General features: G+C 37.4%; 1 long non-coding RNA gene across 1 annotated transcript; it reads left to right on the forward strand.

Annotated features, from left to right (window-relative positions):
* Nucleotides 1-28,152: 28,152 nt before the first annotated feature.
* On the forward strand, nt 28,153-41,435 carry LOC134728776 (uncharacterized). Its single transcript, XR_010109575.1, has 3 exons — nt 28,153-28,248; nt 29,045-29,112; nt 37,328-41,435. It is a non-coding gene; the product is annotated as an uncharacterized LOC134728776 (long non-coding RNA).
* Nucleotides 41,436-72,089: the final 30,654 nt, after the last annotated feature.

Here is a 72,089-nt window from a genome sequence, read left to right on the forward strand (position 1 = left end):
GGAGGATGTGGAGAAATAGGAACACTTTGACACTGTTGGTGGGACTGTAAACTAGTTCAACCATTGTGGAAGTCAGTGTGGCGATTCCTCAGGGATCTAGAAGTAGAAATACCATTTGACCCAGCCATCCCATTACTGGGTATATACCCAAAGGACTATAAATCATGCTGCTATAAAGACACATGCACACGTATGTTTATTGTGGCACTATTCACAATAGCAAAGACTTGGAACCAACCCAAATGTCCAACAATGATAGACTGGATTAAGAAAATGTGGCACATATACACCATGGAATACTATGCAGCCATAAAAAATGATGAGTTCATGTCCTTTGTAGGGACATGGATGAAATTGGAAATCATCATTCTCAGTAAACTATCGCAAGAACAAAAAACCAAACACCGCATATTCTCACTCATAGGTGGGAATTGAACAATGAGATCACATGGACACAGGAAGGGGAATATCACACTCTGGGGACTGTGGTGGGGTCAGGGGAGGGGGGAGGGATAGCATTGGGAGATATACCTAATGCTAGATGACGAGTTAGTGGGTGCAGCACACCAGCATGGCACATGTATACATATGTAACTAACCTGCACAATGTGCACATGTACCCTAAAACTTAAGGTATAATAAAAAAAAAAGAAGAAGAAGAAAAAAAGAAATAGACAAAGATGACAGGAGAGAACTGAACAAATAGGAGAGAAAATAAATTATATTTTATATAATCATAATATTTAAAAATTTCATATTATATTTAACAATTATATTTTTTAAAACTTGAAGGAAGAATTTTTATGCCTGAAAATTGGACAGGAAAATAAATTTTAGAGACAGATACAATGTATACTTCTAGATAGGAGAAGATTTTTTCGAAATTGAAATTGATGGCACCAATGGAAACATTTGATTGTACGGTCAGATCAGAAAATGATTAAAATAAGGAAGTGTTAAAATTAAAAACATTATTTGGCTTACTGGAATTTTCATTGAATTAATAAATTTAATTAGATGGTTTTATGAAAATATGCCTAATTAAAAATTTAACTATAGCATCTACTTTTCCTATGTATTCTTCCCTCAACATGCTGTGTTCCCCACCATTTATTGACACTTTTACTCTAAAATGATACAATAGTATTTTTTTGCATAATTTCCACGGAACAGCTACAAAAAACACGTTAGTGTATTTAAAGGACTGAATAATCCATGGATGTGGTTATAAATAATCGTTCAGAATATATTGGTAGATAACAGATCAAGCTAAGTCTTATTCTTAATATTTTTTCATCTTTATTCTAGCTGGACACACTTTTGTATTTTTCAAGCTAATCAACATCTGTAAAGAGATACAAATGTCTCCTCAATTTCTGTTTTTGCAGTATTGAAAAGAATATGATCAATGACTAATTTCAGGTCAACGACCTGGGAAACACTGCATTTATGGTTAAGAGTGGCTTGGAAACATCAGACCTCATGGCATGGTGCTGTATCTTCAGATCACTTAATACTCTGACTGTATTAAATAAATAATATTTATTTAATTTACCCCAGGTTTTCATGTGGGACATTTGTTTTCTGTTTAGCTATTTTACTGCTTTTTTTTTTAACAGTGGTTTGAAGTGTTTTCTGCACATTTTGTCCCCTTCATTGTAGCTCTAGAAATTTATTTACACTAAGTATCAGATTTAGTTTTGGAGATAGATAAACTTAGGATTATATTTTTTCTACTCTATTTTCTGATGTTTGATTATTTCTTAAATCCCTTGATATACTTGTGAGTTAAAACCTATATATTTAATAAGTAATTTAGAGCTGCTGGATAATTTACTGTCCCTCTTTGCTAGGAAGATAGAATGTAGGTGAACCCACTTAATCTAATAAAGGGCCTACTAGACTCCATCTTGAGTCACAGTTTTGAGAATAATTTGTTCATTTGTCATTTGTCCCCAACCTTCCCTGCTCCAAGGTGTAGTCTTCCAGGGGTTCCAGGTGCTAGAGAAGTCATAGTGGCTCCTCTCCCATCTTCCTGTGTTTCCTGAATTCTTGCTCTTGTCTCCCAGTTACTATGAGACTGCTTAAAACTTTATCCTGTGAAATTTTTGCTTGGCCTATCTTTAACCTGTTCCTTTTGCACAGCTTTAGAATTCGTCGTATTGTCACAGTCAAACTAGCAGAGAGAATGATTCTCTGATATCTGTTTCTCACTTATCACACTCCACACTCCTAGTCTTTCAAGTCTCCAGTTTTTTAAATTTTGGGCTCAAGACTCTTCCATAATTTCTACTGATTTTTTTTCTTAGTAGCACTATTTACCTGGGTTATTTGCCACATCCTCAGCCTCTTGACCTCAACCCAGAATCAGCAAATACTCAAAGGAAGTTAGCCAGTTCAGAATGTTGGCTTACCGCTCTGTGCTGTTCAGTCACCTGCATGGTTTTGCCATTTGAAATTCTGGTTATATCAGCTAATCTCCCCTGTCTTCAAACATAATTTTTTCTGTTTTTTAATTTTATTTTATTTTGTTCTTCTTCTAATTGTCTTCTAGGGAAGATTTACCACAAGTTACTTTATCATATCTTTGAGTGGCACTTTAATATCATATTTTAAAAGAAACAAAACAATAGAAATGTATTAAAATATCTTCTCAAGGTAAGAATATATTATGGTACTTTATAAACACAAAAGTAGTCACATTAAAAACTGGTAAGTTCTTGGTAAATTAGATTATACATGTCTATCTCCAGTATTTTATAAAATGCATGGTTTCCTCAAAGCTGTAACAGCATAAATGTATTTTTAAAAGGTATTATTGTCTCCATGAATTAGGTCTCCACAAGATTGCACTTCTTTTAATAAAGTTTCCATTGCTCCTGGGCATGCTTATGCAATAGATTAAATCCGTGTTATTTTTCTTGGTTAGTGTTGTGGGTTGATGGTTTCCTCTTCTCACAGCTGCTGCTAGCTATTCAGGGAGAAGCTTTGTAAAAGTGTCTGTGTGTTGGTGGAAGCTTGATTGTTCAGTGTTTCATTGGTTTCCAAGCTATTTATACCTTGACTATCCTCTATTTCAATGTCAAGTATCAATTACATAGTAAGACTTTTAAAAAAAATAAGACAATGCACATTCTAAATGTGTGCTTTGGGACAAAGACACCAGTTACTAGCTCGCATTGCTTTTCCATCAATGTAATACATTCCTTTGACCATTTTGAATCAACTAGCCTCTGCTTTTTTCATTATCTGCTCTCAATATAAAGAATGCTGACTCTTTACAATTGTGCAAAGTTTTATGTCTGCAGAATGTACCCTCACCAATCAATATGAAATTAATATTTTCAGGTTAGTAGTAAGCTAGAGTTCCTTCCTTTTTGCACCTTTCCTGAGACAGTCTTAGCTGGAATAGATATGACTTTAATTAGTGTGAGCACTCTTAAGCCCTTTCAGTTAATGTAAATTAAGGCCCCTAGATGTCAGTATTCTGCTAGAAAGTATGCTATAAATAGTCACTAAATCACAGATGCTCAGCCAAAGAACTCTGTGAACAGTTAATCATCACCTTACATACTACAAGTTTCAAGTTGTTTGATGATTTACTGACAATGGACTTAGGCTTCTCATTCTATGAGAAAGTAGGTGATAATATTGATAGGATTATTTTTGGTCTCTAGCAGCTCTCCAGATGTTATTTTATCAAACACACACTCACTGGCTTGCAATAAGTGATGTTTCAATGTAAGGTACAAGGTTTCTTATCTCATACAGTGGGGATCATTTAGATTTTGAAACATACCTATTTCATACTTCAGATAGCTTACTTTTATGACATTTTCTAAGATGCCATGTCTATAAATTGATATCAATTTACTTTACCACAGGTTACTTTATCATAGCTTTGAGTGGAATTTTGATATCATATTTTAAAAGAAACAAAACAATAGAAATGTATCAAAATACCTTCTCAAAGTAAGAGTATATTGTGGTACTTTATAAACACAAAAGTAGTCACATTAAACAACTGATAAGTTCTTGGTAAATTAGGTTATGTATGTCTACCTTCGGTATTTTATAAAATGCATGGTTTCCTATAAGTTGATATCAATTTATAGGCATGGCATCTTAGACAATGTCATAAAAGTAAGCTATCTGAAGTATCTCAGTTTAATGGTCCTAAAGCTGGGACATGCTACTAAGATATATTTTATCAGGCTCTTCTAATTATCCTACTTATATGAATGATACTAATACTTTTAGACAAATTACTATGATGTCAACTGTCAGCACATTTACAAAGAAAGTAGACTAGGTCTTCTGTCCTCTTTTGTTTCCCAGGAGATCCCTCAGCAATTAAAATAGAAATGGATTATAGGTCAATGCTTAATTCCTTCTTCTCAAATGCCATGGACAAAATTATTTAATGTGAGCATTGTTTTTATACAAATAAATTTCTGTTTATAACCACAGCTTTTCACCAAGATTTTCTTAGACCCCACAAACTGTCTAATCAAATTACAATTATTCAGCCATCAAACTGTTTATCTGAGACAATATTTATTTTTGTATGTTAAGTAATAACTAGAAAGTTATGTATACTATGAGAGATGTCTTAAAATATAAAATCAGTTGGAAATAGAATAATAAAAAATAGGTTGTGATGGATTATAAAATTATTGATGCTTTGCAGAGTTTAAAATGATAGATTCTACAAGTAATCATTGCAATCAGCAAAATAAGGCTATGAAATTAATAGGATTAGTCACATACAACCGTAACATAGGACACGCTATTTAAAGCACATTTATGAATATTCACGTTTAACTCTATACAGTGTCAGAAGCTGTAATTATAAACTGGATATTCAAAATAGATAAATCTCATCAATTCACAGGACAATGTTTGACGTCTCGAGTACCATCCTACACTAGCACTATGCCATTAAACTCTTCTGTCATTTCCTTTTATACTAGAATCCTTCCAAACCACAAGGAAAATCACCAGGCCAAAAGTGAGGTTTGAAGTCTGGACATGTACTGGTTTTCTCTAGCAATCGACTCTCAATTTTTGGTAAAATGAGGCTATTTAAAACCCTCCTCTTAATTACACATATTTATGTAACTCATCACTCTACCTCCCAAATCCATAGGAAGGCTTTCAGATTTTAAAATATCAGAATTATGATAATCCCATAGAACAAGGTGGGAAGTATTCCCCTTCTTTCTATTCTCTGTAAGAATTTGTGTAAGACTGTGTGAAATTATTTCTCCCTTAAGTATTTGAACAAATATATCTGTGATTGTGAAGCTCTCTGGGCCAGAAGATTTCCTTGTGGGAAGGTTTTAAAAGTATAGATTTAATTTCTCTAATAGATTAATAATATTCAGATTTTTGATGTGTTTTTATCAGTTTTGGTGTGTTGTTTTTTAAGATTATCTTTTTCATGTAAATAATTCAATGTATTAATATATAAGGTTTTCTTAATATCCTCTTATAGACTTTTTCATATCTGTTGGGTCTATAATGATGGTCACCCCCACCACAGCTTCATTTCTGATATTGGTAATTTGTGTTTTTCTAATTTTTTTGGTCTTGCTATCACTTATTAATTTTATTAATTTTCCCAAAGAACCAAATTTTGACTTAGTTCATTTCTCTATTGTACATTTGGACTTTTTGTAATGTATATGTGCTTTATATTTTATTGGTGTCTGCTCACTTTAAAAAAATTTCTCCCTCCAATATATTCTTTGTGTTTAATTTACTGTTCTTTTCCTAGATTTTGAGATGGAAGCTTGAATCACTAACTTTTCCATTTTTTCTTCTTTTCTAACACATGCATTAAAAAGTAAAAATAACAACAACAAAACTCTTTAGAGTTTCACTGTTCAGCTGCATTTTACAAATATGTCTATGCCATATTTTTATTGCTGCTTAGTTTAAAATATATTAAAATTTCATTATGATTGATCTTTGATCATTCATTACCCAAAAGTATGATGTTTAATTTTCAAATCTATTATTCCAAACATTTACTTCAGAATTATTAACTTATTTTTGTGACTTAGCTGTTTTCTAACTCTGTCATTGTTCTGAATGATCGTTGTGATATTTACCCGATTTATAATATATGAATACAATCTATGACACTCATCACTAATAAATATCTCTGAAAGATGTAAAATAACTGAATGTTCCTAGAAACAAAACAAGACTCTTATGCCAGAATTGGCTGATTTAACTTATTGTGGATTTTTAGTTATGGTTAGATGGGTCTTCTTTTGGTATCGCTTTAGATTTTCTCAGTCAAGAAAAAACTAACATCAACAATAGAAATTAAATTTCTAATACGAAAAAGTAATTTTTAATAAAGGAGATTTTGTTAAGTTTCAGAAATAATTTTTCACTTTAATAAGCATATGACAGCCAGGCGCGGTGGCCCACGCCTGTAATCCCAGCACTTTGGGTGGCGGAGGCGGGCGGATCACGAGGTCAGGAGATCGAGACCATCCTAGCTAACACGATGAAACCCTGTCTCCACTAAAACTACAAATAATTAGCCAGGCGTGGTGGCGGGCGCCTGTAGTCCCAGCTACTCAGAAGACTGAGGCAGGAGAACGGCGTGAACCCGGGAGGCGGAGTTTGCAGTGAGCTGAGATCTCGCCACTGCACTCCAGCCTGGGCGACAGAGAGAGACTCCGTCTCAAAAAAAAAAAAAAAAAAAAAAAGCATATGACAATGATAAAAAGGCTCGGATTTGTCTCCCACTTATTACTCCATTCCCCAAATAATTACTGCATATCAAATTATAGTCTTCAGTGTATCCCTTTTGTTTTTCATTGCAAAATCTCTGTACACTCACAGAAATCAAAGTGACTCCTGTCATTTATTTCATTAATAATGCCATATTACATAAAAGAAAATCCTTGAAAGTGAAAGAAAGAGAGTTTAAAATGTATCTTCTTAAGTGATAGTGTGTGATTTCTGGTTAAGCCTCTGAAAGCTCTTTTACCTTTGGCATTCTCCATAACCTAGAGCTATGGGAATGGGCATTGTACCTGTTTCTCTCCTGAGTCTGCCATGTTTTAGTTTTGTGATCTTACAACCATGTTTAAGTCTAAAAATAAGAGTTAGAAGTAGGACTGGCACATGTCACTATATTTAATTTAATGAACTCTAACAGGATTTTTGTTTCTAAACCCAGGACATTGAGATCTGCTGATTGGAGATCTTAGTGCCCAAGGAAGAATGCTTGCAAAAGGAGATGGAACAGTGTTTCTGTTGCATTGGCCACTGAGAATATCTGGTTATTTTGAATTTGTCACAGTCTGCAGCTAAAAGGTGAACAGGAAAAGAAGAGGTGGGTTACCGTGTTGGATTAGTTGTTTAATCCTGAAAAATCAAGGGGAAATACAGCTGCCACAAAATGAGGTCAGAGAGAGATTCATGTAACATTCAAGGTATCCCCTTGAGCATCTTCTGTTACTGTTTTGGCCAATGATAAAAGTTAAAGAACATTGAGAAGTCGATATACAGAGCATAATACAACTAGAATTATGATAGTTACCCATATTTTTTCTTGTTATAATGTTTATATTAAAATTAATTTATATTCTTAGTATATGCTATTTAATAAAACTTTATACATTATTATTTGTTAAATTATTTTATATTTTTCTTTCCCCTAATGTTTTATGTAACATATAGCTAGTGTTGGTACTGCTTATCTTTATAACATAGCACATATATTTCACATTATCAATGTGTAATTATGACTGAATTAGAAAAGGAAGAGCAATCATCCAGAAATTGATGTACAAATTGTTGGGACTTTATTTCTTCCTCTTTGATAGACAGTAAGAAGTTTGCATTTGTATATGGGATGGTTGTGTAGTTGTTATTACTCTTTGGTAACTTTTAGTGTAGGAAAAGGTTGAGAACTATGCATCACTGTATTCCATCAGTTTTCTTTTAGTGTAGCGGCTAGAAAACTTAAAGCTACATTTCTGAAGCTCACCTTTAGTTGGGGTTCTTTGTATAGTTTACTTCCACCTAATTAAATGCAGTTGCAGAAAAGAAGTAAAAATAAAAGTGGAAGCCATGGTTCAAAAATTTATTTACCTATAACTTTTGCTACACCATTGAAAATGTCTGGTTCTTCTTTAGTGGCTTCCTGATATGAAAGCCTCTTCATCACAGAAGAGGAGGTAGCTCCTTGTGGCTTGATTGTATGGCAGAACGCTAATAAAGTATTTCTTGGTTAAGTTAGCCATAATGATTTCAGTTACCTAAAAATTCAATTTTGATCAATAGAATTATGACATATGTTAATACGTTGCTGAATACAGTTTTCTAACATATTAACTTTATCTAAAAATGTCTTTATTTTGCCTTTGTTTCTGATATAGAGAGCGGTAATTTGAATGATAGCAGATTTCACATCAGGAACCAATGAAGCTAGATAAGAATGCAACATCTTTGATGTCTAAAAGAAACAAAAAGCCAACCTTGAATTCTTTATTTAGTGAAGTTACCCTTCAGAAATGACGGCAAAATAAAGATGTTTTCCAATAAAAGACAACTATGAGAATTCTTCACCAGCAGTCCTATTGTATCAGAACAGCCAAAAGAAGTTTGTCAGCCTACAGGGAATTATATCAAAGGGAAGACTTGACCTTGAAAATGAATGAGGAATATAAGAAATTGATATTATCTGGGTAAAAAGAAAATAAATTTTTTATTCTATCATCTTTAAAAATGTATGACTATTTAAAACAAAAATTATAATATGGCCAGTGTGAATTTCAATGTATATAAATGCATATTGTAAGACTACTTTAACATAAAAAACATCAGTAAATGGAACAGAAATATAAGAAACTTATATAGATGCAAAGTTTCTAAGTTTTACAAGAAGCAATGTAATATTAACTCTAAGTGAACTATGAAAGAATACATATATATGTAACTAGAGCAACCAATATAGATAAAAGTGGAATAGGCAAAATAAAGTAGAGTACTAAAAATGTTTAAATAATCCAAATAAAGGCCGAAAAGGGAGCGAAAAGAAGAAGGAAAAACAAATAATAAAATAGTAGACATAAATCCAACAATACCTTTTAGGTGATAGAAATTAATAGAATGGATAAAAAGCAAGACTCAGCTCTATGCTTTCTGCAAAGGAAAGTTTAGATATAAAGAAGCAGGTTGAAAGTAAATTAATAGAAAAAGATATACAATAAAATAAGCAAAATAAACCTGGAGGGTTATATGAATGTCAAATAAAATAGATTTCAAACCAATGTATTACTAGAGATACTGAGAGACATATAATGATAAAAGAGACATTTCATCAGGAGCATATATTTTAAATGTGTATTTCCTTAAACAGAGGCTTAATTATCAAACAGAGGAATTAAATTGATAAACTGGCAAATCTTTAATTATAGTATGAAAGTTTCAAAACTCGATCTTAGCAATTGATCAAGCAACTATATCAAAAATCAAAATTATATTTGAAGATATGACTCACACTTTTAACCACCTTGATTTAATTGGCATTTGTAGACCAGAGTATTTGAAATTCTTTTCAAGTGTACATGGTGCATTCATCAAGAAGGACCATATGCTGGTCCATAAAAATGTCTTAAGGAATTTAAAAAGGTTGAAACCATACACAGAATATTCACTAACTTCACAGAATTAAATAAAATTCAATGTCAATAGGATACTTAGTAAACTCACAAATACTTGGAAATCAAACAAAAAACTAAATAATTCATAGATCAAAAACAAAAATCAAAAGGAAATATAGAACACATTTTGAATTAAAAGAATAAAAATCTGAAGTGCTGTAATACTCAATTATTTGATCTGAGTGGCAGTTGCATAGTTTTCACTTTCTGACAACTTGTTAAATTTAGGGTTTATGTAATTTTCTGTATGGGTATGATCTGTTATACTTATATTTTAGTCAAAAATGAAAGTTATTAGCATGTAGCTGACACTGGAAGCCTAGCTAGTGTATTTCAAGAGGCAATAGTAAAGTGAGAAATAGAGGAAATGAAATGGTATCGCAGAGAATAACAACATTGATGAGGCTCATTCCTGCAGTGGTACAGGAGATAGAAAAAATTTATTTTAGGCCTTTAGTGAGGGCAAAACATTCCTTGGCAGAACTTCCCTTCTAACAAAAAGCAGCCCAAGTAATCACTTCTTTTCTAACAAATAGCAGCCTGGAAGATCGGGCTGCAAACATCGATAAGGAAGCTGGAAGCTTGCACAGGGGAATGCTCACAGCTGCACAGATAGAAAGGGCTACCTGGGGCCAGACATGTCCACCACGGGGGCTCCACCTTCCTTTTTTTTGTTAGCACATGCACAGTAAGAAAAAAATAAGCAACATGGAGTAGCTCAGGTAGAGGACTCACCTCTATAATAAAAGATTTGTGTTAGGGCTTCCAAAGATTCACGCCCTATGCAGATGGCACATCTGGTCCTAACCACTTTTTTACACCCTATGTAGATCAAATACTGTCTCCCCACTAGCTTGTCTATAAAAACCCTTGCATTTCACTGTGGATTAGCAACCCATTTTTCTGGGACCCCTCTCTGTAACAGAGAGCTATTCTCTTTCTTTCACCTGTTAAAATTCTGCTCTAAACCTCACCCTTTGTGTGTGTGTGTCTATCTCCTTATCTCTGTGGCCATGAAACCAAGAACATCAGGTGTCACCCCAGACAAGGCTGCTTCAGCAGGTGAGTGGCAATTATCTGGGCCGGTGGTGTGGGGGTAAGAAGAATTTACCAAGACAGCTGTAGGCTAAGAAAGGCAGATTTGTTACAGGAAGTATGAAAATACATGGCCAGAAAGCAACAAACAAATAAGCATGAGAAGAGCTGACTGAGCAAGGAAACAAAGGCTTGCGAGGGATTTTATAAAACAGTGCTTACACTAAAGAGTGCTACATGAAGTACTGATAATGCCAAGGCTGCAGTGAGCAAACTTGCAGGTGTCTGATGATAGCTGGGTGCAGGAAGATTGTGACTTATTTCAGCAGGAAGGCTATGTGTCCTGGACCATGAGGAAAGGCTGACTTGCAGCTTATCTGCTTTCTCCTTTTGCTTTTCCTTTGTTCCAGCAGCCTGATTCCTTTTCCCTAATTAGGACTACACACTCATGAAGATTAATAGGAAGATGCAGATTAGCAGGAAGACCAAACAATGATGTTAATAAAACCCACATGGAGAAAATTATAAGAAAAGAGTAAAAATCAAATTGTTTTCTGCTAGAGTGAGCCTGAGTTAAAAAAAAAAAAAAAAAAGTGCAGTATTAATGATGCCTAAAGTCAAGGTCCAAATTAGAGTATGTCAAGAGAAGTTTAAAAGTGAAGGAGTAGAAAATAAGAGTACGCTGATATGTTTTAGAAATATATTTATGTATGAATAAAAACATTCTTTCAACTTTATTGGTAAAATAAGTACTTATTTTTCCTGTATAAGAAGTATAGTTTTAGGCAGCCACCAATGTTGAATCAAAAGCAAAACAAATACAAGGTTGAAATCTGTGTAGTTTTCCCCGTGATAGCATTCGAAGGTAGAAGGAAGTGGCCACTTATTTCTCTTTTTATCTGACTTCCAGCTCCAGGAGAAGCTGGGGCAGTGTGTGCTTAGTTAGGTACTTTGTTGCTCCAAGCAAAATCAGAGTTCTCTCAGCAAAAAAGAAGTGAGGTTAGAAGGTGGGAAGGTGACTCAGAATACACGCTTCTTCCATAACATGCATCTCTTCCATCAGGGAAGCTACCCCAAATTCTCATCCAGGTACCTCATCCACCTTGAAGTCTTGACTCTGTTGGTGAGGTAGTCTTTTTCATCATTCATTAATTCATTTAACAAATATTTATTGAGCACCAACTGCTATATGTCAAGCACTGTTCTGGTTCTCAGGGTATATTACAGACCAAAAAAAAAAAGACAACGATCTCTGCCATCGCCCTAACTGAAAGTCAGGTTATGTGTATCCACATACTTGTGGCAAAGGAACAGTCTAAGTGTGTGAAATCCCCATTTGGAAAAGGAGATGATGGAAAATATGCAGAAGGAACTTTTCCAGAACTCACAGTAACCCTTGCTGGACAGCACTGTAATTCCTTACAAAGCAGCAGTGAATGAAACCTTGAGAATTAGTGGTGGGAAAGGCTTTTGAAAGCAAGAGGTGTTTTTACCACTGAAATTGTTACATACGGACCAACCGTTGCTATTGAACACACACACACTGTCTTTAGATATGTTAATTCAAAGTAACTCTTCTAATTAATGAGTTTATATGTAAATTATATATGTAAGCTAGAAATAAAAATGATAGCTGCTGTCCTAGTGTGAGTATTAACATAAGGAAACACAAGTTTCTATGAGCATCTGGAGACTTTTTTTTTGGAACACAGGGTGGTTCCTGAACTATACATAGAAGATTCCTATTAAACATCGCTGGTTGAGGGAAGAACATTTAGGCAGCTGTTGCCTTTGTTCTGCTGGGGCTCAGAAAACAATTCCCCAAAATGCAGGCTTCAGAAGGAGAAACTTCTCCCCGATCTTCTGCCCTCCTGTCTCTCAGTCTCATTCTCCCCTGAGGCTAGCCATAGAAACTGGAATCCCTCTTCCCCAAGAAGGGGGTCATAGAAACTAGAACCCCTTTTCCCCAAAGCTAGTCATAAAACCTAAAATTATTACTCTTTCCCTCCACATTTGTGAGTAAAAACTGGCCATAAAGAAATTATCTGACCTACCTTGTTTGACTGCAGGATATAAGAGCTCCATTCCAGAGATGGTCCTGCTCATACCCAGAGGGAAAGAATAAATGCTCAGAGAGGCCAAGAAGAATCTAGACAGACAAACTTTGTGGGGCTTCCCCACTCAACCTGTTAGCATTAGATTATAACCTTTTTGTTCAATTATATTTTTACACGCTGCCCATACTTTGTTGAACCTAAGCATAAAAATGGACAGTTTCCTCTGTATCTTTGGGTCTTCATTCTGAAGCCTCCTGTGCATACACACTGAATAAATTTGTATACCTTTCCTCCTATTAATCTGTCTTTTGCAAGTTGATTTTTCAGTGAACCTTCAGAGGCCCAAGGTTCCCACGGCCCCTACTATTCAACAATACTTGCTTATTTATATCTTGAGTAAATTGTTGCAGGGAAGCGATGACTACTTGGGCCAGTGGCACAGAAGTAAAAGAATTTACCAAGACAGTTGCAAGTAAAGAAAGGTAGATTTATTAGAGAAGGTATGAAAATATGTTGCAAGAAGGTAACAGACAGATCAGCATGAGAGAAGCTGACTGCAAGGAAACAAAGGCTTGCCGGAGATTTTATAGAGTGGAATTTGGGAGCCATAATGTTTAATGAGTTATATATATTATTTATTCAGGAGGTCAATAAGTCCTGGACCATAAAGAAATTCATCTGCTTCCTCTTTTTGTTTATATGTCCTGAGCCATGAAGAAAAGCGTATTTATACATTATTTGCTTTATCTCTTTGTTTTCTCCTGGTCCCATCAGCCTGACTTCTTTTCCCTAATTAGGACTCACATAAATGTTACATGAAAAATTATTAAAAAGCAACAAACAGAGTAGAGAGAAAAAGGTAGAAAGGCTTGGGTCCAGGTGGCTGAATGGTTCTTGATGAGAACATAGAATGCTCTTTCCTCTAAATGATGATAATGTAGTACTGTGAATAATCTAGGCAGATATTAGTGTATTCTCAATAATTTCCTAATGTTGCTGCAGCCACTACTGGAAGATGTCTTAACAGCTCAGCGATTAAATCTCAGTGGTTATAGTTCAACAGTACTTCAGTAAAGGGCCTCAAAATGTTTCATCATATCATTCGTGTTTCTAAGCAACTATTTCTATGGCAATGTATCACAAACCTATGATTAAATAAATTAGCACTCTCTATATATGGGGGTTGAGTAATGGCCTTTTGGAAAAATTGAAATTCATGAAATATTTTGCATCCTAATTTTTATTTTGGCATTTCATTAGTTTTATCCAGTTTGCTTTTAAGATGTTAAAAATTCAGGTGTGTCACACAAAGGGGGAAATACATGAATTTCGGTGAAAATACAAATGAAAAGGTAAGAAGTGTGACAACTGGATGTGTGATGATTAAAAGATGTTGTGACTTCAGCTACAGATGATGGCCATCACAGTCCAGGCAGAAAGCAGAGAGTATTTGATGTGCTCCTCTTAAGGTGTGGAAATAGAATTATGTCACTTACCTTCCCACCCTTCTCAGGAAAGTTTGGAAGATAAAGCTCTGAAGTTTACTTAGCTAAATAACAGTGTATGTGTAAAAGTTGACAATGAAATGAGGGATGACAAAAAATGAGATAGTTAACTGTAGAATTAACTGGTAAATTTGTGGTTTGCAATGGTTGGCCTTTTCTTAAAAAAGGGTCATAAATCAGTAAGATTGGGTTGAATTCCAAATAAGTATCAGGAATATTGTTAAAGAAGACATCGTTAAAAAAAAAAAAAAAAGATAGAAAGGCCTGGATGTGGGGCTGGAGCCAAGATGGCCGAATAGGAACAGCTCTGGTCTACAGCTCCCAGCGTGAGCGACACAGAAGATGGGTGATTTCTGCATTTCCATCTGAGGTACCGGGTTCATCTCATTAGGGAGTGCCAGACAGTGGGTGCAGGACAGGGGGTGCAGCGCACCATGCCCAAGCCGAAGCAGGGCGAGGCATTGCCTCACTCAGGAAGTGCAAGGGGTCAGGGAGTTCCCTTTCCTAGTCAAAGAAAGGGGTGACAGATGGCACCTGGAAAATCGGGTCACTCCCACCCTAATACTGCACTTTTCCAACAGGCTTAAAAAATGGCACACCAGGAGATTATATCCCACACATGGCTCAGAGGGTCCTACGCCCACGGAGACTTGCTGATTGCTGGCACAGCAGTCTGAGATCAAACTGCAAGGTGGCAGCGAGGCTGGGGGAGGGGCGCCTGCCATTGCCCAGGCTTGATTAGGTAAACAAAGCAGCCAGGAAGCTCGAACTGGGTGGAGCCCACCACAGCTCAAGGAGGCCTGCCTGCCTCTGTAGGCTCCACCTCTAGGGGCAGGGCACAGACAAACAAAAAGACAGCAGTAACCTCTGAAGACTTAAATGTCCCTATCTGACAGCTTTGAAGAGAGTAGTGGTTCTCCCAGCACACAGCTGGAGATCTGAGAATGGGCAGACTGCCTCCTCAAGTGGGTCCCTGACCCCAAAGCAGCCTAACTGGGAGGCACCCCCCAGTAGGGGCAGAATGACACCTCACACGGCCAGGTACTCCTCTGAGACAAAACTTCCAGAGGAACGATCAGGCAGTAGCATTTGCGGTTCACCAAGAGCCACTGTTCTACAGCCACCGATGTACTGCAGCCACCGCTGCTGATACCCAGGCAAGCAGGGTCTGGAGTGGACTTCTAGCAAACTCCAACAGACCTGCAGCTGAAGGTCCTGTCTGTTAGAAGGAAAACTAACAAACAGAAAGGACATCCACACCAAAAACTCTTCTGTACGTCACCATCATCAAAGGCCAAAAGTAGATAAAACCACAAAGATGGGGAAAAAACAGAGCAGAAAAACTGGAAACTCTAAAAAGCAGAGCGCCTCTCCTCCTCCAAAGGAACGCAGCTCCTAACCACCAATGGAACAAAGCTGGATGGAGAATGACTTTGACGAATTGAGAGAAGAAGACTTCAGATGATCAAACTACTCTGAGCTACAGGAGGAAATTCAAACCAATGGCAAAGACGTTAAAAACTTTGAAAAAAATTAGAAAAATGGATAACTAGAATAACCAATGCAGAAAAGTCCTTAAAGGAGCTGATGGAGCTGAAAGCCAAGGCTCGAGAACTACGTGAAGAATGCAGAAGCCTCAGGAGCCAATGCGATCAACTGGAAGAAAGGGTATCAGTGATGGAAGATGAAATGCATGAAATGAAGGGAGAAGGGAAGTTTAGAGAAAGAAGAATAAAAAGAAACGAACAAAGCCTCCAAGAAACATGGGACTATGTGAAAAGACCAAATCTACATCTGATTGGTGTACCAGAAAGTGATGGGGAGAATGGAACCAAGTTGGAAAACACTCTGCAGGATATTATCCAGGAGAACTTCCCCAATCTAGCAAGGTAGGCCAACATTCAGATTCAGGAAATACAGAGAATGCCACAAAGATACTCCTCGGGAAGAGCAACTCCAAGATATATAATTGTCAGATTCACCAAAGTTGAAATGAAGGAAAAAAATGTTAAGGGCAGTCAGAGAGAAAGGTCAGGTTACCCACAAAGGGAAACGCATCAGACTAACAGCGGATCTCTCGGCAGAAACTCTACAAGCCAGAAGAGAGTGGGGGCCAATATTCAACATTCTTAAGGAAAGAATTTTAAACCCAGAATTTCATATCCAGCCAAACTAAGCTTCATAAGTGAAGGAGAAATAAAATATTTCACAGACAAGCAAATGCTGAGAGATTTTGTCACCACGAGGCCTGCCCTAAAAGTGCTCCTGAAGGAAGCACTAAACATGGAAAGGAACAACCAGTACCAGCCACTGAAAAAACAGGCCAAAATGTAAAGACCATCAATGCTAGGAAGAAACTGCATCAACTAATGAGCAAAATAACCAGCTAACATCATAATGACAGGACCAAATTCACACATAACAATATTAACTTTCAATGTAAATGGACTAAATGCTCCAATTAAAAGACACAGACTGGCAAATTGGATAAAGAGTCAAGACCCATCAGTGTGCTGTATTCAGGAAACCCATCTCACCTGCAGAGACACACATAGGCTCAAAATAAAGGGACGGAGGAAGATCTACCAAGCAAATGGAAAACAAAAAAAGACAGGGGTTGCAATCCTAGTCTCTGATAAAACACACTTTAAACTAACAAAGATCAAAAGAGACAAAGAAGGCCATTACATAATGGTAAAGGGATCAATTCAACAAGAAGAGCTAACTATCCTAAACATATATGCACCCAATACAGGAGCACCCAGATTCATAGAGCAAGTCCTTAGTGACCTACAAAGAGACTTGGACTCCCACACAATCACAATGGGAGACTTTAACACCCCACTGTCAACATTAGACAGATCAACAAGACTGAAAGTTAATGAGGATACCCAGGAATTGAACTCAGCTCTGCACCAAGCGGACTTAATAGACATCTACAGAACTCTCCACCCCAAATCAACAGAATATACATTTTTTTCAGCACCACACCACACCTATTCCAAAATTGACCACATACTTGGAAGTAAAGCTCTCCTCAGCAAATGTAAAAGAACAGAAATTATAACAAACTGTCTCTCAGACCACAGTGCAATCAAACTAGAACTCAGGATTAAGAAACTCACTCAAAACCACTCAACTGCATTGAAACTGAACAATTCGCTCCTGAATGACTACTGGGTACATAATGAAATTAAGGCAGAAATAAAGTTGTTCTTTGAAACCAACGAGAAAAAAGACAAAACATACCAGAATCTCTGGGACACATTCAAAGCAGTGTGTAGAGGGAAATTTATAGCACTAAATGCCCACAAGAGAAAGCCAGAAAGATCCAAAATTGACACCCTAACATCACAAGTAAAAGAACTAGAAAAGCAAGAGCAAACACATTCAAAAGCTAGCAGAAGGCAAGAAATAACTAAAATCAGAGCAGAACTGAAGGAAATAGAGACACAAAAAACCCTTCAAAAAATTAATGAATCCAGGAGCTGGTTTTTTGAAAAGATCAACAAAATCAATAGACTACTAGCAAGACTAATAAGAAGAAAAGAGAGAAGAATCAAATAGAAACAATAAAAAATGATAAAGGGGATATCACCACCAATCCCACAGAAATACAAACTACCATCAGAGAATACTACAAACACCTCTATGCAAATAAACTAGAAAAGCTAGAAGAAATGGATAAATTCCTCGACACATACACCCTCCCAAGACTAACCAGGAGAAGCTGAATCTCTGAATAGACCAATAACAGGCTCTGAAATTGTGGCAATAATCAATAGCTTACCAATGAAAAAGAGTCCAGGACCAGATGGATTCACAGCCGAATCCTACCAGAGGTACAAGGAGGAGCTGGTATCATTCCTTCTGAAACTATTCCAATCAATAGAAAAAGAGGGAATCCTTCCTAACTCATTTTATGAGGCCAGCATCATTCTGTTACCAAAGCCTGGCAAAGACACAACCAAAAAAGAGAATTTTAGACCAATATCCTTGATGAACATTGATGCAAAAATCCTCAATAAAATACTGGCAAACCAAATCCAGCAGCACATCAAAAAGCTTATCCACCATGATCAAGTGGGCTTCATCCCTGGGATGCAAGGCTGGTTCAATATATGCAAATCAATAAATGTAATCCAGTATATAAACAGAACCAAAGACAAAAACCACATGATTATCTCAATAGATGCAGAAAAGGCCTTTGACAAAATTCAACAACCCTTCATGCTAAAAACTCTCAATAAATTAGGTATTGATGGGATGTATCTCAAAATAATAAGAGCTATCTATGACAAACCCACAGCCAATATCATACTGAATGGGCAAAAACTGGAAGCATTTCCTTTGAAAACTGGCACAAGACAGGGATGCCCTCTCTCTCCACTGCTATTCAACATAGTGTTGGAAGTTCTGGCCAGGGCAATCAGGCAGGAGAAGGAAATAAAGGGTATTCAATTAGGAAAAGAGGAAGTCAAATTGTCCCTGTTTGCAGATGACATGATTGTATATCTAGAAAACCCCATTGTCTCAGCCCAAATTCTCCTTAAGCTGATAAGCAACTTCAGCAAAGTCTCAGGATATAAAATCAATGTACAAAAATCACAAGCATTCTTATACACCAATAATAGACAAACAGAGAGCCAAATCATGAGTGAACTCCCATTCACAATTGCTTCAAAGAGAATAAAATACCTAGGAATCCAACTTACAAGGGATGTGAAGGACCTCTTCAAGGAGAACTACAAACCACTGCTCAATGAAATAAAAGAGGACACAAACAAATGGAAGAACATTCCATGCTCATGGGTAGGAAGAATCAATATCGTGAAAATGGCCACACTGCCCAAGGTAATTCATAGATTCAATGCCATCCCCATCAAGCTACCAACGACTTTCTTCACAGAATTGGAAAAAACTACTCTAAAGTTCATATGGAACTAAAAAAGAGCCCGTATCGCCAAGTCAATCCTAAGCCAAAAGAACAAAGCTGGAGGCATCACGCTACCTGACTTCAAACTATACTACAAGGCTACGGTCACCAAAACAGCATGGTACTGGTACCAAAACAGAGATATAGATCAATGGAACAGAACAGAGCCCTCAGAAATAATGCCACATATCTACAATCATCTGATCTTTGATAAACCTGACAAAAACAAGCAAATGGGGAAACGTTTCCCTTTTTAATAAATGTTGCTGGGAAAATTGGCTATCCATATGTAGAAAGCTGAAACTGGATCCCTTCCTTACACCTTATACAAAAATTAATTCAAGGTGGATTAAAGACTTACATGTTAGATCTAAAACCCTAGAAGAAAACCTAGGCATTACCATTGAGGACATAGGCATGGGCAAGGACTTCATGTCTAAAACACCAAAAGCAATGGCAACAACAGCCAAAATTGACAAATGGGATCTAATTAAACTAAAGAGCTTCTGCACAGCAAAAGAAACTACCATCGGAGTGAACAGGCAACCTACAAAATGGGACAAAATTTTCACAACCTACTCATCTGACAAAGGGCTAATATCCAGAATCTACAATGAACTCAAACACATTTACAAGAAAAAGCAAACAACCCCAACAAAAAGTGGGCAAAGGATATGAACAGACACTTCTCAAAAGAAGACATTTATGCAGCCAAAAAACACATGAAAAAATGCTCATCATCACTGGCCATCAGAGAAATGCAAATCAAAACCACAATGAGATACCATCTCACACCAGTTAGAATGGCAATCATTAAAAAGTCAGGAAACAACAGGTGCTGGAGAGGATGTGGAGAAATAGGAACACTTTTACACTGTTGCTGGGACTGTAAACTAGTTCAACCATTGTGGAAGTCATTGTGGTGATTCCTCAGGGATCTAGAACTAGAAATACCATTTAACCCAGCCATCCCATTACTGGGTATATACCCAAAGGATTATAAATCGTGCGGCTCTAAAGACACATGCATATGTATGTTTATTGCAGCACTATTCACAATAGCAAAGACTTGGAACCAACCCAAATGTCCAACAATGATAGACTGGATTAAGAAAATGTGGCACATATACACCATGGAATACTATGCAACCATAAAAGATGAGTTCATGTCCTTTGTAGGGACATGGATGAAACTGGAAACCGTCATTCTCCGCAAACTATCGCAAGGACAAAAAACCAAACACTGCATGTTCTCACTCATAGGTGGGAATTGAACAATGAGAACACATGGACACAGGAAGGGGAACATCACACTTCGGGGACTGTTGTGGGGTGGGAGGAGGAGTGAGGGGGGAGGGGGGACGGATAGCATTAGGAGATATACCTAATACTAAATGACGAGTTAATGGGTGCAGCACACCAACATGGCACATGTATACATATGTAACAAACCTGCACATTGTGCACATGTACCCTAAAACTTAAAGTAGAATAATAATAAAATTAAAAAAAAAGAAAGACCTGGATGCAGGTGGCCAAATGACTTGATGAGCACATAGAATGTTCTTATCTCTAAATGATAATGTAGTACTATGAATAATCTAGACAGATATTAGTGTATTCTAAACAATCTCTGCACACTGTATGGCCACTATAAGAAACTGCCTCAATGTTAACAGCAGGGCAATTAAATCTCAGTGGCTATAGTTCAGCAGTAGTTTACTAAGTTGCTCAGTGCTTCTGAGTAAAGTTTCCTGATAACCTCAGCTTTCAGGTGAGAAAAACCTTCAAGTAACAAATTAGAAGAGCAAAGTAGCTTGCCACTCCATTCTTTCAGGGTAGTAAGAAAATCAGAGAAAGGAATGGAATAATAAATAAATTCCAAAATCTCTGGGTAGAATTAAGCCATATCTAAAATAATATAGTAATGTGCTTTTTTGAGAGATTATGTATGTGTGCTGTTACCTATCTATAGAACAGATGGCATACAACAAACATTTGTGACTCGTTTCTTTAGGAAGCGGCACATGAGACTAGCAGGAGTAAATGTTTTATACACTGGGCCTCGCAAAAATTCTGCAATCACTGGGAATCAGTAACCTGGTGAATGAGAAAACAACGTAATACTGAAAAATCAAAACACCATCCTACAGAACTTTGATGCATTCAGAACAAAGGTATTTACCTAGCTACCAATTGTTTACTTTTTTCTCTGTGCCCCTTCCCAAGCCCAGGGTGAGTCCAATACTCAGGCAAGAAAGGCACTATAAGCAGAAGGTGTACTGGGTTTCTCTGCATCCTACCCAAGGTGCCGGCGGAGTGAGAATCTGACTCTTCCTACTCTAGGAATTTTGCTTTCAAGGGCTTTCTTTTCAGTAATGATGCTGGAGAACAGCAATTGAGACAAGGAGGTTCCGTAACTGCCTATTATTTGACACTGACTCCGAATGTAGTCCATGAAAGAAAACATAGAAGCTCTCTGAAGCACCCAAACTCAAGTTACCCTTACTATACATTAGCCATACTGTTTCTCTTCGTAATGCCATTTTGCTGGCAGGAACAAACACCTCCAAAACCCCTTCTCGGATTTTTCCCCAAGCTTGAGTTCTGATATCAGCTATGGTCCTTTCTCTAATTACTATTTCCTGTGCATGTATTTTTTTCTTTATGTAATTTAGGAATTCATTCTTCATAGGAGTTAACTGGGAATAGAGAATGCACGGGGCAGCTTTGACTCAGACATTCAACCTTACCTTCACCGAGCAAATTTTTGGCTTCTTTTGCTCTTGGGATTAAGAGTTAAAATTATTTCATATTCTTTTCAGTTTCCTTCCCTTCCTTTACTCCTCCTCCTCCTTTTCCTTTTCTTCCTCCTCCTCTTTTTTCTTCCACTACTTCTCTCATTTGTCTTTGGGTTATTCATTTATCAGTCTCTCCTTAGTCCCATCTGTCACCTACTTCACCTACTGTGCAATTTAGGCAGATGGCTTTCTAGCAGAAAGAGAGCAATCAAATCTGTAATTGACTGAAATCTTGACAAATTCAGAAATTATCAAAGAGTTTTTTTTTTTTTTTTTTTTTTTTTAAGGTGGAGGAAGTTGGGAAGTAGAAGAAATTCAGTACTGACTGGAGAATGTCATAGGCAGGCCAGAGAGGGAAAAAGTACATGGAGGTTTCAAGGTAGAGAGCAGAGGGAACCTGGAAGTAAGCCTTAGCCAATATTGTTCATTCAACCTACCCACCTGATGAAATTAATATGGGCCAAGTCATTTTTTTCAATGTCTTAGTTCCAGCTACAGTAGCAAAATACCATAGACTGGTGGGTTAAAACAATAGAAATTTATTTCCTCACACTTCAGAAGCTAGAAGTGCACAATCAGGATGCCAACATGGTTAGGTTCTGAAAAGGGCTCTCTGTTAGCTTTTAGGTGGCCACCTCCTCATTTTGTCCTCACATGGCAGAGAAAGAGAGAGAGACAGAGAAAGAGAGAGAGACAGAGAAAGAGAGAGACAGAGAGCATGCTGTCTAGTGTCTCTACTTATAAGGGCACTAATCACATCATGAACATCACACTCTAATGACCTCATTTAACCTTAATTACCTCCCAAAGTCCCCATCTCCAAATGCCATCACATTGGGGGTTAAGGCTTCAATATATGAATTTTAGGGAGATGCATTTTAGTACAAAGCAAATGTTTTCCAATTATGCCTTAAAGATGTTCAAACATACAAGGTAAGAAAAAATGTACAATCTTTATTTATTTTGCTTTCACATCAGATCACGAATCAAGCTGAAAAAGTAAAGCATTCTGTGAGTTGTGGAATGGAAATTGCCTCAACCATCTCACCACTTGATGACACTTGTAATTTCAGTGACCCAGTTCAAGGCAAGAGAGCTCAGTTTTTCCATGTTTGCAGCAGTACTCTTAAATTCTTGATTCTGAGTTGTTAGGAGACACAATTTCAGAGGTACTTATTACATAAGTTTGAAACATTTTTCTTTTTTCTACTAAAGAAAAACTACAAAGGATAAAGATAAGCTTTTGATTTTAAGGTTGTATAGTCTACAAACTGTTTTCCCATGCCTAATTCTTCACTTGATTTTTTATATGTTTAACTTTTGAATTCTACTTTGTGTTATAATTAATTTCTCAGAGAGATAAACAACATTCATTCATAAATTAAGAGAGTGATTAATTTTTTGATGACTAAAGGAACTCTGCTTCATACATAGTATAAGAGCTTGAATCTTTAAATTCTGAACTATATTTGGTTCTTTAACTTTTTTAATATAATGAGAATTTGTCATATCATTTTTCAAAGCCTATAAATTTTGGAAATTAATCTAAATTCTCAAAATCATCATCATATTAAAATATTAACATGGAATATTGTTAAAAAATTCAATGACACAATTGTTAAAGCAGAGTAAGGAAGATTTTATTCAAGACCATCACAACATATAGAAACCACTGCAATGGGATTTTGCAGCAGTGGAACTCACTTGGGCTCGACTTCAAATACAGCATGATCAAGTGGGAATTTATAGCCAGGGAGCAGGATGGAAGTCATTGAAAAGAAAATTACTAAGAGGAAGCATCAGGAGTATGGGGAATTCTGGCTAAACTGATTTAGCAAGCTTCTTGCTGAACACAACCAGGGTGATCAGACAACCATCACCTGGGAGATGGTTATGAATGAGAAACAAGATCAGACATCGAGGGTGTATTAGTCTGTTCTCAATCTGCTAATAAAGACATACCTGAGACTGGATAATTTATAAAAGGAAGAGATTTAATTGACTCACAGTTCCACATGGCTGGGGAGGTCTCACAATCATGGCTGAAGGTGAATGAGTAGCAAAGTCACATCTTACATGGTGGCAGGCAAGAGATAGCATGTGCAGGAGGACTGCCATGTATCAAACCATCAGATCTCATGAAACTTATTCACTATCATGAGAACATAATGGGACAAGCCCACCCCCATGATTCAATTACCTCCCACCGGGTCCCTCCCATGACACATGGGGATTATTACAATTCAAGGTGAAATGTGGGTGGGGACCACAGAGCCAAACCATATCACAACCAGGGTGGTCAGATGACCATCACCTGGGGGATGGTGAAGAATGAGGAACCCGATCAGACATTGAGGGTAACTAGATACTGAGGGTGTGGGGTTTTTGCTAAACTAACTTAGCAGGGTTCTTGTTAAAACTGGATTTCATAAGGAAATGCACAGTTGGGCTTAGGAATAGGCTGAGGAGTTTGACTAAAGTTTCATCAGGCAGAGAATCTTTGTTAGTGCCAAATAATATAAAAAATACAGAATATAATGTGTGTCAGCCACTGTGTTTAATTTTAAAAATTTGGTTGATGTTTTAAACCCCATAGTTTTATTCATTTAAATGATTAATTTTTATGAAATATCTATGATACGGCTTTTGTTTAACTATTATTTGTTTCTATGTAGCAATAAAACATCAAGTAATACTCTCAATAAAGATGTGTAATTAAAACAGAAGAGGAAACAGACTAACAGAAGTGATGAAGAATGGCAGTTCTAAGGATGGCAGGTGAAATTATTGCTATGTCCTAGAGGCAAAATGATATTACTCACATAAAATATTTCACTGAGATTTTCAATTATTTATAATTTTTGTTATAAAAATCTTATAAACAAAAATTTGAGAAGGTGATATGAATATGTATATGTAAGAATAAAATGAAGTTTTTCATTAGGAAAAGAAGATTTGGAAATTTTGAGCATTAACTACATTATGATCTGAATCATTTTTAAAGTAATCATTTTAAAAAAGAAGTAAAATATGGTTGATCAAAATTACTTATCCAATGAAAATGTAACCAGAAAAAAGCATACCTTATAATAAAATATATTTAAATTCCAAATATTAGATTTCTCTCCAGAAACCATTTTGACAAAATATGCCAAAAGCCCTCAAAGGACTTATATTTTTTCCTACTTGATGTGGTTTGAATTTGTGTCCCTGCCCAAATCTTACGTTGAATTGTAATTCCCAGTGTTGGGGAAGGAGTCTGGTGGGAGGTGATTGGATCGTCAGGGTGGACTTCCCTTTGCTGTTCTCATGACAGTGAGGGAGTTTTTATGGGATGTGGTTGTTTAAAAGTGTGTAGCACCTCTCCCTTCACTCTCTTCCTTTTTCTCCAGCCGTGTAAGACATACCTGCTTCGCCTTCACCTTCTGCCATGATTGTAAGTTTCCTGAGGTTTCCCCAGCCATGCTTTCTGTACAGCCTGCAGAACTATGAGCCAATTAAACCTCTTTTGTTATAAATTACCCAGTTTCAGGTAGTTATTTATACCAGTAAAAGAATGGACTAATACAGAAAATTGGTACTGGGAAGTGGGGCATTGCTATAAAGGTACCTAAAAATGTGGAAGCAACTTTGGAACTGGGTAATGGGCAGAGGTTGGAACAGTTTGGAGGACTCAGAAGAAGACAGGAAGATGAGAAAGAATTTGAAATTTCCTGGAGAATTGTTAAATTGTTGTGATCAAAATGCTGACACTGATATGGATAGTGAAGTCCATGCTGAGGTGGTCTCAGATGAACATGAGGAACTTATTGGGAACTAGAGTAAATGTCACTCTTGCTATGCTTTAGCAGAGACTGGCAGCTTTTTGCCCCTGCCCTAGAAATCTGTGAAACTTTGAACGTAAGAGTAATGATTTAGGGTCTCTGATGGAAGAAATTTCTAAGCAGCCAAGTATTCAAGATGTTACCTGGCTGCTTCTAATAGTTTATGGTCATACACATGAGCAAAGAGATGATCTGAAACTGGACCTTATATTTAAAAGGGAAGCACAGCATAAAAGTTTAGAAAATTTGCAGCCTGACCATGTGATAGGAAAGAAAAACCCATTTCCTGGGGAAAAAACTCAAGCCTGCTGCAGAAATTTGCATAAGTAAAGAGAAGCCAAATGTTAGTAGCCGAGACAATGTGGAAAATACCTTCAGGGCATGTCAGAGACCTTTGTGGCAGCCCTATCACAGGTCTGAAGGCTTATGTGGGAAGAATGGTTTTATGGGCCACACTGAGGGCTCTGCTGCCCTGTGCAACCTCAAGATACTGTTCCCTCTGTCCTAGCCTCTCGAGCTCCAGCCATAGCTAAAAGGGCCCCAGATGTGTCTCAGGCTGCTGCTCCAGATGGTACAAGACATAAGCCTTAGTGGCTTCCATGTGGTGTTGGGCCTATGGGTGCACAGAAGGCAAGAGTGGAGGTTTAGGAGCCTCTGCTTAGATGTCAGAGGATGTATGGAAATGCCAGGATGTCCAGGCAGAAGTCTGTTGCAGGGGTGGAGCCCTGTAGAGAACCTCTACTAGTGCAGGTGGAGGGGAAATGTGGGGTTTGAGCCCCCACAGAGTCCCCACTGGGGCACTGCCTAGTAGAATTATGAGAAGAGGGCCATTGTCCTCCTGACCCCAGAATGGTAGATCTATCAACAGCTTACACAAGGCACCTGGAAAAGCTGCAAGTACTCGACACCAGCCTGTGAAAACAGTAGTAGGGGCTATGCCCTGCAGAGCCACAGGGGCAGAGATGGCCAAGGCCTTTGGAGCACACCCCTTGCATCAATGTTGCCTAGATATGAGACCTAGAGTCAAAGGAGATTATTTTGGAGCTTAAAGATTTAATGACAGCCCTGCTGTGTTTTGGACTTGAATGGGACCTGTAGCCCCTTTGTTTTGGCTGATTTCTCCCATTTGGAATGGGAGTATTTACTAAATGCCTATACCTCCATTGTATCTTGGAAGTAACTAACTTGTTTTTTTGTTTTACAGACTCATAGGTGCAAGGGACTTACCTTGTCTCAGATGAGACTTTGGCTTGGGACTTTTGAGTTAGTGTTGGAATGAGTTAAGAATTTGAGGGACTTTTGGGAAGGCATGATTGTGTTTTGAAATGTGAGAAGGACATGAGATTTTGGAGGGGCCAGAGGTGGAATAATATGGTTTAGATTTGTGCCTCAATCCAAATCTCATGTTGAATTGTAATCTTGGGGGAGGGCCCTGGTGGGAGGTGACTGGATCATGGGGGTAGACTTCCCCTTTGCTGTCCTCATAATAGTGAATGAGTTTTCACAAGACCTGCTTGTTTAAAAGTGTATAGCACCTCCATCTTCACTCTCTTCCTCCTTGTCTGGCCATGTAAGATGTGCCTGCTTCCTTCAGCTTCCACCATGATTGTAAGTTTCCTGAAGCCTCCCCAGCCATGCTTTCTGCATAGCCTGCAGAACTGTGAACTAATTAAACCTCTTTTCTTATAAATTACCCAGTTTCAGGTAGTTCTTTATAGCAGTGTATTACTGAAGTAACACACCACTTTAATTTTACTCGTATTAATCAAGCAGAAAAAAATATTTAAATAGATGAGAACTTTAAAAAAGAAACATATGCAAAGATATTTAAATTTCTAAGAAAATAAATGCTAAAAGAGAATATACTCAGTAAAATAAATGTGGCTATTAGCAATAGAAGTTGAAAGTATTTATAGTAGCATGTAGTATTCTTATATGGATAACTGGGGAAAAACAGCATACAAATTTAAGTATAATTTGTAAGCCCAATTACTAAAAATTTTAAAAAAGTATGCATTGAAAAAGGTTAGAAGGAAATAAAACATTGACAGTTTTTTGTTTCTGAAAATTTAGGAAATTGCTTAATCTTTACCTTGCATTTTGCATATTAAAGTATGTTTCATAATGAATTTTATATTAAAAAGTTCAAAACTATATCTAAAAATATGTGTTTAATAAAATAAATGAAAATGACATTCCAGATGTAACCCATATATCTAAACTTTTTCTTTTCTCAGCAAAATGGAGAAATTGGCATAAAGCAGTTTTTTAACACCTCAGTCTATTTCTTTTTCTCCAGCAGGAATTCACTGAATGTCTATCTATCATGTATGCTGTTGGAGGCACCTGTCTTTCAGTTCAGAGGTTATGGATGTATCTATCATCAGTATTTTGGGTGAGCAATTGCCAATCAATTTTCTTCGACAATGGGTTTGGCTTTGTTTTTTATTGTTAGAAGATTAAAAGTTCTCAGAACTTGCTGTGCAACAAGATATTTTACTAAATCACTGTTTTTACATTCAGCCTATTGTTATTCTGTTATTTCACTTTGTAAAACAACAAAGCTTTTTGCATAGACTTTTACTTTTGGCCAAGTGGTGTGATAGAAACCATATTCACTCCTTCTACCTGAAACAACCATAAAACTAGCAAAGAAATATGAAACAACGGTTTTCAAGACACTGGACATGAGCCAATGAAGGACAGTGATTTCTGGAAGATGGGATTTTCTTTCCCAGCAAAGATTGGTAGCATTGGAAAATTTGACTTGAAATTTGACAGAAATTTGACTTGACATGCAAAAAAAAAAAAGTAAGAAACCTGAATGTCAGTAATACAGTGTCAATTTTAGTGTTTAATACTTCAGTTCTTTTATATTAAATAATGCAGAAGACAGACAATCTGGGAAACGTATGAATGAATGATTATGACTATGGCAGGTCTCCTTTATTTACATATAAAAAATAAACTACATTAAAATTTTATCTTAACACTTCACTAATTTATCTTTTTCATACTAGGAATGGAAAATTGTGATAGTGAGTTCATTGAACGAAAAGTAATGCATGTAAGCTCTGTTTTCTCACAGTTAAGCACTGGTAGAGTTGGGCTCATTTTCTAGATTATTAAAGATCTTCAATCGTATTTGTTTCCTTTAAAACCACTCTTCACAAATTTTCTTTTCTTGACAGACTTAAATCTCTATGCTAGAAATTAGTGGCCCTTAACCAACTCTTGACTTTCCTAATGCTTAACTTGTGTAAGTATACTTAAATTCTAAAGTTTATGTTACCTCTAACCTTTTTTTCCTGATTCTGTTTGCTCTTGAATACTCTCAGAAAACATATTTCAACAATCTATTAAAAATATACAAAAAAGAAAAAAGAAAACTTCTGCTTTTTAAAGCAGAATGAATACGAAATGTTAAAGGATTCAATTTTAATGATGTCCATCTTCTTTTCATAATGGTTCTTTTTTGACCATTTATTAGTTTAAACTGAACAATTCTGATAAATTTTATATTATTTTACTATGAAATCTGGTTGAAATGAAAACAGTAGAATGAACTTGAAATTAGGCTGCAAATGATCACACTGTACTTTTTCAGCCAAGTTATTTTCATTGCAAACACAGAATGAGGTTTTTATTTCCCATTTTATCAAGTATATAAAATTTCTGCTCTTTTTTTGTGGGGATAGGTGTTTCACTTATGCCTTTTCTCTTCCTTTTACTCATTTTTATCTGAAACTATGAATTTAATCTGTTCTTTTAACCTGCATTACAATAAAAACCCTGTCTGCATGCTCTTATTTGTTGCTTTCATGTTGCAAAAGTGGCCCATGATCACATGGGATCATGTGGATCACCTGGAGTCCTGATAATGACCAATGGCATTAGAAAGGAGAAGAAGCAGTTGGGGCCTCAGGGCAATCCCAGGAGGCGATGGCCTGCATTACACGTACTGGGTACTGCTGGTGGCTGTGTTTTTTTCAATGACATCACTTAATGCCTGGGGAATGCTTCTTCCATAAAATTGGGTGAGGACAAGACCAGAGAGTGGCAGATTTGGAGAAGAGACATAAATTAAATCTTAGTAAATACAACTTATTTGATCTGCACAAACCATAAGGAGAGTGCTGTTGATAACAGTAAACTCAACTGCAATTGTACTGCGTTATTTTTATTATATGGATGGAGATCAATGAGACAAATGGAGACTTAGATGTCAAGTACAAATTATTCCTTTGGTCAATATTGGAAAATACCTATGATTTAATTGACTAAATTCATAAGTGACCACATCATACTATACTCACTGGAAAATGATGCTAGGACATTCAAGAACAGAATCCCAAACCACACAATCTTAATTCTAAAGACTGGTCTGGAATCTACAATAAGGAAACCAGACTCTCATGGATTTATAAAGTTCAAGCCTCTGATTTTGCAGATGTTCTGCTTTTGCATATGGTTAATCATGACAATTGCTCAGCTCCACACATAAAAGAGCATGTTTCCAAGTTATATTCTATTCCAACACCTTAGTGCACTTTCATCCTAGAGTTTTTCTGGTGAGTCCCGGCAATGTCAATAACTAAGGTTAGATAAGAAATAACTTGGCATTTTTTTTTCAGTTTGGCACAGAGAGGTTATTATTGAAGTCCAAAAGAACCAAGCAATGTTAACCCATACTTAGTGAGATGTTTGTCTTTAATTGTGTTTAGTGTTAAGCCTACCAATGATGAGGATTCAATGATGAAAATGGTTTATGTATTGTGATTAGTACAGAGAAAGTGGCACCATAATAATTTATTTGTAAATCCAAAATTATTTGTAATGTTTTCCTATAAGCAAAGATATCACTTCAACCCTTTAAAATACTGCAGCTGATCTTTCTCACTAATAACTATTTACATAGTTTTAACATTTTTTTTGCATGACATTGTCCTGTGGGGTGAAGTAACAATCTCACAAGATGGTCTGTGACATAAAGAAACCTTATCTAGCATAAATGCTGTATTGTTGAATACAATAAAGAATTAAGAATCATATGCTTTAATGGGCTACACCACCAAGAAATTGAAACACGTGATATTTATTTTTGAAGGGGAATGCTCCACAGTAAATATATTCTTATGTATAGTTTAGTTGTGATCAATTACAGGCTAAATATTAATGATTGTAAAAAAATAAGTCATCATGATAAAAAGTACACAGACATTTTACACAGATTTTCTACCTGTGAAAATATGTAGACATGAGTATGGTCTCATTGTTAAGGCAAATTATTATAATACAATAACAAATGCAGGAAAAGAATTTAAACAAAACAAAAACAATAATCATGTGAGACTGACTTACAAAATAAGAATTGTCCTTAAAGCAAGAATATATTATTTCTCAGTAGTTACTGTGAATTTTGATTTTTCATAGCTGAGTCAATACACAAAGTAACAAAAGTTAAAAATAAAATTATCTAAATTACTTATTTTACATGTAGTAAGTACTTTTAAAAATTTATATTTTACCTAGGGGACAATCACTCTTGCTATTGATGAGTCGTAAGAACTTCAAAAAGTTGAAAAATAATTTATCCCTGAGATTTAGAGACAGAAAAATCTCTACAAATGTAGAAGTGCAGTTCTATAACGTTTGAACACTCCTTACCACTGAAACAAGCAAATGTATCCCAGACCAGAGTAGTTATTGCCTCCATTATGTTAATCTGATCTTCTTGTAATGAAATTACAAGGGCAATTTTTTAAAAATCAGGTAAAAAGCAACACTTGTTTTATTGTCAGCTTTACTAATATGTGGTTAAAATTGAGGCAAATCCAATGAGTAAATTATTGCTTCATAAATGTTAAGTAATATTTTAATATTCAAAAAGTATTAGATAGTCAGCAAAGAAAAAATACCTGTTAAATGAGTGTAGGCTAAATTTCAAGAACCAATAAACCATTTAAGGGTCTTTTTTAAAAAAAGAGTTAGCTTTGCCTGCTTTATCTTATATATTGTATAATAATTTTAAACTGTGATGGTTAGTAACATTGATTTTCTTTTAGTTATTTAAAAACTCCTAAGAAGAAATAGGGAAAATTTTCTATAATACTTCATTGTCATGACACAATAATTTATAAAACCTATGAATTAGGTTTTATAATGGAGGACAGCATATATTTTTCTAATGTTTTACCATTTTTCAATTTTTTTATTTTTTCTTATTTTTTGAGAGGGAGTCTCGCTCTGTCGCCCAGGCTGGAGTGCAGTGGCGCAGCCTCGGCTCACTGCAAGCTCCTCCTCCCGGATTCACGCCATTCTCCTGCCTCAGCCTCCTGTGGGACTACAGGCGCCCACCTCCACGCCCAGCTAATTTTTTGTATTTTTTAGTAGAGACGGGGTTTCACCGTGTTAGCCAGGATGGTCTTGATCTCCTGACCTCGTGATCTGCCCGCCTCGGCCTCCCAAAGTGCTGGGATTACAGGTGTGAGCTACCACGCCTGGCCGGTTTTCCCATTTTTTTAACCTTTATTTTAGGTTAATGGGTGCAAGTGCAGGTTTGTTATGAAGGTAAATTACATCTCATGAGGGGTTGGTGTTTTTTCCAGATTTTTTCCGCCATCTAGGTAACAAGTATAATATCTGATAGGTAGTTTTTTGATCCTCTTTCTACTCCCTCCCTCAAGTAGGCCCTGGTATCTGTTGTTTCCTTCTTTGTGTTCATGTGTTTAGCTTCAAAGTTGAGCTCCAACTTCTGAGAACATGTGGTATGTGGTTGTCTGTTTCTGTGTTAGCTGACTTAAGATAACCACCCTTCAGCACTTTGGGAGGCCAAGGCGGGCGGATCCCAAGGTCAGGAGATGGAGACCACCTTGGCTAACATGGTAAAACCCCAACTCTACTAAAAAAATATTTAAAAAATTAGCCGGGTGTGGTGGCGGGCGCCTGTAGTCCCAGCTACTCAGGAGGCTGAGGCAGAAGAATGGCGTGAACCTGGGATGTGGAGCTTGCAGTGAGCTGAGATCGTGCCACTGCACTCCAGCCTGGGTGACAGAGCAAGACTCCATCTCAGAAAAAGAAAAAAAAAAAGATAATGCCCTCCAGCCCAATACATGTTCTTGCAAATGACATGATCTCATTCTTTTTTATGACTGCATAGTATTCCATGATGTATATGTACCACTTATCTAGTCTACCACTACTGGGCATTTAGGTTGATTCCATGTCTTTGCTATTGTGAATAGTGCTACAATGAACATACGAGTGTGTGTGTCTTTTTGGTATAATCTATTTTCCTTTGGGTATATACCCAATAATGAGATTGCTGAGTCGAGTGGTAACTATGCTTTGAATTCTAAGAAAAATCACCATGCTGCTTTCCACAATGGCTGAACTAATTACATTCCCACCAGTAGTGTGTAAGCATTCCCTTTTCTCTGCAACTTCACCAGCATCTGTTTTTTTGACTTTTTAATAATACCCATTATAACTGGTGTGAAATGGTATCTCATTGTGGTTTTGATTTGCAATTGTCTAATGATAAGTGACGTTAAGCATTTTTTCATATGCTTGTTGGCTATGTGTATGTCTTCCTTTGAAAAGGGTATGTTCATGTCCTTTGTCCAATTTTTAATGAGGTTGTTTCTTTCTTGTAAATTTGTTTAAGTTCCGTATAGATTCTGGATATTAGAACTTTGTCAGATGCATACCTGGAAATACATTCTCCCCTTCTGTAGGTTGCCTGTTTACTCTATTGATAGTTTCTTTTGCTTTGCAGAAGCTCCATTAAATTAGGTACCACTTGTCAATTTTTGCTATGTTGAAATGGCTTTTGGCATCTTCATGGGTATCTTTGCCCATTCCTATCTCCATAATGGTATTTCTTAGGTTATCTTCCAGACTTTTTATAGTTTTAGATTGCATATTTAAGTATTTAATCCATCTTGAGTTGATTTTTGTAGATGATGTAAAGAAGAGATCCAGTTTCAATCTTCTGCATATGGCTAGCCAATTATTCCAACACCATTTATTGAATAGGGAATTATTTCTCTATTGCTTGTTTTTGTTGACTTTGTCAAAGATCAGACAGTTGTAGGTGTGTGGCATTATTTTTGGGTGCTGTATTTTGTTACATTGGTCTGTGGGTCTGTTTTCGTACCCATATCATGCTGTTTTGGTTACTGTAGCCTGTAGTGTAGTTAGAAGTTGGGTAACATGATGCCTCCAGCTTTATTCTTTTTGCTTAGTTAGGATTGCCTTAGCTATTTGAGCTCCTTTATGATTATATATATATTTTTAAATAGATTTTTTTTCTAGTTCTGTGAAGAATGTCATTGGTAGTTTGATAGGAATAACATTGAATCTCTAAATTGCTTTAGGCAGTATGGCCACTTTAACAGTATTGATTCTTCCTGTCCATGAGCATGGAATGTTTTTTGTTTGTATCATCTCTGATTTTTTGAGCACTGTTTTGTTATTCTTATTGTAGAGATCTTTTACCTCTCTGGTTAGCTATATTCTTAGGTAATTTTTTCTTTCTGTGGCTATTGTGAATTTGATTGGGCTACTAATTTGGCTCTCAGCTTGGATGTTATTGATATATAGGAATGCTACTGATTTTTCTACATTAATTTTGTATCCTAAGACTTTGGTGAAGTTGTTTATCAGACCTAGGAGTTTTTGGGAAGAGACTATGAGGTTGTCTAGGTATAAAATCATATTGTCTGCAAACAGGGATAGTTTGACTTCCTCTCTTCTTATTTGAATGCCTTTTATTTCTTTCTCTTGCCTGATTGCTCTGGCCAGGGTTTCCAATACTATGTTGAATAGGAGTGGTGAGAGAGAGCATGCTTTTCCTGTTCTGGTTTTCAAGGAGAGTGCTTCCAGCTTTTGTGCATTCGGTATGATGTTGGCTGTGGGTTAGTCATGGATGACTCTTATTATTTTGAAGTATGTTTCTTCCATGCCTAGTTTGTTGAGGGTTTTTAACATAAAGCGATGCTGAATTTTATTGAAAGCCTTTTTTGAATCTGTGGAGATAATCATGGTTTTTGTTTTTAGTTCTGTTTGTGTGATGAATCACATTTATTGATTTGCTTATGTTGAACCAAACTTGCATCCCAATCCATGATAAAGCCTACTTTATCATGGATTAGCTTTTTGATGTGCTGCTGAATTTGGTTTATTAATGTTTTGTTGAAGATTTTTAAATTCATGTTAATCATAGATATTGGCCTTAAGTTTTCTTTTTTTGTTGTGTCTCTACCAGGTTTGTATCAGGATGATACTGGTGTCATAGAATGAGTTAAGCTGGAGCCCCTTCTCCTCAATTTAAAAAAATAGTTTCTATAGGAATGGTACTGGCTTTTCTTTGTATATCTGTAGAATTCAGCTGTGAATCTATCTGGTCTGGGTTTTTTCTGGTTGGTAGACTTTTATTACTGATTCAATTTCAGATCTCATTCTGGGTCTGATCAGGGATTTAATTTCTTCCTGGTTCAATCTTGGCAGCTTGTGTGTTTCCAGGAATTTATCCATTTCTTCTAGGTTTCCTAGCTTTTTTTTTTTTTTGAAACGGAGTTAAGCTCTTGTCTCCCAGGCAGGAGTGCCATGGTGCAATAACCTCAGCTCACTGCAACCTCTGCCTCCTGGGTTCAAGTAATTCTCTTGCCTCAGCCCTGCTCATTTTTTTGTATTTTTTGTAGAGATGGGGTTTCGCCACATTGGCCAGGCTGGTCTTGAACTCCTGACCTCAGGTGATCCACCCACCTTGACCTCCCAAATTGCTGGGATTACAGGTGAGCCACCATGCTCAGCTACATAGTGATGTTTATAGCAGTCTCTGAGGGTTTTTTATATTTCTGTGGGGTCAGTGGTACTGCCATTTCTGTTTGTGTTTATTTGGATCTTCTCTATGTCATTATTAGTCCAGCTAGTCATCTATCTATCTTATTTATTCTTTTCAAAAACCAACTCTTGGATCTGTTAATGTTTTGTACAGATTTCATGTCTCCATTTCCTTCAGTTCAGCTCCGATTGTGGTTATTTCTTGTCTTCCATTGGCTTTCAGGTCGGTTTCCTCTTGTTTCGCTAGTTCCTCTTGGTGTGATGTTTGGTTGTTAATTTGAGATCTTTCTGACTTTCTGATGTGGGTATTTAGCACTATAAACTTTCCTTTTAACATAGCTTTAGCTATGTCCCAAAGATTCTGTTATGTTTTATCTTTGCTCTCATTAGTTTCAAAGAATTTCTTGATTTCTGCTTCAATTTCATTGTTTACCCAAAGGTCATTCAAGAACAGGTTGTTTAATTTACATGTAGTTCTATGGTTTTGAGCAAGTTACTTCGTATTGATTTCTATTTTGATTGTGCTGTGGTACAAGAGTGTGGTTGGTATGATTTCCTCTTTTTATGATTTTGCTGAGAATTGTTTTATGTGTGATTTTGTGGTCACTTTTAGATCATGTTCCATGTGCAGATAAGAATGTATATTTCATTGTTTTGGGTGGAGAGTTCTGCAGATGCCTAATAGGTCCATTTGGTCAAGTGTAGAGTTCAGGTCCTGAATATCTTTGTTATTTTTGTTCCTTGATGATCTGTCTAATACTGTCAGTGGGGTTTTGAAATCTTCCACTATTATTGTGTGAAAATTGAAGTCTCTTTGTAGTTCTCTAAGAACTTGCTTTATAAATCTTGGTGCTCCTGTATTGGGTGCATATATATTTAGGACAGTTAGCTCTTCTTATTGAATTGAACTCTTTACCATTATGTAATGCCGTTCTTTGTCTTTCTTTCTTTGTTTTGATTTGAAGTCTGTCTTGTCTTAAATTAGAATACAACCCCTGCTGTTTTCTGTTTTCCATTTGCTTGGTTGATTTTTCTCCTTCCCTTTACTTTGAGCCTATGGGTGTCATTGCATGTGAGATGGGTCTCTTGAATATAGCATACCTTTGGTTCTTGCATATTTATTTAGCTTGCCATTCTATGCCTTTTAATTGGGGCATTTAGCCTATTTACGCTCAATGTTAACATTGATATGTTCAGACTTGTTCCTGTCATCCTATTGTTAGCTGGTTATTATGCAGACTTGTTTGTTTGGTTGCCTTATAGTGTCAATAGTCTATGTACTTATGTGTGTTTTTGTAGTGGCTGCTAATAATCTTTCCTTTCCATTTTTTGCTTTATTTTCAGGACCTCTCACAATGCAGATACATTGGTAACATATTCCCTTAGTATTTTTATATCTAAAAGAGATTTTATTTCTTGTTCACTACTGAAACTTAGTTTGGCTAGATATAAAATTCTTGGTGGAAAATTCTTTTCTTTAAGAATGCTGAATACAGGCCCTAAATGTCTTCTGTTTTGTAGAGTTTGTGCTGAAATTTCCAATGTTAGCCTGAGGAGGTTTCCTTTGTAGGTAACCTGCCCCTTTTCTCTAGCTGCTTTTAACTTTTCTTCTTTCATTTCTGTTGCAGGAAGTCAGGGACCCTGAACAGAGGGACTTAATGAAGCTGTGGCAGAAGAACAAATTGTGAAGATTTCATGGACATTTATTAGTTCCCCAAATTAATACTTTTATAATTTCTTACACCTGTCTTTACTGCACTCTCTGAACATAAATTGTGAAGATTTCATGGACATTTATCACTTCCCCAGTCAACATGCTTATAATTTCCTATGCCTGTCTTTACTTTAATCTCTTAATCCCATCATCTTTGTAAGCTGAAGATGTATGTCCCTCAGGACCCTGTGATGATTGCGCTATCTGCACAAATTGTTTGTAAAGCATATGTTTTTGAACAGTATGAAATCTGGGCATCTAGAAAAGGAACAGGATAACAACGATTTTCAGGGAACAAGGGAAATAACCATTAGGTCTGACTGCCTGGGAGCCGGGCAGGACCAAGTCATATTTCTCTTATTGTCGAAAACGGGTAAGAGAAATATTGCTGAATTCTTTCCCCAGTAAGGAATATTAATAATTAACAACCCTGGGAAAAGAATGCATTCCCGGGGGGAGGCCTCTAAAATGGCCGCTCTGGGAATGTCTGCCTTATGCAGTTGTAGATAGGGATGAAACATGCCCTGGTCTCCTGCAGCGCCCCCAGGCTTGCTAGGATTAGGAAATCCAGACTGGTGAATTTTAGTCAGACTGGTTGTCTGCTCTCAAACCCTATCTTCTGAAAAGATATTATCAATGACAATGTGTGCCCAGTGGGACATGAGACTTCCTCAGCAATTCTAATTTTGCCCTGATCATGTGATCTCACTCTGCCCCCATCTGCCTTGTGATATTTTATTGCCCTTGAAGCATGTGATCTCTGTGACCCACACCCTATTCGTACACCCCTCCCCTTTTGAAATCCATAATAAAAACTTGCTGGTTTTGTGGCTGAAGGGGCATCACGGAACCTGCCGACATGTGATGTCTCCCCCAGACACCTAGCTGTAAAATTTCTCTCTTTTGTACTCTTTCCCTTTATTTCTTAGACCAGCTGACACTTAGGGAAAATAGAAAAGAAACTATGTTGAAATATTGGGGGCTGGTTCCCCCAATACATTTCGACCTTGGAGAATCTGATGATTTTGTGCCTGATGGTTTTCTTTTGTAGTATCTTGTTGGGGTTCTCTGCATTTCCTGATTTGAATGTTGGCCTCTAGGTTGGGAGAATTTTCATGGATGATATCCTTAAACATGTTTTCCAAGTTGCTTACTTTCTCTCCCTCTCTTTCAAGGATTCAAATGAGACATAGATTTGTTCTCTTTACATAATCCCGTATTTCTTGGAGGTTTTGTTCATTCTTTTTTATTCTTTTTTATTTTTATCTGACTGTGTTAGTTTGGAGAACCTGTCTTCAAGTGCTGAGATTCTTTCCTCAGCTTGGTCTATTCTGTCGTTAATACTAGCAATTGCATTATGAAATTCTTGTTGTGTGTTTTTCAGCTCTATCAGGTCAGTTTGGTTCTTTCTTATACCAACCATTTTATCTTTTAGTTCCTGTATCATTTTATTGTAATCTTTAGATTCCTTGGATTGGGTTTCAACTTTCTGCTGAATCTTGATGATCTTCATTCTTATCCATATTCTGAAATATATTTTTGTCATTTCAGCCATTTCAGCCTGGTTAAGAAGGCTTTCTGGGGAATTAGTGTAGTCATATGGGGGAAAGAAAACACTGTGGCTTTTTGAATTGCAGAGTTTCTGTGTGGGTTCTTTGTTATTGTGTGAGCTGATGGTCCTTTAACTGCAGTGTACAGTGAGGTGACTTCTTTTCTTGATGTTTTCAGAAGGCTGAGACTTTGTGCAAAGTCTTTAGTTGTTGCTGAGTTCTTCTTCTTGGTTTCACAAGGGGGTATATTAGCAAAATATTTTGATGTTGAAGTTTGGGCTGTGATCTAGTAGATGGTTCTTAAGCATAATGAACTGTACATAGTCTCTTGCTCAGCCATGTGACTCCTCTGTATTTCCTCACAATTGCAGCCTGCTTTCTCTCAGGGCCTGGAAAGTGTGGGCTCCTCTCCCACTCGAGTGCTGGCTGCAGATCTTGGCTTGGCAATCCCGAACTGTACACCACTGTCCTGGGGTGAACTCAGCTTTTTAGGCTTTATTTTCCTTCCCCAGCTTGTAAGCAAGAGGAGAAGCTACCTTGGCAGCAGCTGAGGCAGAAGGCCTTTCACTTGTTTCTTGGATCTCCACTCCACAGAAATGCAGAATCACTACCAATGGGTGCAATTAGCCTGGGATGGGGAGGCTGAGTTGTGGGCCTGAGCCTGGGGAGCTCTGCCTGGTGGCAAGCAGGGTACCAAGGAAATGGGGCAGGCTCTTGGAGGAGGCAGACTGGCTTCTTCTTCTCCTTAGGGCAACTGCAACTGCAACTTTTGGGTAAAGCACTTATAGTCTTTGTTCTTTCCCCAGTCTGAGGGCAGCAAGGGCAGTACCACTGCAGCAGCAGTAGCAGAGGGGCTTTTAGTTGCTGCTAGGTGCCCCTCCCCTAGGGAAACACAGAGCCACTAGCAGTGGAACGGTCAGCTCTGGGTGAGGTGGCTGTTCTGTAGTCCCAAGCTGAGGCTCCTACCTGCTGAAGACTGGGTAGGGACTCACAGGGGATAGAGACTGAATTCCTCTCCATATGGTGGCTGCAGCATGCTAGATATCCTGGCATAGCAACCAGGCCCTTTGTGCTTTCCCCAGCTCAAGGGATAGTAAGGATGGTACCACTGCATTTGCAATGGTAGAGAGCTGTGGGTTGTCTCTGGGATTTCCTCCATAGAGAAAGGCAGAACCACCACCCACTGCAGTGTTCAGGCATGGTTATGGTGTTTGTGCTGGGAGCCCAGGTTGAGAGGCACTGCCCAATGAAGATTAGTGGAGATAGGACCTGTGTGTAAAACAGTCTGGCTGCTTTTCTGTAAGGCTGCTGTGCTGTGCTGGGGGCCAATGTTACTTCCTAATTATTATTGCATTTCCTCCTGAACCTGAGGGCAATAGGAGTGAGGGCTGCAGAGCAGCAAAAATGGTGGCCTACCTTTCCCTCTGAGAGCTCTGTCCCAGGAAAGTTCAGAGCTGCTACCAGCTCAAGAGCCCAGGCCCAGTATGGCTGGCGTCCCAGGTTGGGAGGCCCTGCCCTGTGAGGAATAGTGGGTTCAGGGACCCACGTGGAAAACTGGCTGCTTTTCCGTCAGGTGGAGTTACATCGCTGGGGGTCCATGTTAGTCTCCAATCACTGTGTACCCTCCCAAGCCTAAGGGCAACAGGGCCGAGGGTTGCAGAGCAGCAAAAATGTCAGCCTGCCCCTTCCTCTGGGACCTCCATCTCAGCGAAGTGGAGAGCTGCTCCCAGCCCAAGAACTCAAACAGGGCTGGGGCAACCTCGTTAGCATCCCAGGCCAGTGAGCTGTATCCTGCCCTGTGAGTTGCAGTGGAGGTGAGGCCTGCAGTCCCTCATTGCTCAGCCTTGTAGATTCAGGCCCTTTCCTGGGAGCCTGCAAAGGAGCCTGGCCTCCCCCATTGCCAGAACTGCAGCTACTGGTGTTGGGGTGCTGGAGAATCCAAGGCTCCTGCGACTCTGCTTGTGCCTGTGTGGCTTGGTCTGCTCAGACTCCCCACAGCACTTCCTGTGGGTGTGGAGACTCCTGTGTTGGGAAATCACAGGGAATGTCCTGAGCCCAGGGATGTAAAGGCTGTAGCAGAAGTATGAGTCCCTGCAGACTGTCACTCAGTCACTCATCATTTCCCCACAGTGTGGGGGTCTCCTCTAGCTCCATGCCAGTTCCAGGTAGGCAGTCGTCCTATCTTGCTCTTCTCTGTTCTCTGTGGGTAACATTGTTTCCTTGATGAATCCCAATGTGTCCACCTGGATGTTCTAGTTGAAGAGCTAGTGTTACTTGTTACTTTTCCTTCTTTCCATGAGAGCAGCACACACTAGCTGCTTCTAGTCAGCCATCTTGGCCCCAGAACCTGGTTTTCTCATATTTTTGACTTGTGATTTATGATGCAAAAGAAGTGTCAGTTTGTGGACACATCAGAAATTACATTAACTGTTTCTGATATTTCATCTCCAAATAAAAATCAAACCTGTACTATCTTTCCACACTTGTTATTAATTGAAATATTTAAACCTCTCAACTGCTAAATAGATCTCTAAATTATGTGACTACTGCAAGACCATGTAAGTGGCTTGGCACTGTTAGATGGGGTGCTTTATTACAACCTAATGAATTAAGTGTACTAAATTTTTAATCATTAATTTCTAGTATCAAAATGGTGAGTATAAGGTGTGAAGTTTTATTTAATGACTTAATTTTGAGTCTTAGTTCCAGGAAAGACTTCTAAATTAGAATTCACCCTAGGATAATTACAATTGTATTTGCAAATTGGAAGCATTACAGAATTCATTAAAAACATTTTATTTAGAAAACACCCCTGCTGCTTATGGCAATAACTTTTTTACATGATTAAGTGTCCATGTGAGACAGCCTTTAAAAATTATGTATATCCATGCAATTTATAAGCTTTAATTAAAAAATCAATAATGAATGTAGACATTTGCTTGCTTCCCCTTTACCTTCTGCCATGATTGTAAGTTTCCTGAGGCCTTTTCAGCCATGCTGAACTGTGCATCAATTAAACCTCTTTCCAGTTACCCAGTCTTGGGCAGTTCTTTATAGCAGTATGAAAACGGACACATACAGTAAATTGGTACTGCAGAGACTGGGGTGCTGCTATAAAGATATCTGAAAATGTGGAAGAGACTTTGGAACTGGCTAACAGGTACAGGTTGAAATGGTGGTTTGGAGGGCTCAGAGGAAGACAGGAAGATATGGGAAAGCTTGGAACTTCCTGGAGACTTGTTGAATGGCTTTGACCAAAATGCTGATAATGATGTGGACAATGAAATCTAGGCTGAACTGGTCTCAGATGGAGATGAGGTACTTGTTGGGAACTGGAATAAAGGTTTTCCTTGCTATGCTTTAGCAAAGAGACTAGCAGCATTTTGCCCCTGCCCTAGAGATCTGTGAAACTTTGAACTTGAGAGAGATGATTTAGGGTACCTGGTGGAAGAAATTTCTAAGCAGCAAAATGTTCAAGATGTGACTTTGGTGCTCTTAAAAGCATTCATTTTTATGCATTCATAAAGAGATGGTTTGGAGTTGAAACTTATGTTTAAATGGGAAGCAGAGCATAGAAGTTTGGAAAATTTGCAGCCTGATGATGTGGTAGAAAAGAAAAACCCATTTTCTGAGGAGAAAGTCAAGCCAGCTACAGAAATTTGCATAAGTAACAAGGAGCCAAATGTTAATCACCAAGACAATGCAAAAAATGTCTCCAGGGAATGTCAGAGGACTTCACAGCAGACCTTCCCATCACAAGCCCAGAGGCCTAGGAGGAAAAATGGTTTCATGGGACAGGCCCAGTGCCTTGGGCAGTCTCGTGACTTGGTGCCCTGCGTGAATCACAAAAATCAATAATGTATGTAGACATTTGTCTGTCTAATGTGTATTTAGTTCATTGATATTTTTACATTTATTGGATGTATTTTTAATGTTTTTTTCCTCTATTCACTTATTTAGACTGCTAGCCAACTGGGTTAGGACTAGGCTATCACATCATTCTTTGACCTGTGTCACTTGGTCTGACCTTTCTGAAAACCAAGAGTTTGTTCCAGATAAACCCAAGAAACTAGTGAATTATTCTCCAGAAATGAGAAATAGAGATGATAGATACAAGTTCCCTAATTTTCCTATTAGTGCCCAATTTTTCTTACTTCAAATAAAAATATTATAAATACATGAAAATGTAATCACAATGAACTTTTACTATTTCAGTGATATGAGTAATATCAGTGTCAGGAAACACCAAAGATCTTGTAGAACTACTGAGTGTCTGATGAAAGGATTGCTTGGTGATATAACCCTTACATGTCAAGGGAGAGACCAGGTGGAGGTAATTGGATCATGGGAGCCTGAGCTGTACATTGGCCCCTTTTAGCCAATGTAAAGAGCTTCAGAGGGTGCAAGCCCCAAGCCTTGGCAGCTTTCATGTGGTGTTGGGGCTGTGGGTGCACAGAAGTCAAGAATTCAGGTTTGGGAACCTCTGACTAGATTTTGGAGGACCTATAGAAACACCTGAATGTCCAGGCAGAGGTGTGCTGCAGTAGCACAGCCCTCATGGAGGACCTCTGCTAGGACAGTTTGGAAGGGAAGCTTGGGGTCAGAGCACCCACACAGAGTCCCCACTGGGGCACTGCCTAGTGGAGCCATGAGAAGAGGGCCACCAATCCAGACCCCAAAGTGGTAGATCCACAAACAGCTTGCACTTTATGCCTGGAAAAGCCACTGAATGCCAGCCTGTGAAAGCAGCTGGATTAGGGGGTTGTACCCTGCAAAGCCACAGAGGTGGAGCTGCCCAAGACCATCAAAGCCTACCTCTTACATCAGTGTGACCTAGATGTGAGACATGGAGTCAAAGGAGAGAATTTTGGAGCTTTAAGAATTGACTGCCGTGCTGGATTTCAGACTTGCATGGGGTCTGCAGCCCCTTCATTTTGGCCAGTTTCTCCCATTTAGAATGGCTGTATTTACCCAATGCCTGTAACCTCATTGTATCTAGGAAGTAATTAAATTGCTTTTGATTTTATAGGCTCATAGGTGGAAGGGACTTGCCTTGTCTCAGATGAGATCTTGGACTCATACTTTTGAGTTAATATTGGAATGAATTAAGACTTTGGGTGACTGTTGAGAAGGCATGATTACTTTTGAAATGTGAAAGCGACATGAGATTTGGGAGGGGCCAGGGGCAGAATGATATAGCTTTGTGTCCCCACACAAATCTCATCTTGATTTATAATCCCCATAATCCTTATAATCCCCTCACGTCAAGGGAGAGACCAGATGGAGATAATTGAATCATGGGGGTGGCATCCCCCATGCTGTTCACATGATAGTGAGTTCTCACAAGATCTGATGGTTTTATAAGGGGCTCTTCCCCTTTTGCTGGGCACTTCTCCTTCCTGCCACCTTGTGAAGAAGGTGCTTTGCTTCCCCTTTGCCTTCTGCCATGATTGTTTTCCTGAGGTCTTCCCAGCCATGCTGAACTGTGAGTCAACTAAACCTCTTTTCTTTATAAATTACCCAGTCTCTGGCAGTTCTTTATAGCATTATGAAAATGGACTAATACACTTGGGCAACTGACATTAAAGCACTGGGTTTGGAAGATATTACATTTCACTATCATGAATGTGTAAGACATTTATCCAGTATCCCTCTTGAATCTGATTTTAATTTAGGCATCAAAAATTTTGACAAGTAAGGTGCTCAAGTCTGAATGTTTTGTTTTGAATATATATATTTATATGTATTTTATATATATGAAATGAGGGGACCTCTGATATATATGACCTGAAAGAATGCAGTGAAAAGAAATGAGTTTTAATTTAGAGCTGAAGCCAAACACAAACTTTTAAGAAGTTAATTAATAAATAATAAAACTTTTTTCAGGAGTTTTTATGTTTAAACTCTGTTTCAGCATTTCTCCCTTTTCCAGATACTAATTTAATGCCTCTCAGCTGGAAATTCACTTAGCAGTACCTGATTAGTGGTAATGGACTGGACTCATCATGTATTTCTCCTTTAGAGTAAACACAATCAGGTGGGCAGTAGAGGGACATAACAGAAGGAAGACTGCTTCTCTTTTACTTACTGTGACCTCTGTTTTGTTATTTCTTTCTCCTGTTGCATGGTCTATTAGCAGTGCATATGCATGGAGGCATCTGGTGGTGCTCCAGATAAAGGCAGTTTCTTTCTTTTTTTTTTTGACGGAGTCTCGCTCTGTCGCCCAGGCTGGAGTACACTGGCACGATCTCGGCTCACTGCAAGCTCCGCCTCCCAGGTTCACACCATTCTCCTGCCTCAGCCTCCTGTGTAGCTGGGACTACAGGCGCCTGCCACTGCACCTAGCTAATTTTTTGTATTTTTAGTAGAGACGGAGTTTCACCATGGTCTCGATCTCCTGACCTCATGATCCACCCGCCTCAACCTCCCAAAGTGCTGGGATTACAGGCGTGAACCACCACGCCCGGACAAGGCAGTTTCTTAGTAACTGAGGCCTGCCTGGGGACCAGCGACTACCTTGCTATGTCACTCCTGATACAAACATGGCACATCTCACAATAGTGTTCATGTTCTGTCTACCTACCTGTTCACTAGTATTAGGTCACCTGCACCAGGACGAGTTGTTTTCTGATGCCTAGTACTGTGAACCAGCTCTGGCCTCTGCAATCCAGAAAACTGCCACCCTATAGGCTGCAGCCATTACCTTCTCCACTAAGGTTTGAAACTCATCCTTGGAGAGGTGTCCCTTCTATTTTTATATTCCTTGGAGTTCTCTTTATATCTCCATAGTTAATGTCCTGTCATAGTTTAATAATTCCTTATAGTAAAGTTCCCATGTTTAAATTACTTTGTGGTTTCTGTCTCTTGATTGATTTTAGAGAGATACACTTAAAAATTACCTATATTACTTTACAATGATATCCATATTATGGTGCCCTACTTCTTAAAAATAGTTTGAACATATGATAATCAATATTTATCAACTGTGTAGCTCATTCACTTCACAATAGTATCAAAGTGACTATCCTGAATCCACAGAGTGAGTTTTAATAGTGGTTATATTAAATTAATATAACATTAATTATTTGAACAAAATTAGGTAGACATAAATTGTAATAAGGTACACATAAATTGAAATAAGGTACACATATTCTGCCTCTTTACAATATTATTATTATGATTTAGAAATAAGAGATAGACTGTTCTTGAAAGAATGCCAAACTATTCAATAGTTGTAAACAGTAGTTCACATTTAGAAGCTAAATGATATTTGAGTAGAATTTAGATTTAACTGGGTCAATCCCATTTGAATGTGTTTTAAGGAAGATTGTAAAAATAAAGATAACAATTTTCCATATAAAAAGTTCCTAGTATTTTCTATGCTACCATGTTGGCTTTATTTATTTTCTAGGAGGATAACATTATTTTTTTGTTCCCTGTGGAATAAACATCTAAAATACTACCTTTTACATAACTACAGTCTTTGCACAAGGCAATATACTAGTGGGTAGAAGTTGCCAAACATACAAATTTGGGCCTCTTACCAACTTTATACCTTTATTCATTTAGCCATTAAAAATATTCTCACAGGACACTTCTCAAAAGAAGACATTTACGCAGCCAAAAGACAACATGAAAAAATGCTCATCATCACTGGCCATCAGAGAAATGCAAATCAAAACCACAATGAGATACCATCTCACACCAGTTAGAATGGCAATCATTAAAAAGTCAGGAAACAACAGGTGCTGGAGAGGATGTGGAGAAATAGGAACACTTTTACACTGTTGGTGGGACTGTAAACTAGTTCAACCATTGTGGAAGACAGTGTGGTGATTCCTCAAGGATCTAGAACTAGAAATACCATTTGACCCAGCAATCCCATTACTGGGTATATACCCAAAGGATTATATATAAATCATGCTGCTATAAAGACACATGCACACGTGTGTTTATTGAGGCACTATTCACAATAACAAAGACTTGGAGCCAACCCAAATGACCAACAGTGATAGACTGGATTAAGAAAATGTGGCACATATACACCATGGAATACTATGCAGCCATAAAAAAGGATGAGTTCATGTCCTTTGTAGGGACATGGATGAGGCTGGAAACCATTATTAGGAGATATACCTAATGTTAAATGACAAGTTAATGGGTGCAGCACACCAACATGGCACATGTATACATATGTAACTAACCTGCGCATTGTGCACATGTACCCTAAAACTTAAAGTATAATAAAAAAAATTGACACAGGAAGTAGAAGCTAAATTGCATAATTATAGTTATTTGAAATTTTAATTTCACAGAAAAGTTTATAATAAGATGTAAAAACATAAACAATTATTTTTGTTGTTGGGTGGTTATTTAAAATATTAAGTTCAATTAAGTTCAATTAACAAGCTAATATCCAAATCAGTAACAATCAATAATTTGGGATTTACATCTTATTTTTTATTTTACTTTACCCCCATTCTTTAAAAGTGCTTTAAATCAGAAAATATGATTTCAACTTCAGTTTTGTCACATATATCACTCTGCCCCTAAACACAGATAATATTTAATTGAATAAATATCTTAATATATTTTAGTAATATGTATAGCTTTTTTAACCTTAATATTAAGGGTCTGCCACGTTTTTCTCCCTCTGAGTTTAAAAGATATTATTTTTACTTCTAAATTATTTTCCCAAATTCCATGTCTAAAACACCAAAAGCAATGGCAACAAAAGCCAAAATTGACAAATGGGATCTAATTAAACTAAAGAGGTTCTGCACAGCAAAAGAAACTGCCATCAGAGTGAACAGGCAACCTACAGAATGGGAGAAAATTTTTGCAACCTACTGATCTGACAAAGGGCTAATATCCAGAATCTATAATGAACTCAAAGAAATTTACAAGAAAAAAAACAAACAATCCCATCAAAAAGTGAGTGAAGGATTTGAACAGACACTTCTCAAAAGAAGACATTTATGCAGCCAAAAGACACATGAAAAAATGCTCATCATCACTAGCCATCAGAGAAATGCAAATCAAAATCACAATGAGATACCATTTCACACCAGTTAGAATAGCGATCATTAAATAGTCAGGAAACAACAGGTGCTGGAGAGGATGTGGAGAAATAGGAACACTTTTACACTGTTGGTTGGACTGTAAACTAGTTCAACCATTGTGGAAGACAGTGTGGCGATTCCTCAGAGATCTAGAACTAGAAATACCATTTGACCCAGCCATCCCATTACTGGGTATATACCCAAAGGATTATAAATCATGCTGCTATAAAGACACATGCACACGTATGTTTATTGCGGCACTATTCACAATAGCAAAGACTTGGAACCAACCTAAATGTCCAACAACAACAGACTGGATTAAGAAAATGTGGCACATATACACCATGGAATACTATGCAGCCATAAAAAATGATGAGTTCATGTCCTTTGTAGGGACATGGATCAAACTGGAAACCATCATTCTCTGCAAACTATTGCAAGGACAAAAAACCAAACACCTCATGTTCTCACTCATAGGTGGGAATTGAACAATGAGAACACATGGACACAGGAAGGGGAACATCACACTCTGAGGACTGTTGTGGGGTGGGGGGAGGGTGGAGGGATAGCATTAGGAGATATACCTAATGCTAAATGACAAGTTAATGGGTGCAGCACACCAACATGGCACATGTATACATATGTAACAAACCTGCACGTTGTGCACATGTACCCTAAAACTTAAAGTATAATAATAAAATTTAAAAAAAAATAACAATAAATTTCCCAATATTAAACCAAAATAAGTTAATTAATGCACACTTTTAAGCTAAAATGTACATATAGCCTTTCTATCAAAAAAAAAGAAAATATAATGATTAATCTCATTACAATTGCTTGTAAGGACATTGTCTAACAAATTTATGGTGAAACTAGTTTTACCTTCTTTTTTCCCCAAGAATATGATTTACTGACTTCATTATAGAATTGACATTGCTTGGATTTATTTGCTTCATTTCCAATTCAGAATTCTGTTACTCATATCAAAAAAATCACGTTTGCTCATTCTTAACAATAAAATTGAATATAAAGAAAATTATGCAATTAAAGAACATATACAGTCTGGGCATAGTGGCTCATGCCTGTAATCCCAGCACTTTGGGAAGCCAAGGTGGGCAGATCACTTGAGGCCAGGAGTTTGAGAGCAGCCTGGCCAACATGGCAAAACCCTGTCTCTAGTAAAAATACAAAAATTAGCCAGACATTGTGGTGCATGCCTGTAGTCAAGGTACTCGGGAGGCTGAGGCATGAGAATCATTTGAACCTGGGAGGCAGAGGCTGCAGTGAGCCGAAATCACACTACTGCACTTCAGTCTGAGCAACAGAGTGAGACTCTGTCTTGAACAAAACAAAACAAACGTATACTACGTCTTATTTTGGGTGTGACTACTAAATTAAAGTAAAATATTAAAAATGTTTGTTTTTTCATATTTTTAATTTTTTGATAAATTTCAAACAGGAGAAAGACCAAAGAAGAAACAATGAATAGATTACATTCACAAAAAATGACAAACTTATTTTTTTTCCTGTTCCTGGATCATTACACCAATTAATAGGGCAACTTTAATTCCTGGTTCCACTTTTTCCTTCATTTACACATTTTTTAATAATAGGCTTCAGACTCATTTATTTATTCTTATTAAAAACGGCATTTTATCTTTATGTCAGAGCCATGTGCAATTTCTACTGTCGGGGAAAATACCATATTTATGGATTGTTATATAAAAGTTCCTGTCCTTATAATAACAGAGGTTATTTTCATGATGTCAAGCTTTAAATTAGAATATTTAAATATAAATTGTTATTATTGTATTAGTTTGTTCTCATGCTGCTGATAAAGACATACCCGAGGCTGGGTAATTTATAAGGGAAAAAGGTTTAATTGACTCACAGTTGAGCATGGCTGGGGAGGCCTCAGGAAATTTACAATCATGACAGAAAGGGAAGCAAACATATCCTTCTTCACATGGTGGCAGCAAGAAGTGCAGAAAAAATTGGAGGAAAATCCCTTATAAAACCATCAGATCTCATGAGAACTCACTCATGAGAACAGCATGAAGGTAACTGCCTCCATGATTCAATTACCTCCCGTCTGGTTCCTCCCATGACATGTAGGGATTATGGGAACTACAGTGCAAGATGAGATTTCAGTGGGGACACAGCCAAACCATATTAATTATAATCAGGAAAAGGCTGTGGTTCTGTGCATAAAGTATCTCAAATCAGATTTATTTGGTTGAATTATTAGAAAGTAAGTGTGGAGACATCTTGTTTTATAAAAAAATGGAGTAAGCACATTTCCATCTTAGTCCTCCTGTCTAAAATCCTGGAAAAGATAAAGGAAACAAACTGTAGAAGACTCTAAAAGGGGCAGATAAGAAGGTAGTCTGCCAAGAAATGTCAGGGGCCAAAGGAGCTACCTGGTGGCTAGTACCTTGGTTTTGTTTGTTTGTTTTTGTCTTCTTTTTTTCTTGTTGTGGTCTGGGCATAGGAGAAAGTTGCAACCTCAAAATACCAACAGACACATACAGAAAACAAACAAAACTGAACAAACAAAGCAAAATAGGATAAACCTGCTGTCTTTGGCTAGGGGAGAGAAGGAGGCCCTGTAGGACAGACATTTTGACAACATGGGCTTTACTTCTGAACACCACATAAAAAACTGCCCTCCACCATCACCCTATTTACAATATGATTATTATGATTTATAAATATTATTTAGATTTCCAAATAATAGTGGACACTGGAGCTGCATGGGCAAAGCCCTATTTCCTGGTTAGAGGGAGTCTCAGAGGTTGTGTGTGCTCCATTCAACCCTGGATATGATGGCTAGCTTCACCTAATGGTTGTTGGGCATCTGTAAGGGCTATGTGTATGAGCAGAGCCTAATTCTCTCCTGCCTAGGCAATGAAGCAACTCCACCTACAAGGGTGGGCCTTGCCTGAGAGCTGAGTCTATTCATCATTCTGTTCCAGTAATGAGGCAGCTCTATTTTTCAGCCATAGATATCTACAGAAGCTGTACCTGAGAGATAAATCTGTCTATCATTCCACCTTAAAAATGAATCAGCTTGCTCTTTCAGCATACCACCGTCCATGAGGGCTGTGAGTGGGAGCTGAGTTTTTCTGTCATCCCAGCCAAGCAACAAAGCAGCCCCATCTCTTTGCTGACCTCTTAACTCATTAACTAGTAGTTTAGAAGTTGTACCTGAGAACTGAGTCTATCTACCATCTCACACTGGCAGTAAAGAGGCATCTCCTCCTCCTAGCTGGAGTGTGTCTGAAGATGCATGTCTATGAGTGGAATCTGATTACTATCCCAGTGTAGCAGTCACAAATAATAATATGTAAGTAAGAATCAGAGTCTTGTAAAGCAACATGCATAATGTTTAGGATACAATCAAAATTAACTTCACATAGCGAGAGAAAGGAAATCTCAGCTTGAATGAGGAAAGACATTCGATAGACTTGATGCCTAACCAAGACTGAGATAACATGAATGATGGAATCTTTGGATAGAATTTTAATGTAATATGATAAAAAGTATCTCATTGTCAATATATTCTAGAAACAAATACAAAACAGAAAATCTTAGCAATGAAATAGAAGACATAAAGGAGAACCAAAGAGAAATTATAGAACTGGAAAATGCAGTTTTGAAATTAAAAGCCATTAGAAAATGCAATCACAGAATTGAGGTAACTAAGGAAAGAGTCTAAGGATATAAAAAAATTAGCAGATAAAGACAAAGTCTTTTGGATGGTGAGAAGAAAGAGCCTGGGAGAGAAAAATGTTGGGGCACTCTCATATGCTGCCAGATTATTGGAATAAGCATAATCCAGTATCAGAAATGAAACAGTAGCTCCAGATTATAGTTCCAACACAGCAGAAGTTAAGGAGCATTTCCTCTTGGCAGCTGATGGGAGTCCTGTGCCATATATAGAGACTCTAGTCCTCAATTAGTTATTAATCTGTTATAAACTGCTTTCACATAAATGAATATAAGTTACTTTCCCAGCACACATCTTTGGTCTTTAGGAAATGAACCCTGAAGTAGTTATTTCACAATGGGTCTTTATCACTCCCTTTTTAAGTCTTATGTTAATTCCTATCTTGGCAGTTTCCTGGGGAAAATGTAATAAACATTGTGTCATCCCTGACCCCATTCATGGTAGCAGAGTGCTATGAATGCTTTCACACAATCCTCAGGTGCATTATGATTCATACCTAAATTGGATCCTACCACTATGTAAATACTATAATCAGAAATTAAGGGACAATAAATTAGCTATAAGCTCTGGATGTCTTCTGGTTCCTCAGAACCCCTATAATATAATGAACAGAGAAAATTTGTATTTATTCCAAAGGGCCAATTATCCGCACACACAATTTCAGTTAGTAAATAACCGATTTAGTGTTGATGGTGTCTTTTCTTTCATCCTTTCCCAAATATGTACTTTTTAGCATTGGAACTGACAAAGCATGGTATTGTATTAAACAGATAAAACAATTAAACATGATTCCTCAGATTAACTTTTAATTATTTGGCTAAAAATGCATTGCTGATTAATTAAACTTTTTCCAAGAAAAAGCAGAGCTCCAAAAACACCGTTCTCTCTAGGTGATTGTGTGTGTATGCATGTGTGTTTGTGTACCTGTGTATTTAATAGGACTTCAAATCTACTTTTTCCTTTTTAAATTTTTTTATATAGTTTCTTCTTGATTTAAGTTTATAAACCTAGAACTAGGAAGAGATTAAAAGAAAACTTTATATGGAACAAGATAATTATGTTATAAAGATTCCTAGGGTTCAAGTCTTAGTTCAGCCATACCCCTTGCAGGGCATTTAACCTCTCCTAGACTTGAATTGCTAGTAGTAGCAGACTTAGTTTATGCTCATACTAAATTGCACACTTGCCCAGTATTCTGGCTAGAGAGGTCTGAGGAGCAGTTTGCATTTTGCCAGAGATCTGGAGCCATGTTGTCACTCCTGCTACCAATGTAATGTCCTACTGGCAAAGAGCAACCACTACAACTGTGCATTGGCTGGCTGGGGTTTATGGAACTATTGCTTTTCCAACAGCTCCTTGTAGAAGCCAGGTAACTCAACCAGAAAGTGTGGAAAATTTAATTTGAACAAGTGGGAGATATGGGTAGAAGAAAGCCAGTGGACGAATTTGTCTCTCTTTTCTCCAAAGCTCCTGGGTTTTTCTGTTCCTCAATAGTTCACATACCTTTGGGAAGATGTCTTGTGACACTGAGAAACCAAATGCACTTGTTACAAAGCTGTAAGCAGCTTACTTAATAGCTCTTATGTGTGCTTTCCTTGTCTCATTCCTCCTTTCCTCCCACCTTTGCATCGTGGATTGCTTTTTTCATTCGAGTGTCATTATATAAGCTCCTTCTCAGGATATGCTTTCTACGTCATTAAGGATAAGACATTGCAATATGAAATTAGCCTATGAAATCAAAGAAACTACATGACCTAAATAATAAAATAGCTGTCAGGAGCAAAAGACACTAATTAAATGAGTACAAGAAAGAGTGGATGAATAAGCTCATAGATTTTTTGAGCAAATATTTGTTGAGTACCTATTTTGGGCTAGGCACTGTTATAGGCAATGGAAATGCAGCAGTAAACAAACTGAAAGCATGCTCTGCCTTCATGGAGTGCACTTTTTAGTGACAGGGACACCGTATTTATCCCTAGCCTCTCTGTCCGTGCAAAGATCTGTTTTTGGGGGTGGGGGTGGGGCTTCTTAAGCTTCTCTCCCTCACCCTATTCTAAATGAAATTCTGTCTTTTCAATATGATTCCTAGACATTATGGTAAGGATTGTTTGCCTCAAGAAAATGAAATAAAGAGATACAACTGAAAAGGTGGAAGGAAATAGAATAATGGGAATAAATTATTGTGTTTATGACCTTTAAGAAAATATGGGCCAGGCATGGTGGCTCCCCCCTGTAATTTCAGCTCTTTGGGAGGCTGAGGTGGGAGGATTGCTTGAGCCCAAAAGTTTGAGACCAGCCTGGGCGACATGGCAAGACCCAGTCTCTACAAAAGAAAAAAAAAATTGCTGGGCATTGTGGCTTGCACCTGTAGTTCCAGCTACTTGGGAGGCTGAAGTGGGAGGATGGTTTGAGAACAGGGAGCCAAGGATGCAGTGAGCTGTGTTGGCACCACTGCACTCCAGTCTGGGTGACAGAGTGAGGCCATGTCTCAGAAAAACAACAACAAAAAAAACTCAATAGAAAGTGTGGAGGAGGCGAGGTTTAGCAGCTGAGATACCTGGGGCAACCATAGAACTGTAAGAGAATGAGAGTGTATTAGGAGAAATACCTAACGTAGATGACGGGTTGATGGGTGCAGCAAACCACCATGGCACGTGTATACCTACGTAACAAACCTGCACGTTCTGCACGTATATCCCAGAACTTAAAGTATAATTTTTTTAAAAAAGAGAATGAGGTGTAAAGAAAAGGAAATTTTTACAAGTATTGTGACAACTTATTCATTGGATCACCATTAATGCATGTCAATAGACACGAGCTTGAACTAAATTTTAAAAGTTACTTCTCGGTACTGGAATGTACTTTGTTGAATCCAATTCTGGGCCATAAGGATTAAGAATCAATAAATGTAAAATGTTTGGTATAGCTTTAAAATTGAGTCATTTAATTACATATGTTGGTTGTCAATGAGAATCTTTCCAAACTTCTCAATTTTACCCAAATCTTATGACTTCTAATTTGTTTGTTGCTCTTCTCTTGCCACTTGAGGAAACATATTTTATCAGCAAATTTATATATGTATTTATTTGGGAAGAAAAGTAGAAGAGATAAAAGGGAAAAGGAAGACGGAAACATGTTAGAGGTTAAAAGAGAAGAAGGATGAGTTAAACTATTCAAAAGAAAAAAAAACACACAGAATGGAGATTTTTCTTATTCCTTAGGAGGAGTTCTCTCTTCTCTAGTATTACTTCCTCATTGAGCAAATATCATCAATGAGATAAAATGAAAAATTTCAGGATCCTGGTTCCTTTTGTTTGGCACTTCCCATTTTCACTCCGTTGATTGCTATTTTCAACAAGCACACTCAGGCTATACGGAAAAAGTGTACAACCAAACCAGATCCATACAGGAATAATTTATATAAGACTAAGGGAAAGGGGAACAGAGCAGAAGGGAAACTGGAGACCAAAAGGCTGCACCAGCAGTCCAAATTGTGCTTTAAGAACAAAAAGAAATTCATTCTCATTTTAGACTAGTTTTCTCTCCAGATCTATGTTTTGCATGAAGACCAAGAAATCAAGAAACCATAGGAGAGCCAGGGAGTCCAGAGGAAATGGGGATGGAAGTGATCTGAATCTTGATTGTGGCAATGGTTACAACACTATATGCATTTGTTAATATTCACAGGACTGCACATTGAAAAGGTAAATTTTACTCTTAAAAAGAGAACAGGAGAATAGAAACAGGTTGCTCTTCCCAGTGGTGGCTGCACGACATACGTAAGCTAAGTGATCATATGGCTGAGACTGCAAATGTTTGATTGTTTCACTGGCCACTTCAGCTGACCAGCTATTACTAAGTGTTTGAAAGGATTTTTCCTTCATTTCATGAGAGAAAAAATAATGAGTAAACAAAAAGTGTCTGTGAATATGTCAAAGGATATTATTGTTTACAACGCCTGCGTGTGTCATATGCCTATATAAAATTGTCAGTCAATCTGAGTCTACGTGGGTTTCTGTGACTCATTTCAACATAGAATATGAGTAAAAATAATGTGTCATTTTGGGCATAGGGGAATTAAGCATGAGCTTGTTTCATCCTTGTTCTTGCCCTTGCCCACGTGGATGGCAAGAAAAAGCCTATAAAATTGTTGAATTACACAAAGAAAACTGCTTTTGTCTCTAAATTCTTGCTTCTGACCTATAATTCTGGGAGAAGACAAAAAGTCAGATCATAAAACTTTTCAGGTTTTACAAAACTGATTTAGAAAAAAAAATCACTTCTCTGTGTGCACTTCTTATCTTAAAGTATATAGATTCTTTCAGAGAAAAGTGTTACTAATTAAGAAGCATATTGATAATGACAATAATCAAAGTAGATTAATTTTTAATCCTTATAGAATGGCTGAGAAACCTATCACATACCTTATCAGCAGAAATCAACAGAAAGGACTGTAAATCTCATTATTTCCCAGCACTAAGAGTCTTTATCTCTTTTTCACCCAAGCCATTTCTCTGGCAAGAAACTATTACACTGAATACCGTAGGCTCATTTTTAAGATGCTCATAATATATTATATGAATATTTTACAGAGCAATCCAGGAATACATAGACCCCTCTCAGAATTTGCAGGAGCCATAGCTCTAAAGCCAGTGTCTTTCCTGCAGGGTTCTCAAGGAAGTCATTCTCTAAGCAAAGCAGTGACTGCAGGGAAAGGGAGCCGCTGCAGCTTGTGTCCAGGAGAAATCAGCAAGACCACAATACTTTTTAAATGACCTGTAAAATTGAGCACTTTCAGATCTCATTCAACAAGGCCTGCCGGGCCAGGTGCACTGGAAGTCAATTACTGTATTAAGCTAATGTTCAGAGCTGTTGAGAATTAGAGATGAAGAGCATCTAAAAATGGAATTGCTCATGCTGTTTCCATGTCTTAATGGAAGATTATGTGTGCCTTTTAGCGGCTATGATAATAAAATTAATTTTTATTCTTTTTAATAGGGTTAAAAACCTTTAATACAAAACAGGTGGTTCTAGATTTGTATAAACAGGATAAAAATTATGCAAAATAATTTACTTTTAATGATTCATATTTTATTCATGATTAAAATATGTGTTTGCAAAATGGCTAAGGAAATATTTTGCTTAACTTCAAGAGGTAGATGTTGTCTCAATGCCAGAATTAACTGAACTAAAATTCAGAATATGTGGCTTCTATTTTCAAGCAATGATGTGCTATCAGTAAGTAGCTTTTTAATAGGATAGAAAAGAATATTTTGGTAAAATAATAATAAAAGCTATACTTATATTGATATAGTAATTAATTGTTTTACCATGGCTTGACTTCCATAGAGAATCTTTTAAAAAAATGTTTACTTTACAGTTTGAAAATGTTTTCTCCTTACTCTGCTTTTCTGCATTCAGTTATTCTACTTTGGTGTTCTGTGCAGTTTCTGACTTATTTAGGGAAGTTCTTTGCTGAGAGGTACCTGGTGAATGAGGACAGAGTACCACATTCTTTGCCTGATACTGGGGGAGGGCATTGCCTATAGTTCTTCTACTCCTATATTCCTCTGATAGAAGGAATAAATTTTCTTAAAAGCCAAACTGCAGTAAAACATGATATACTAAATTTCCTTCTGAACATCTGATAGAAGCATAGAATGACAGCTGAATCTATAACCAAGAATTTTCTTCCAGGAGCTGGAAATCTTTGGATCTGTGCATGGGGCGATGGGGATGGGGAATGTGGCGGAAAGCATGATCAACAGAATTGATTTTCTTAACTTGAAATATGTAGCTAAGACAGGAAAGGAAGGAACAAAGCTATAGCAAATTGTCACTCAAGTTTGATTATTTTTGTGAGCTATGATATTTGTAATATAGAAAAAGAAGCTCTGGAATGTGACCTGATTTTAGGATAGTGATATACATGAAATGGAAGGAACAGAAGGAAGAAGAGGGGAAAATTTCAATAGAAACTTCCTACTCAAAATAAGCTTTCAAATGAAAATTATAAACCATATAAATAAATAAATGCCTTGGTAATAATAATAAAAAAGAAATTAATATATTGAATATGTATTTGCTTTGGCTGAAAATAAAATCTGAGGAATGTCTGAAAAATTAAATATTTTTCAGATTCTACAAGAGACATATGAGAAAATAACATTATTAAGATAGAGTAATATTCTCAGCATTTATGTGTAGACCATCATATGCCAGACATTGTTCCAAGAGCTTTACATATAACAACTCAATAATTCTTATGACAATAGTAAGAGAAAAACACTCATTTTGCAAACGATGACACTGAGACAAGGGGAGTTTAAGTTATTTGTCCAATCTTACATAATAAGTGAAAGAGTCCACATTTGAACCTATGCAATCTGACTCCAGAACTGAGTTCTCAACTACTGTATGCAAGAAATAATAATAATAAAAAAGACAGTGGGCTGAAATTGAATAAGTACTAGTAGATATAAAAATACTAAAATAGAAAATTTGACAGTGAAAATTTAGTCACTGAAATAAAAATAAGCCATTACTAAGATTAACTATAGATTCATACAAAATGAAAATAATAAATAGGAAAATAATTGAATCTATTAGAATGCATCCTGGCAAGCAATGAGATTAAATGTCTGATTTATTTTCAAACATTTAAAAGAGATTTAGAAACTCCAAGATTTAAAAAATAGGAACTAAAGAAGAAAAGAATAAAACAAATCTTGGAGAAGCAAAAACTGAATATAGATGAGAATTTTTCACATAGAAAGAGACAAGAGCTCAAAATTGAAAGTTCAATCCAAGTTCAATCCAATTATGAGTTATCATAACTTATTTATCTCCCATGTATGTTTCCCTGGGAGAAACTGTGCATTCAATATGGACAGTTTAATTTTTTCTTTATAATATGTATGTCATTTGTTTTCTTTTCTTAAGTCTTACTTCACTGGCAAAAATATCTAGCCCTGTTGAATAAGACTGGTGAGGGTGGACATCCTTAACAATTGCAGGAGGAAAGCATTCCAATTCAGCCTTTCATCACTAAGTGTTAGTTATAGCTTTTTCTGGTTGCTGTTTTTCAAGTTGAAGAAGTTCCCCATTCTTTAAAATTCCTTTATTTTTAATTTTTATGGGCACATATATATATGTATATATATATATTTGTGGGGTACATGAGATATTTTGATACAGACATACCATATGTAATAATCACATCAGAGTAAATTGGGGATCCATCATCTCAAGCATTTATCATTTCAATGTTACAAACATTTCCATTATATGCTTTTGGTTATTTTTAAAAGTACAATAAATTATTGATGACTGTAGTAACCCTGTTATGCTATCAAATACTAGATATTATTCATTCTATCTAGCTATATTTTTGTACCCAATGAACATCCCACTCCCCACCCCTATCCACTACCCTTCCCAGCCTCTGATAACCATCATTCTACTATCTCTATGAGTTCAATTGTAATTTTGAGCTCCCATAAATAAGTGAGAACATGCAAAGTTTGTCTTTCTGTGCCTGGCTTATTTCACTTAACATAATGACCTTTAGTTCCATTCATGTTGTTGGAAATGACAGGATTTCAATTTTTTTAATAGCTGAATAGTACTCCACTGTGTATATATACCACATTTTCTTTATCCATTTGTCTATTGATGGACACTTAGGTTACTTGAAATCTTGACTATTGTGAATAGTGCTGCAATAAACTTGGGAATGCAGATAAGTTTTCAACATACTGATTGCATTTTTTTTTTTTTTAGACAGAATTTGCCATTGCTTAAGCTGAAGTGCGGCAGCTGGATCATAGTTCACTGCAGCCTCGAGCTCCTGAGCTCAAGTGATCCTCCCACCTCAGCCTCCCAAGTAGCTATGACTACAGGCATGCACCACCACACCTGAATTTTTCTTTCCTTTTCTTTTTTAACAGAGATAAGGTCTCACTACATTGCCCAGGCTGACCTTGAACTCCTGACCTTAAGCAGTTCTCTGATCCTGGCCTCTGAAAGTGCTGGGATTAAAGGCATGAGCCACCATGCATTTCCTTTGGATATATAGCCAGTATTGGAATTGCTGAATTATATGATAGTTATATTTTTAGTTTTTTGAGGAACACCCATGCTGCTTTTCTTAGTGGCTGTAGTAGTTTACATCCGCATCAACACTTTGTAAGTGTTCCCTTTCCTCTATATCCTTGTAAACACTTGCTATCTTTTTTCTTTTCATAGTAGCCATTCTAAGTAAAGTGAGATGATAACGCATTGTGTTTTCGTTTGCATTCCCTTGGTGATTGATGCTTCTGAACATTTTTCAATGTACCTGTTTGGTACTCGTATGTCTTCTTTTGAGAAATGTCTCTTAATGTTTTTTGCCCATTTTTAATTTGGACTGTCTCTTAATGTTTTTTGCCCATTTTTAATTTGGACTGTTTGCTTCTTTGCCATTTAGATGTTTGAGTTTCTTGGACATTCTGAATATTAACTTATTGTCACATTTATTGTTTGTAAACATTTTCTTTTTCTGTAGGTTGTCTCTTCACTCAATTGTTTCTTCTGCTGTAAAGAAGCTTTTTAGTTTGATGTAATCTCCTTTGTCTATTTTTGCTTTTGTTGCCTGTGTTTTTGAAATCTTATCTAAAATAATCATTGACTAGACCAATGTGATGAGGCATTTTACCTATGTTTTCTTCTAGTAGTTTCATAGCCTTGGTTCTTACATTTAAGGCTTTAATCCATTTTGAGTTGATTTCTGAATATGGTTAGAGATATGGATGTAGTTTTATTTTTCTGCTCATGGATATCCAATTTTTTCAGCACCATTTATTGGAGAGACTGTCCTTTCCCCAGTGTTTGTTCTGGGCACTTTTGTCAAAAATCAGCTGTAGATGCATGAATTTAATTCTGGGCTCTCCATTCTCTTCCATTGGCCTACGTGTCTGTTTTTATGACAGTACCATGCTGTTTTGGTTATTATAGCTTTGTAGTAGATTTTGAGGTTAGGCAGTATGATGCATCCAGTTTTGTTCATTTTGCTCAAGATTGCCTTAGCTATTTGAGGTATTCTGTGGTTCCATATAAATTTCAGGATGTTTTTTCTGTTTCCATATAGAATGTCATTGGTATTTTGATAGGGATTACATTAAATCTGTAGATTGCTTTCAGTAGTATGGACATTTTAACAATATTAATTATTCCCATCCATGAACATGGGATATCTTTGTGTTTTCTTCAATTTCTTTTGTCAATATTTCATAGTTTTCAGTGTAGAGATCTTTCACCTCATAGGTAAAATTTATTCCTACATACCCTTTTTGGTAATTATTATAATTGGGATTGTTTTCTTAATTTCTTTTTCAAATAGTTTACTATTAATGTATAGAAATGCTACCGATCTTTGTTGATTTTTTATCCTGCTACTTTACTGAATCCGTTTATTAGTGCTAACATATTTTGATGAAATCTTTAGGGTTTTCTATATGTAATATGTGGTCTGCAAACGGATAATTTGACTTCCTTCTTTCCAATTGGGATCACTTTTATTTATTTATCTTGCCTAATTTCTCTGTCTAGGACTTCTAAAACTGTGTTTAATAGAGGTGACAAGGGTGGACATCCTTGTCTTGTTCCAGATCTTAGGTTTCTTTTCAGATTGTATAAGCCTTTCATGTTTTCCGATTATTCCTATTTATTTTTTGAGGATTTCTAATTTTTATTTGTTTTGAGTATATTAATTATTGCTGCGTGGAACATTTCTTTTTGTTGTTGTTTACTATAGTTTCTTTAAAATATGTCTCATATAATTTCTAAGATCTCTATTATCTCTATGTTGGCTTAGAATGCCAAATAAATTTTAACAGAAACTTGAACAGGTTTGTATTACGTTTTAAACTTCTTATTGATTGTTATTATAATATTTTAGTTTAGTTGGCTTTCTCTGACATGACTCTGGCAGGGGAAGAGATGCAGCATCACTTATTACTGTTCTATGGAGGAAGATATTCAGGTTCCAACTCAGCTTCTGTTGACCCCCTGGAGACATGAGGCTTCTTGTTACAGGTGAGTGAGGATGGGAATTCCAGTTTCCCCATGTGATCTCCACTGATTCCATGGTGGGGTGGGCAGAACGTTGTTACTGGACAGTTGGGATGAAAGTTCCAACTCCCTACTTGGCATTCTTGGACACCATCTATATAGGGATGTTGGAGTACCTTGTTACAGACTTGTAAGAGTCTGAGCTTCTCACTCAGCCTCCTTTACTGGTATAGGTGTTGGTGAGGTCATAGTTTTATCTGTGGTATTTTGCTGTAGTAGAGTAATTATGTAAAAGATTTTTGTATACTAGGCTTCCGTTTTCCTGATTCTTTGGCTAGAAAGAACAGGCTTTGATTGGGGCATTTTTGTCTGTGCTTGTTGGTTGTTTCCATGTTGCTGGCTTCTTCAGCTCTAAGTGTGAAATATATGAGGCAAAAAACAAAAACAAAAACCAAACACTAAAAATTTAGCGAACTCCTCACCATGTTGTTCTTTGGAACCCACGTTCTTGAGCTTGTCTGCCTTCTTTTCACCTTTCAGAGACTTCTTATTTTAATTTACTTCGTGGGAGGAATAGGAAAAGGGATGTCTACTTTATCTTTGGCTCCTCTTACTGTTATTTTAAACAAAGGGACTTTGGCTTCTTTTCTTTTATGCAGCAATAGAGAATTGAAACACATACTAAATTATTTCTTGAGTGTTATAACCTTAACACTAAAGTATACAAGGATATTATGAAAAGGGAAAAATCAGGCTTATCTTATACTTACCCAGCCCCATCTTCCCAACTCTAAGGTAGCCAGGATTCTGGACCTCCCTCAGCTCTGGCTGTGAGAGGCATTATCCAAGCTTTCTTGGCCTGAGAAGACCAACATCTGACAGGATGTTTGTGGGCCCCATAACCCACAAGCACAGCGAGAAATATTGGACACACACTGCTCCATTGAAATTTCATGGGGCTATATCAACTGTGTGTCTAGGTGTACTGTTTCCTGCTGCATATTACGATCAAGGAGTCCATAGAGATTTGGTAGGAGTTAATCCCAGATGCTCAGTGCAGCCCAACAAGCTCAGGAATTGGAGAGCATTCCTGTGGCCATGAGGGCACACTTTCACAGAAAGTACATCAAGCTATGTCTTTACATATTTCTGATACTTCTGACATTTTTGAGGCAGCTGTACTATTTTGCAGTGTGACTAGCCTAACAGATATGTGCATTCTTCTCGTGAGAGCTTTATCCTAATTTTAAAACACCTGACTTGGAAAAAAAACAAACAAACTATGATTGGTATTATGGATTGAGTTGTATTCCCCCGAAGTCCATATTTGGAAGCCCCCGCCCCCAATGTGATGATATTTGAACATATGGCCTTTCAGGAATAATTAGATTAAGGTGAAGTCATGAGGGTGCGGTCTTTATGATGGGATTGGTGCCCTTATAACAGAGACACCAGAAAGCTTTATCTCTTTCTCCTTGGCACAAGGAAATAGAAGATGGCTGGCTGCAATTTAGGAAGGGATCCTTCACCAGAACCTGGACATGTTGGCACCTGGATTACCCTGACTTTCAGGTTCCAGAATTGTAAGAAAAGAAATTTCTGTCGTTTTAGTCACCCAAACTATGGCATTTTTGTTATGGCAGTGTAAACTGACTAAGATAATTGGGTCATAATTTGATTTGTATTTCCACAAACTCAAAGCATGAATTTCATTTCCCTCTCAGTTTACCACGCTGGTTTTCTTGTTTAGCACCTGGACTACTGGAAGTGAGGCTCCACCATATACAGTGTTGGTGTGTCTAGTGAAGGAAGGGAGAGGGCAATGGATATCAAAAGAGAAAATCGACTACCAAAGATGAAAATATCCTTTAGCACGATGATCCATGAGTCTGGGGAATGTCAGCAGAGCGATTGGAACTATAGGCTGTTAAGTAATTCTTCTCAGACAGCAAATGAGGTCCAGCTAACAAAGTTATTATTTTGGCTGGACTAGACTAGACGTCATCCTGAGAAGTTATATTGGTCACCCTCCCGGGCCATCAAGGCGCAGTAACAAGAAATTAAGATTCAACTATTAAATCTATCTTTCTTTTACATTTTATGTTTTGCAAATTCTTCCTCTCTGATTTTTGGCTAACCAGAGAGAATGACATTTTCTAATGATCCAAAATTCCACTTAAACATGGTAAAATTTAAGCACTTTTTAGGATCCTGAAAGGGAATTTCACAGAGATGTTTACTGACCTTTTAGATAATGAGGCCACATGAAAAGGAAGAACTCAGACTGTCCTCAGAATAAATAAAAAGAAGTCCTAAATGCAAGATGGTTGTTCCACCCTATTTCTGAGAGAAAAGAAGTCATCTCCCTGGCAGAGATACACTTGGATGAGAAATATGATGTACAACATGCAACTTGGATGAGATATAAACCTACAATCTTCAAAAATTACAACTTTTAAGCTTCTATGTGCACTTCATTTTCCAAACACAGTTCTCTTTCTAGTTATGTGTCCAGCTATAAATGAACAAAACTTAACTTACAGGTTATACAAAGATCTTTCAAAGCTCAATTGAATTACTGGTTGCTACAAAAGTTGCTGGAAGACAGTACATGCTAAAACTGATGTTTGCATAGGTTTCTCAGTTTCTTAATTACCAATTTAGTTCAGGGAACAGGATGAACAGACTGACATGTTCAAATGGGCAAGGTATTAGAGGAAACATGTTTTGAGTTGGATTCTGTAGAAGGAAAAGAGCCACCACACCACATCTAAATACTTATTCCTGTTGTATGCAAACATGAGGCATACCATTTTTTGTTTAGTACATGTTTGGATACTGTCCCTTTACCACAAACACACACACAAACACACTAATTATCATGAAAGATTTAACTTTCATTCAGTTAATAATCAAATAGTTAAACCTTCACAAAAGGCATGGGAGTCTATCCAGACTACGTTGCTTAAAGATGAATAATTTAAATTTACCTTAACTGTTATACATATATAATGAAACACTATGCAGCAGTTACAAAGCATGTTCATAGAAGAATATTTGGATACCTGAGAAAGTGTCTGTAGCAGAGACATGGAGCTCGCTAATCATTCTATCTGCTTTTCCACCTTCCAGAACCACATGCAGGGGCACATGACCAATTCTGGATAATGAAATATGAACAGAACTTATTTGTATCATTCCCAGACTAGCACAAAGAAAAATTTAAAAAACTCTTTTTATCTCTTCCTTTGCCCCTTTCACTTGATGAGATCACTAAAAGGTGATGGGGATTTCATTAGCCTGGTTCTCTGAGTGGTACAGTTTAGAGTGAGTGAGAAATAACATTTGTGGTATGGCACAGAGGGATTAGGCACCTTGCCTAAGTTCATGGGTAGAAAGCAGCTGCAGTCTACCATGATCTCTCTCTCATCTCATAGCATGCACCCTCCACATTTCTCCAATTTTGATTATATTTTTTATTATGACTATAAACTCATTCTCTTTAGTGTCCTGAATACTTCAAAGAGAGGTTAGTGATTTCTTTTAAGGACGCTTGGCAAAATAAAAAATAAAAAAATCTTCAGTAACCAAATTAGTTCATAAACATAGCACATAATTTTAGTTGTTTAAGAAATTTTAGGCAAATAAATAAAAATGTGTTACCCACCCAGTCTCTCATCTTGGAAATAGCTTAACCACAAAATAAAACTGTACATGGAATTCATGTCAACGGAGTCTCTTTTAAAGTAGTATTAACGTATTTTGATCCTTGAACTCCACATTTCTTAGAGGTATGTCTGAGTGGTACTGAATATCTGGGACAAGGGAGATGTGTGTAGCAATGGAAATGAAAAATTTAAGTACTCTTAGAGATTTTCACTTAGTTCAAGCATGGCCTCACATTACACTCTTAATTATCTACAACAGCATTTCCCAAAATATTTCATAAAATCCTAATTATACAGAATGGTTGTAAGGTGCTTTTGGGGAAAAAGAAGTTTTATCTGTGATAATATAAAAATTCCTTTACTGAGAAGGGTTCTCAAACTTTTTAAGTGCATTTTGACTCTATAAGAGTGGGACTTAGGATATAATGTTCATCCAAAGTACTGATTACAGACCTTTTTCCTTCTGAGTCACATCACTGGGCTCTCTCCCTGTCACACACAGGGAAGTGCTGATCCATGTTTTTCTATCAAAGCAATTTGCTTTTCTGTATGTGGTCTTATCTTGAATCCAAGTTCAAGTGACCTGCCTTATATCCCTTATAACCCTCAAGACTGAGGCTCCTAATTTCTCACTTCAATCTTCCATTCTGTTGGTCTCAGTGGTCCTCAGTGAAAAACTCACAAGCTCAGTATATTTTGCAGCTCCTGTGTGTACTTTTAATGATCAGAGTGGAGACATCCTCTTCAACCTTCTCAATAAAGAAATGCTCTGTGAGTTTGGTTGGATAAAAACAGTTCATGAGCTAGTGATACATAGCTACCCCATTCCCAATGTTTACTGGAAATAGATGCCCCTTTTAGGTTTCGGAAAGGGAGAGGAAAACATTTAACCTCATGTTTTTGTTTGTTTGTTTGTTTTTTCTGAATGTGTTCCATCTCTGATGGCTATTTCTCCCGTTCCAGATAAACTCATAGACTCAATGTCTCTGTTATCAGTTTCATGTTACAACTACTTTTTTTGGGTGTAGATGAAAGTTCAAAAATAAAACAGGGAAGTTCTGCTCATGAATTGTGGCATTGCAACACAATATAACTATCCAAGCTTCAAGACAATTCAGGCTAGAAATGTATTTTCTTGTTGACATTAGAGGTGGGAGAGGGGAAGAGGAGGTGGGGGATAGTTAAGGAAAAAATGTGAGATGACACAAACATTTACTTTACCGGGAATTTCAGCTGGCAGCAAACATTTGCACTTTAGAGTACTGTAATACCCTTGCAAAAATTGGATCAATCACTCCCATTTTCTTACTTAATGTTTAAAATATGGTGACAGAATTATTTAGGGCTTCCAAAAGCTTCTTAAGCTGATAAACAACTTCAACAAAGTCTCAGGATATAACATCAATGAGCAAAAATCACTAGCATTCCTGTACATCAATAACAGTCAAGCTGAGGGCAAAATCAGGAACAAACTCCCATTCACAATTGCCATAAAAAGAATAAAATACCTAAGAATACAGCTATCAGGAGGTAAAATACCACTACAAGAAAAACTACAAACCACTCCTCAAATAAATCAGAGATGATACAAATAAATGGAAAAACATTTCATGCTCATGGATAGGAAAAATCAGTATTATTAAAATGGCCATAGTGCCCAAAGCAACGTATAGATTCAGTGATATTCCTTTTAAACCACCAATAACATTCTTCACAGAACTAGAAAATACTATTTTAAAATTCATATGGAAGCAAAAAGAGCCCAAATAGCCAAGGCAATCCTAAGCAAAAAGAACAAAACTGGAGGCATCCACTTAACTTCAAACTGTACTACAGGGCTACAGTTTACATGTACAGCATGGTGCTGGTACAAAAACAGACACATAGGCCAATGGAACAGAATAGAGAACCCCAAAATAAGACCACCCACCTACAACTATCTGATCTTCAACAAACCTGACAGAAACAAGCAATGGGAAAAGGATTCCCTATTCAGTAAATGGTGCTAGGATAATTGGCTAGCCATATGCAGAAGATTAAAATTGGACCCCTTCTTTATACCATATATAAAAATTAACTCAAGATAGATTAAAGACTTAAATGTAAAACCCAAAACTATAAAAACCCTGGAAGACAACCTAGGCAATACCATTCAGAACACAAGTGAGAGCTAAAAGATGAGAACACATGGACACATAGAAGGGAACAACACACACTGGGGGCTATAGGAAGGTGGATGGGTGGGAGGAGGGAAAGAATCAGGAAAAATAACTAATGGGTTCTAGGCTGAATACCTGGGTGATGAAATAATCTGTACAACATGTCCCCATGATACAAGTTTACCTAAATAACAAACCTGCATATGTACCCCAAACTTAAAAGTTAAAAAAAATTAAAAAACAATTATTTAGGGCTTCAACAGTAGTTATCAATTACTCGTTTTCCACACACCACCACCACAGTCACACATACACACTCAAATTCCTTATGGATAAGAAAACTCTGAACCACTGAGTAGCAGAACAGGTATCTTTGATCACCACTACTTTATGGAAAATCAATAAGAATTTATTTTAGAGACAAGTTTATGAGCTGCTCAGGACATAAAAAGGCAATTCAGTTTGTTTCAGAAGTCCAACTAGTATTTATTTTGTTTTTTTCTCAAGACGGTCTCTGTTTTGATACCAGTTAATATTAAGACCCCAAGAAGGAACTTTTCTACTTTAGCCTGAGCTAAACTATGTCTCATAGACTCATAAATTGTACATATATATAAAGTGTAACAAATCACAAAAGTCTAATAAATGCATATTCTTTGATATTTTAAGTAAATACCATTTTGGTGTTTTAGTTCAAAGGCAAAGTTGGTAAGCCTTCAGGTGCTGCACTGGCATTAGATTATAACACTTTCAGACCTAACAGATTTGATAAAAATGCAGATATTGCTATGAAATCTCTCACAGAGTTAAGAGATCCGTCACTCTCATTGCTTTCTTCCATTGGCACCATAAGTGCGAAGCCCCCACGTGCAATGAAAAGCAAGTGGAAGTCTCCATATGAGAGTCTCTTGACTTGTAACTCCCACAGTTCCCACACGTTGTGGGAGGAATCTGGTGGGAGGTGATTGAATTATTGGGGCAAGTCTTTTCTGCGGTGTTCTCATGATAGTGAATGAGTCTGACGAGATCTGACAGTTTTAAAAACTGGAGTTTCTCCGCACAAGCTCTCTCTTTGCCTGCCGCCATTCACATAAGATGTGACTTGTTCCTACTTGCCTTCCACCAGGATTGTGAGGCCTCCCTACCCATGTGGAACTGTGAGTCCTTTACCTCTTTCTTTTATAAATTGCCCAGTCTTGGGTATGTCTTTATCAGTAGTGTGAAAATGGACTAATACAGTAATTTGGTACCAGTAGAGTGGGGCACTGCTGAAAAGATACCTGTAAATGTGGAAGCGACTTTGGAACTGGGTAACAGGCAGAGGTTGAAACAGTTTAGAGGGCTCAGAAGAAGATAGGAAAATGTGGAAAAGTTTGGAAATTCCTAGAGACTTGTTGAACTGCTTTGCCCAAAGTGCTGATAGCAATATGAACAATAAAGTCCAGGCTAAGGTGGCCTCAGATGGAAATGAGGAACTTGTTGGGAACTGGAGCAAAAGTGACTCTTGTTATGTTTTAGCAAAGAGACTGGTGGCATTTTGCCGCTGTCCTAGAGATTTGTGGAACTTTGAACTTGAGGGAGATGATTTAGGGTATCTAGCAGAAGAAATTTTGAAGTAGCAAAGCATTCAAGTGGTGACTTGGGTGCTGTTAAAGGCATTCAGTTTTATAAGGGAAGCAGAGCATAAAAGTTGATAAAATTTATAGCTGGACAATGTGATAGAAAAGAAAATCCTATTTTCTGAGGAGAAATTCAAGCTGGCTGCACAAATTTTCACAAGTAACAAGGAGCCAAATGTTAATCCCCAAGACAATGGGGAAAATGTGTCCAGGGCATGTCAGAGGTCTTCACAGCAGCCCATCCCATCATAGGCCTGGAGGCCTCCTGGAGGCCTAGGAGGAAAAAGTTGTTTTGTGGGCTGGGCCCAGTGTCCCTGTGCTGTGTGCAGCCTAGGGACTTGGTGCCCTGCGTCCCAGCCACTCCAGCCATGGCTGAAAGGGGCCAATGTAAAGCCCAGGCCATGGCTTCTGAGGGTGCAAACCTCAAGCCTTGGCAGCCTCCATGTGCTGTTGAGCCTGCCGTACACAGAATTCAAGAATTGGGGTTTGGGACTCTCTGCCTAGATTTCAGAGGATGTATGGAAATGCCTGGATGTCTAGGCAGAAATTTGCTTTAAGGGCAGGGCTCTCATGGAGAACCTCTGCTAGGGCAGTGAGGAAGGGAAATGTGGGGTCGGAGCTGCCACACAGAGTCCCTACTGGGGCATTGCCTAGTGGAGCTGTGAGAAGAGGGCCACCATTCTCCAGACCCCAGAATGGTAGATCCACTGACAGCTTTCACCGTGTACCTGGAAAAGTCACACACACTTTATGCCAGCCCATGAAAGCAGCCAGGAGGGAGGCTGCACCCTGCAAAGCCACAGGGGCAGAGCTGCCCAAGACCATGGAAACCCACCTCTTGCATCAGCATGACCTGGATGTGAGACGTGGAATCAAAGGAGATCATTTTGGGGATGTAAGATTTGACTGCCCCACTGGATTTCAGACTTGCATGAGGCCTGTAGCCCCTTCATTCTGGCCAATTTCTCCCATTTGGAATGGCTGTATTTACCCAATGCCTGTACCTCCACCGTATCTGGGAAGAAACTAACTTGCTTTTGATTTTACAGGCTCATAGGTGGAAGAGACTTGGCTTTTCTCAGATGAGATGTTGGACTGAGGACTTTTGCATTAATGCTGAATTAAGTTAAGACTTTGAGGGACTGTTGGGAAGGCATGATTGGTTTTGAAATGTGAGGGCATGAGATTTGGAGGGGCTGGGGTGAAATGATATGGTTTTCCTGTGTCCCCACCCAAATCACATCTTGAATTGTAACTCCCACAATTCCTACATGTTGTGGGAAGAATCTAGTGGGAGATGATTGAATTATGGGGGCAGGTCTTTCCTGTGCTGTTCTCCTGATAGCGAATCAGTCTCATGAGATCCATTGGTTTTAAAAACAGGAATTTCTCTGCATAAGCTCTCTCTTTGCCTGCTGCCGTCCGTGTAAGATGTGATTTGCTCCTACTTGCCTTCTGTCATGATTGTGAGGCCTCCCCAGCCACATGGAACTGTGATTCCAGTTAAACCTCTTTCTTTTGTAAATTGCCCAGTCTGGGGTATGTCTTTATCAGCAGCATGAAAATGGACTAATAAACCACATTTCTGTATAACTTTGTTACTGCCACAACATATGGATGGGTCTAACATTTTCCTGGGTCATACTCTGATATTTGATAGGGTTTTAAACCAGAAAGGTTGTAGGTTTCACTCACCCACACTAACTAATGAAAGACAGGGACCCAGCCTTGTTTTCTCTGCAATCTGGAGCTCTGGCTTCATTAGATATGCTGCTTGCATGATACTGGCATAAAAGAACTCAGACATTTAAAAAAATTCGAATAATTGCAGCAGGATATTCAAGCTTGAAGAGAAAGTTTATACCATAGGAAAACTAAAATAAAATAGAAAATGAATGTGCTCTGCTGAACTTATTTTTGGTTTGTTTGTTTTTTCCTTTGACTTACAGTTCAGAAAGCCAGACTAATGGCATCTGTTTTGAGAAACAGCTTATTAGTAAAATGAAAACTCCTGTCAACTGTAAAGATAACCATACATGGGCACTTTGACACAAACAGATGCTATGCATGCTTTAGTATTTGAATCATCAAGATGGTGTTGAGGCATGAGCTATTTTTTTTTCACTAATTGGTTCCTGCCTTTATCTTTTTTTTGAAGAAGGATCAAATAAAGATATCCATCCTACTCTATGAAATCAAAATTAACCCTAACAAACTTGATTCCAGCACACATTTGCTACTGGGCACTAATTGTATGAACGAGAAATTTGTCTCCAAAGTGTCGGAATATTAATAAATGTATTTTATTCTCTTATTAGGAAATGATAGACCATGTGAGATGAACTAACTCTTCCAAAGCCCCATAATACCATTCAGAAATGATCTCTTACAAGATTAATATATGTTAATTTATCCCGACCATTGTCTATGAAAATATGCCTAACAATTAAGCAAGGATACTCTTAGCATGCATACTTCTTAAATGTTTCATCCAAGGTCAGCTATGTTTGCTCCCTTGATATGCTAAAAGTTTGGAATGAATATAGAAAACAGCAGGCAATTTCTTTAAGCTCCCGTGCTCTGACCTCAAGGTTCAGAGGACTTTGTAGGTTAAGAAAGAGAGTAGTCTCAATTATGTCAGAACTTGGCCCTCTAGTAAAGAAAATGCAACAATATCCCAAAAGACTAATACAGAAAGGGAAAGTTGTATGGTAGTATATTGCAAAATAGATTTGTGGTTTTTAGTAGTTTAGTATGTTATGGAAAAATCAGCATAGACTAGCTTGTTTTTTCTCTAAGAATCCTTTTATGTTTGAACAAGAATGCATTGTTTTCTCA

This window comes from Pan paniscus, chromosome 13, assembly GCF_029289425.2.
Source record: "Pan paniscus chromosome 13, NHGRI_mPanPan1-v2.0_pri, whole genome shotgun sequence".
Taxonomy (NCBI): domain Eukaryota; kingdom Metazoa; phylum Chordata; class Mammalia; order Primates; family Hominidae; genus Pan; species Pan paniscus.